The sequence below is a fragment of the Microcebus murinus genome, chromosome 6 (assembly GCF_040939455.1).
Source record: "Microcebus murinus isolate Inina chromosome 6, M.murinus_Inina_mat1.0, whole genome shotgun sequence".
NCBI lineage: Eukaryota > Metazoa > Chordata > Mammalia > Primates > Cheirogaleidae > Microcebus > Microcebus murinus.
In genome coordinates this window covers 60337167-60409255 of record NC_134109.1, presented here as the reverse complement: position 1 = coordinate 60409255, position 72089 = coordinate 60337167, and the positions used below count along the sequence as shown (strand labels likewise).

Below are 72089 nucleotides of genomic sequence, written 5' to 3'. Positions count from 1 at the left end.
AGAATTGCCTACCTTCATGTTGGTTTTGGTGGTGCCATTGTGTTTATAAAACAGTGCCGTAACTATTAGCTTCAGAGCAACAACTAAGCTTGTGAATTACCATTCATTTTCTTTTTTTTTTTTTTTTTTTGAGACAGAGTTTCACTCTGTTGCCCTGGCTAGAGTGCCCTGGCGTCAGCCTAGCTCACAGCAACCTCAAACTCCTGGGCTCAAGCCATCCTCCTGCCTCAGCCTCCCCAGTAGCTAGGACTACAGGCATGCGCCACCATGCCCAGGTAATTTTTTTCTGTTTTTAGTAGAGACGGGGTCTTGCTCTTGCTCAGACTGGTCTCGAACTCCGGAGCTTAAATGATCCGCCCGCCTTGGCCTCCCAGAGTGCTAGGATTACAGGCGTGAGCCACTGCACCCAGCCAAACCGTTCATTTTCTTGATTGAACACTTTTACTGTCACACTTTCCTCATACGCCTTCACTTTGTGCTTCTTATCTTGATTTGATCATTAGACAGCACTAACCTTACTAAATCCCCTGAGAATGAGGGGGTGGGTTAGGCCCTCTTCCGTTTTCTACCATCTTCTCCAACTTTACAGTCTCATGCAGCACTTTATACACAAAAAAGTCCAGGCTGTGAATTGACTACCATAATAGTTGTGCTTAGTTTACATTAGTTATTTATACTGTCTCTCTTTGAAAACTAAGTAGGGTTCAACTGAGATTTTTGACTATCATCAGCTATCCATCAAATCAATATAAATCCCTGAATTGTCAAGCAGACCTCAGTATCTTAATCATTTAAAATAAGTAAAGATAATTGAAGAAATTGGTCAAGAAGTCTTTATTATTTACTTATAGTAAGAAGAAAACAGAACTTAGGCCTTGTTCTCAAGTTGGTGGCAGTTTAGTTGCAGGACACAAGACCAGTGTGCATGAGACAGCATGTACAATGTGAGGCATTATCTTAGACCATTTGTGTAGCTGTAAGAAATACCTGAGGCTGGGTAATTTACAAAGAAAAGAGGTTTTTTGGCTCATGGTTCCATAGGTTGTACTAGAAGCATGGTGCTAGTGTCTGTTTCTGGCTAGGGGCTCAGGCTGCTTCCACTCATGGCAGAAGGGAAGGGAGCCGACATGTGCAGAGATCACATAGTGAGAGAGGAGGCAAGAGAAAGAGTGGGGAGGTGCCAGGCTCTTTTTAACAACCAGCTCTTACAGGAACTAATAGAGCAAGAACTCACTCATTATCGTGGGGACAGCACCAAGCTATTTGTGAGGGATCCACCCCCATGACCCAAACACCTCCCATTAGGCTCCACCTCAAATACTCGGGTTCAAATTTCCACATGAGGTTTGGGAGAGGTCAAACAAACCATGTCCAAACTATAGGAGGCATTTTATGACTAAGTTGAATGGTCCTCTGTGAGTTCATTTTTTAAAAATATATTTTTTAAAAAACTAGATTCTTCTTCATTATCTCTATGGATCTTATTTATTGTCCCATATGACTTGTAGGAAGCTCTATTAGTTCTGAGGGGAACAGGAACCCTGAGGATTGGTTAATGAGTTACAGCTTCTGGGATAAGGAGAATCGAACCAGGTGTTAAAGGAGAATGGGGTTTGGAAAGGCAGAAGGGAGGAGGCAGGCATTCCCAGTGAGACATGGACTGGGGCAAACCCATGGAGGTTAATAACCAGCATGGTCAGTGAGGCAGCCAGCCTGTCTAGAGCAGGAGGTTGGAAAGCCATGGGAATGTTGTATACTTGTTGGGAAGAGTCAAGTTATAGAAAGCCTTTAAACACAACAGAAAGGCTTGAGGTTAATATAATAGAAAATAAGGAGCCATTGAAAGATTTTGACCTATGAAGTGGCATAAGAAAAGTCGTGTTTTCAGATTCTATTTTGGCATTGATATACAATGTCCCTAGTAAGGGACATTGATATCCCTTGTCCCTAGTAAAACTAGGGACAAGGTAGTGGACTGACTTAGCAGTGAGGCAAAAAAGGACATCTGGCTATGGTGGCAGCTGTGGGGACACAGGCTAGAAATGTCTCCAAAGAAAAGTCGACCAGTTTTAGCATCTGGCTAGATGTGAGGATAGGCTGGAGTCAGTCCAAGGTAAATTCAGAGGTGGGTAAATGGAGGGAGTGGAGATCAATGACAGAACCAGGGAAGTTATAAGAAAATGTGTTTTTGAACATGTGGGATTTGAAATGACAGTGAGTAGTGTGTAAGGAGGTGGCACTGTAGGAAGCCAATTTGAAAAAGTAAGAGGTCTTCTTTCCAAAACCTTAGTGTAAGTTGTTTACCCTCACTAACCAGGATGAAAATACCTGGCTCAGATGACTGTGGAGCTGATTACCTGTGATAAGAATGTGATGATGGTTTATAAATTGCTCTGCAAATGCATGCCTTGGGTATTTTACCACGTGTGTATCTCCCCAGATGTACATGATGCTGAACAGGCACTAAAACCATGGCTGTCCTGCTCATAAATTTCACTCCAGTATGTTTTGAGCTGTATCACTTCTGGTGGCAAGACGACTCATTGGGAGGCCATAGCAGTAAAACAAGTAAGAGACAATGATGGCAATCTGGCCCAGGTAGTGATGGCATAAATAGAGTTGAGTAGACTTTTATGCTTTGCAGGAGGAAGAAATTACAGAAATTATTGATTGATTGGCTGTGGGAAATGGATACAGGGGAGGATTCTATGGTGCTGTCCAGGCTTCTGGTGTGGGCAACTCATGGGTTGTGGATTAAATCATTGAGATAGAAAAGTCTGGAAAAGGAGCAAATTTGATCAGGGAGGAATATGAGAAATTTAGTTTTGGACATTGTGCTAGGCAGAATTATGGGCCCCCCAAACTATTCACATCCTAATTCCCAGAACCAGTGAATATGTTACCTTACATGAAAAAAGGACTTTGCAGGTATGATTAAATTAAGAGTTTTGAGTTAAAGCGATTATCCTGGACTGTCCGGTGGGCCCAACACGATCACAAAGATCCTTGTAAGTGAGAGAGGGAGGCATGAGAGTGAGACTCAGAGTGATGTGATATAAGAAAGATGGGCCATTGCTGGCTTTAAAGATGGAAGGGGCCACAAGCCAAGGAATGCAGGCAGCCTCTACAAAGGCAAGAAAATGGATTCTACCCTAGAGCTTCCAGAAGGAATATGGCCCTGCTGACACCTTGATTTTAGCCTGGGGAAACCTGTGGCAAACTCCTGAACTCCAGAATTGTCAGACAATCTATTTGTATAGTTTTAAGACACTAAGTTTGTTGAAATATTTTAAAGCAGCAGAAAATTAATACAGACACATTTGAGTTTGAGGTATGTGGGAGTTGTCCAAATAGAGATCCAGAGGGCAGTTTTATATAGCGGTCTGGGATAGGTTATAGATTTGGGAGTCAGTGACTTTAAGAGTGGGTATCAATAACTTGGAAGAAATCTTAGAGACCTTAATGGAGAATTCATTTAAATAATACTGATTTATCAATACTCTTGATGAAATAGATAACATTGTGATAGGAAATCAAGGATAAAGAAGAGTTTGAATCAAAAAGTAGTTCTGAAGAGTTGGATTCTGAAAAATCTTTAGTACATTAACGAATATAGTATTTTGCTTGTATCTCCTTTTTACAAATGCACACAAGTCTATAAGAACTTTTTTAATAATTAGGAAATAAACATTTTAGGTGATAAGAAAGCATCATGTCAACCTCATTAACACCATGTTTTACATCTGTCATTTATAGAATAATGGTGAATTGTACAAATGAATAGTGTCTTAAACTTCATGATCTTTATAGCCATTAAGATAGGTGAGATGATTCAGAGAGAGAACATAGAACAAGAAGAGCAGAAGATCCAGGGGAAAATATTTAGAAATATTACCAAGTAATTTGACCATATATATCTAGAACCCTAAAAATATTTATACTGGCCAGATGTGGTGGCTCACTCCTATGATCCTAGCACTCCGGGAGGCTGAGGTGGGAGGATTGCTTGAGTTTGGTAGTTCGAGACCAGACTGAGCAAAAGCGAGACCCTGTCTCTACTAAAAACAGAAAAATCAGCCAGGCTTCATGGCATGTGCCTGTAGTCCCAGATACTTAGGAGGCTGAGGCAGGAAGATCACTTGAGCCCAGAAGTGGGAGATTGCAGTGAGCTATGATGATGTCACTGCACTCAACCCAGGGCGACACAGTGGGACTGTCTCGAAGAAAAAAAAAATGTATACTCCTTTATCCTGTTTTGGATAAATTCATGCCAAGGAAGTCATCCAAAAGAAATAAAAAATAATTATATTAGGTGATGGAGGTTTTCTTGCAGAGGGAAAAGCAAGCATGGACGGCAGTCTCAGAAGCTGGACTATGACCCTGGGCCCCAGCCTCTATCCCTAGCAAGGACACCATGCTTCATTCCAAACTAGAAACATGTTCATCATTATTCAGAATATAGTAGTAGCTCTGGTGACCCAACAGCTTTGGCATCCTGGTCATCTTTTTCCCTGTCCAAAAGGGTATACAGAGCATCCTGACTTCTTTGTAATTTCACATTTATATTTACCAAAGGAGAGGAGGTAATTGGGTCAGTTTGAAGCCATCCAGTATGGTGCCCTGCTATAGGCAGAGTCCCTTGCAGAGCCACATCATGGGCCTTCCTGATGGACATGGCTGCCTTTTGGGTCAGGCACAGGTCCCCTGGCTCATTAGTAGCTCTAGGGGTCGCAGAGTCACGTGGCATGCAGGGGTCCTCAAACTTTTTAAACAGGGAGCCAGTTCACAGTCCCCCAGACCATAGGAGGGCCGTTGGAGAGTGCGGCCGCACACTCCACACATGCGCACTGTGGGCCCGGGACGAGTTGGCTGCTAAGCAGGACAGGCAGCAGCGGCAAAAACACCCTGTGGGCCAGATAAATGTCCTCAGCGGGCTGCATGTGGCCCTCGGGCCGTAGTTTGAAGACCTCTGGCATAGAGCATAACACCTTTGTGAGGAAAGAACTATCTGTGGCTACTTTCCTCAGAGGCAGGCTATGGGTATGGCAGGCACTAGAATTTCATGGAGTCCTCAGAACTATACAATTTGAGAAGACGGAAAGGGGTATACTCTTCATTATCAAAAAAAAAAAAAGAGAGAGAGAGAGAGAGAAGAATCTGAAAAATGGTGAAATGGTTATTCCATCATTTGAATATACATTCACTCAGTAGAATTATGCACATTCTTTTAGAGATGACAATTATGATTAACAAGAATAAATAGCAACATGGAAAAAAGAGAATATAATGTTGAACATAACTACCTCTGAAACTTCATAAAAATATACATTTATATGGAAAATTGTAATAGTTGTGAAGGGAATGGGATTATGAATGACTATTTTTCTCTAGAGTTTGGATTTTGTGAGGCATATTTATGTTATTTTATAATCATGATAGAAGTAGGAGAAAACATGATTTAAACAACTGCAGTTTATGAAATAAAGCCATCAATCCAAATGTATTAAAGATAATCTAGAGTTATAAACTACTAAAATATGAAATAATTAGTAGAAATTATAGACGAGTGACCAATAAAGAGGTCTGATCTAAATAAATGGTGCCTTAAAATGGACTCAAAAAGACCCAAAGCAGAATAATCCATATACCCTCATGCTTATTTCATTATAAGTAAATTTGTTTCCAGTACAATGATTTTTACAGAAACCAAAATAGATTTTTGTGTAACTTCTACTTAATAACAGTTTGACTTCTTCACAGATCTCAAAGGACCTTCACGTATAATGAGCTTTTCTGCCTTGACAATTAGGTATAATTATCAGTCCCATTTTACAGAGGAGGAATTAGCAAAAACCTGTTTAAGATCTAACATTGTTAAATAATTATTTTCTAGCTAACTGAAGCCTTTGTCTTTAGATATCAAGTACCCCTACCCCTACATTTAGGATTATTCTCTTTTATCAATGCATTACAATTTTCTTTGCCTTCTTAAACAGTATATATTGAACATAATTTAACCTTTTAAAATGGAGGATTCTAGTTATTAAAATGAATATCAATAATTACATACTTTCTTGCCATAATAACTTCTTAGGTTATTTAAATTTCTAATTATTTTTATGGAAAAATGGCCCTAGATATGATTTTGCCCTTTGTATTTCTGAATCATTACTCCTGAATATGTATGCGTTGGCGGGTCAGGAGTATACGAAACTACTCACCCCCTCCCTCCACGTGGTTGTAATGGGGAAAACCATGGTTGGGCAATGTGATCCACTCCCCTCGTAGGGCCATAAATGTCTGGTATAGGAGTGGGCACAGGCGTGAACACACACAGACACACTCTCTCTCATATGCCTTGGTGAGCCTGCCTGCTTTCTTACCACGCTTTCTTAATTTCTGTTTCTGATTTGACTTGGACATAGAGACTAATAAGCAAGTCTGATAAAAATGTGTGTAAAATAAGAGTTAAAAACTTCCGAGTTAGGTACTTTGATATGTGTAAAATTATAAGCTTTGTTAAATGGCTATCCAGAGGCTCTTTTGCAGAGAGTTGAGATTGTTGGATAAAGAAGCCCCAAGTAAAAAATAATTAAAAAAAAAAAAAAAAAAAAGAATCACAAAAAAAAAAAAAAAAAAAAAGAAGCCCCAAGTAATGGAAGATTGAAACTTAGCTATGTGCTAGGTAGGGGCATAATTATGTTATGTGCCCCACTCTATAACTTCTGGGAAATTCCCCTCATTTTATTTGGAACATTCACACCCTCCATCTATGTAGTTATAATGGGAAAAGCCATGTTTGGGCTATGATCCCCTCCCCCATGGGGCCATAACTGTTTGGTACAGGAGTAGGAACACGACTGAAGACTGGCCACTCAGCTCCTTCCCTGGACATTTGAAATTGGGGCATGGAGGAAAGAGGGATATCAGTCTCTTTCCAAGTGGCCAAACCTGTCAAATGAAAATTCTGAGAGCTGTTGAAGGTCATATTTCTGTCATGTGAACTTGATGTCAGAGAAGGCAGTAAGAGAGGGTGGGGCAGAGGCAAAGTGATGAGAAATGGGGAGAGGCCTGACAGCTTCCAAGAGCCTGGATCTAGTCCCTTTCTGAGGCCCAGCTAAATCTTTGCCCTTGGATTCTCAGATACCCATGTATCCTAAGGGTGATATTAAAAATAATTATCATGGCACGGGGGGGGGGGGTGGGGGGGAGGATCAGGACAGGGCCAGATGCCTGCCACATGGTTCTAAAAGTCCTCTGCCATTCCAAGCACTCCTGCTTTCACTGTGATGGTCCTGAGAAATCCTCAGGGGATGAGCAGGGGTGGTTGAGGCAGTGGGGAGTCATTTGGGGGTCTCAGAATAAAAGGAACAGAAGTATTTTACAAGGTAAACAACCAAGGTCACCATGTAGGTATAACCAGCTGACTATCAACCTCGTCTGTCTCCTTATAAGAAATGTTGCTTTGTCATTTATTCTAGTTGGAGTGGTTTTGTGACTCTCACAACTGTAAGAGTCCTAAAGAATAGGATTTGTGCCATGTGGTGGTTCGCTGTCTATTTTGCTGACTGCATTTGATGGTAACTTCATAAGCCTTAGGGGCTGCAACTAACTTTGAATTAATTTTGTCTAGTTTCCCACCCAAATTTACTTTTCAATCTAATAATTTATCACAAGGAAGAAAAATAATCTCTGTCTTGCAATTCAATAAAAGTGTCAAATATACTAATTAGTTGTTCTTAATATATGTTCACAGTAGAAAAAATTATTAAAATACAGATAAAGAAAGCAAAAATTTAACACTCATTTATTCATCAGTAAGAAATAAAAATCACTTTTCATACCTTTGTTTATATGCTGATATTATATGTTTACACAAATTCCTAGTTTTTGCAAGAATAGTTTCTCATGGCAACCACCATTTACTTAATATATTATGATTCTTCTTTCTACAAAACTCAGGGATTTTTTAAACATCTCTAGCATTTAATTTCTTGGGTATTTAGGCATAGGGAAGGAGGAGGACAGATCTTCAGAGTTATTCGAGATACAAGGTTTATGTGGCCCTTTGCTCCCTTGCGCACAGTATAGCTCTCATGAGAACAAGGTTGACCTTATTTCCAGGCAGAATTATTCATGTTACCACTTTCGCTTTGGAAGCTGCTTAGCTAGTCATGTCGGACTCTCTGAGAAAGAAGAATTCATACATTCAGCAGCAGATATGCTGGAGTCAACAAGGTCCATTACTTAACCTCCAATATTATTAGTAACTCCTGAGTTGCAAAATGGGAAGAAAACAATTGAGTTATGGAACCTCAATATCACTTAGCTTCCTTACTTTTAACCATTGGGAAGTGAAGTCTTTTCAAGAAAAGCTATGTGCATGTAATCACTCAGACTTATCCAGAGTATTGTAAAGGTGACGCAAATTGTCGGTATTAGGGAAGATCTGCCAGATCAAGTGCAGTGGCCACCACTTGGGGACAAACCATCCATGATGGAGAAGACATGGAGAAGCCTGAGAATTCAAATGGAGAGGCCACAAGGGAATAGTCAGAGACACTGGAAATAAAAAGCATTAAATTAAACCACTTGAGGCCAGGCATATTTGTGCTACCTCCAAGCCCAATAAAAAGGCCACAATAAGAAAAACTATTGCCATGTTGGTCTACATGAATAAAAGTGCAAAAAAAGTAATGGTTGCCCTGAATGCCACATTCATCCCCCTCTGCCTGATATGGTGCTCAGTTCTGGGAATGTCCTATGAGATGGAGATTGGCAAATGAGTGTATATCCAATAGTAAAAGAAGCCAGAAACTGCCACATGAGGAAGGTTTAAGGTAACAGGTGTTGTTCATGTGGAAAAGAGAAGACTGGGAGAAAGGACTGTTACCTGCTCCATAAATTCAAAAGTACCTAAATATCAAACAGGGAAATATTTAAATATGTTATAGTGTGTCAGTATTATGGAATACTATGCAGCCATTAAAAAGCTCACATTCAAAGAATAAGTAATGTGATGAAGTGAGAGTATGACACATATTTCCTTAAAAATAAATTTTTCTACTTCAAATGTTTATGAATTTTTGGAAATAAACATATTGCATCTGTAATCATATTAAAACCAATAAATATATTTTTAAAAGAGAGAGAAAGGGGGAAGAAAAGTTTAAACTCACAGAGGAGAGAATGCATATGTATGTTTGGAAAAACAGAGATTTTTTATTTTAAATTACAAAACCAATACATGAATACTATAAAAACTCAGATAATTTCAGTCATTCAACAAATGTTTATTGAGCACCTATTATGTACAGTTACCTCTTGGTATATATGGGGAATTGGTTCCAGGACTGCCCGCAGATACCAAATCTTCAGATGCTCAAAGTTCTTATATAAAATGGTGCAGCATTTGCATATAACCTATGCATATCCTCTGTATACTTTAAATCATCTCTAGATGACTTATAATATCTAATGCAATGTAAATACTATGCAAATAGTTGTTTATTGTTTAGGGAATAATGACAAGAAACAAAAGTCTGTGTGTGTTCAGAACAGACATAATTTTATTTTTAAATATTTTTAAATATTTTGAGGTTGGTTGAAATCCCACACATACAGAGGGCTGACTGTAGTTTATTCTTAATGGTTCTAGAGGACACAACAGGTACCACTAGGTAGGAGGAACATGGAGGCAGAGATGAGTAGAAGCATAAAAAAGAAATGTCAGAACGGCCAACAACAGAATGAGCTGCTTTAATCAGTGAAGAACTTCCATGTCACTGGAAGCATTTGACTGTGTGGGGAACTCTTATACTGAATGATGGATTCTCCACTTCCAAGATCCCTTCTGATTCTGGGAAGCTTTTGCTTTCTAAATTAACATTAAGGATCAGGAGATAAGGCCTTGTCACTTCTCTGCCATATATTTGGCAACTCCATTCCCTTCCCATGGTTCTTTTTAAAAATAGAAGAAGTAACATTGACTCAAACCTATGTAAACTTGAAAGATGAGATTTAGAGACTGTTTCTGAAGTCCTTATATTATATTTAGTAGACAAATGCTAATTATCTAATGTAATATTCAGAACTACAGCATCATTTGTAACATTAGAATACTCAATAAATGTCTTAAACTGAAACCAAGATTGCGAATACTCACTTAAAAAACTCTAGTTCTGCGTGAGGCTCATTGTTCATTGCTTATTTCCGCACTTTCACAATATAATTATGTCACAATATGACTTCCTTCAGATTGGCATACCTCATGCCACAATAATTCAGAAAACAATAATATTTAAGGGTTGGGCATTTTCAAAAAGTAAAAATGAATATTATAAATGAAAATATTGCCACAATGAGATATCACTTCCTATCCACTAGGATGACTATGATCAAAAAGAGACACAATGACGAATGTTGGTGAGGATGTTGAGAAATTGGAACCTTCATACACTGCTGGTGGGAAGGTAAAATGGTGCAACCACTCGGAAAAATAGTTTAGCAGTTCTTCAAAATGTTAAACATAGGGCTATCATATGACCTGGCAATTCTACTTCTAGGTATATACCCAAAAGAAATGAAAACTTACATATATACAAAAGCTTGTACATGAATGTTCATAGCAGCATTATTCATATAGCAAAGTGGTAGAAATAATTTGAATGTCTATCAACTGATAAATAAATAAAAATGTAGTATTCATACTATGAAATATTATTAAGCAACAAAATGGAATGAAGTATTGACACATGCGATAATATGGATGAAGCTTAAAAATATTATGCTAAGTGAAAGACATCAGTCACAAAACACCAATATTTTATGATCCCATTTATATGAAATGCCCAGCTTGGTGTCATGGCTTACGCCTATAATCCCAGTACTTTGGAAGGCTGAGACAGGAGGATCACTTGAGCCCAGGAGTTCAAGACCAGCCTAGGCAACCTAGCAAGACCCTGCCTTGTAAAAAATTTAGCCGGGTGTGGTAGTGTGCACCTGTAGTCCCAGCTACTTGGGAGGATGAGGCTGAAGGATCACTTGAGCTCAGGAGCCTGGGTAGCAGAGCGAGACCTTGTCTCTAAAAAAAAAAAAAAAAATTGTTTAGCATAGGCAAATCTATAGAGACAGAAAGTAGATTAATGGGCTGAAAGGGCAGGGGAAGGGACATGAGATTGACTGCCAGTAAGTACAGGGTTTCTTTTTGGGGTGATGAAGTGTTCTAAAATTAATTGTAGTGATGATCATACAACTCTGAATATACTCATTGTATTTTAAACTTTAAATGGATGAATTGTATAGTATGTAAATTACATTTTAATAAAGCTGCTTTTAAAACAAGAAAGAAAAATAGGACTCTCACAAGTCTATTTCAGTTTCCTCAATTTCTCCAGCTGATACCAAACCTGTTGTAATATTTCCTAGATGTAGTTTCATAACCAAGAGATTGCTACAAAAATAGTGTGTGGTCTTTCATTACAACATTCAGCTGTGAGTCAGAGCTTTTAAAACAAAGCCCAGAAGATAGACCAATCTAGCAAACCAAATTTAGACCTTATAAAAAAAAGTAGCGTGAATGTGAAATATTAGCATTAAGGCCTCATGAACTATTGGGACATAGTGAAAAGCACTGTGATTTCTAGAGACACTGAATGCATCAAAAGCCAGTCTCTGATTTGAGTTAAAGTCTTCTAAGGATCATGTGATACAAGAGTAATTTTTAAGTCACTGAAAAAGAAAGAACCATAAATGAAGATGTTTACCAAAGAATAAGGTGTAGCAGGTCAAATACATGTGGGTTTTTTTTTTTTTTTGGTCTGCTTGCCTCATTTTTCTAACAGAATTGAAAACTCCCAGAGGGTCAGCCCATGTGCCCCTTTTGAGTTCCTCCATGGCATTGACACAGCCCTGACAGAGGAAATTCTAGCGACCTAAGGCCCTCCATAATCCAGCCTCTGCCCACAACCCGCCTCATCTCATTCCACATCAACCTGTGCACGCCCCTTTCCCATACCCTGGCTCCTTCCATTCCTCGTGTCTGCCCTGCACCCTCCCACCTTAGGGCCTCTGACCATGCTGGTCCCTCTGCCTGAACACTCTTCCACATCGTTTTTATGGTTACCTTGTTTTCATCTTTTAGGTTTTAGCTTCAACATCACCTTTCAGAGAGGCCCTCCCTCACTATCCCATATTAGCCAAGTAGGTTCCCATGAGAGTCTGTCATCTCATCCAATTAGTTTACTTCATGGTATTTATCACAAAGATTTTTACAACATTCCACAAAGATTTATTCAGTCCCTACTTATGCACCAGGCACTGTTTTCGGTGCTGGGGATACAGCCATTGTACAAAACAATTCCATTAATATGTTGTTTCTTGCTTCTTCTTTGTCTTCCCCATCAATCTATTAATATAATATAACTTCTTCATAAGCAGGGACTGGCTAAAGGGAAGGCAGAAAGATGAAGTGGTCTTAGGTAATGACCCCGAGCCAGATAAGCCTAGGATAGAATCCTGGCTCTAGCGCTTGATCAAATTACTTAATTGTTCTGAACCTCAGTTTTCCCCCCTGTAAAATGGGTATAATAATAGTACCTTCTTCTTATTATGAGGACTAAACAAGTTAGTATGGTTTGGTGACTTGGAGCAATAAATTATTGGGGGTACATAGTAATCCCTACATACATGTTTGTTAATGTTTTTTTACTGTTACACCAATCTAGTGCCCAACGAACAGATGGTTTTTAGTTAAATGAATTAATAAATTGTGATGCCTGTGGTTGAACCTATGTTTGTAAGCTGAACCTATGTTTGTAAGCTAAACCTATGTTTCAAACCTATGTTTGAAGCTAAAACATGAAGAGGGAGTAGATTAGCAGAATAAAATGTTCTCTTTCATCTTAGAACTCTTTGTTGGAAGACATTCTTTGGTCTTACAGATAGAATGTAACATTCTTAGTCAATTGCAAGCCACTGGTAGGATTTTCTTTGGAATCTATTAGAAATATTGTGGTTTCTTCCTACTAAAGGAGGTTCTGGGACTTTCCAGGAAGGAAGAGCTGTCAGCATCTGGCTTAGTCTACAATGTGGCTTCCACTGTCACATGAAAAAAACCATCTGTCTCTAGGAGCTGGTGGAGGAATCACAAAGATACTTCTGTACTTATCTTCTATTTCTTCTATCCTCTTCTCATCACATATATCCACAATTTCTAATTTGACATTTTTATCCACTATAAAATCAAAGCAGAGCTGTGAAGAGGCTAACTGCTAACCGTTCTGGCCGACATCCCAACAACACCTTCTGGTAAGCATTACCCAACACACGTATAAAACGCAGGACCTCAATACCTGAATATTCTATATGGACAAACTGTCAGGAAAGACATAATATTAATAAAATGGCAGAAGGATGACTAAAGTAATCAAACAATTGGGAGCTACTGTCAGGTATTTACCAGGATCCTACTTAGTTCTGGCATTCTTGAAGATGCCACGAGGAAGAAAAAAATACAGGAAAGAAAAGCATTTTATCAGATTTGCCTTAAAGAAGTCCTTGATCCAGTCTACTTGGATCAAAATTTCCATATACCAAAATGGGAAGAGCCATCAAAAAGTAAATCTATGTAGTAGGCAGAATAATGACTTCCCAAAGATGTCCACATCCTAATTCCAGGACCTGTGACTATATTAGGTTACATAGTAAAAGGGAATTAAAGTTGCAGACGTAATTAAAATTACTAATTTACTGACCTTAACATAGGGAGATTATCCTGGATTATCCGGGGAGCCCACTAGAATCACAGGGATCCTTATACGTGGAAGGCAGAAGACAGGGAAAGAGATATGACAATGGAAGCAGAATCAGTAAGATGTCACGTTGCTGGCTTTGGAGATGGAAGAAGGGAGACCTGAACAAAGGATCACAGGCAGCTTCTAGAAGCTGGAAAAAGCAAGGAAATGTTCTTCCTTAGATCTTCCAGGGGGAACAAAGGCCTGCCATCTTGATTCTAGTCCTGTTGGACTTCTATCTACAGAACTGCAAGATGATACATTTCTTATTTTAAGCTACAAAGTTTGGAGTAATTTGTTGGAGCAGCAATAAAAAACTACTGCAACACATAATAAAACACCAAAGTGAGTATTATCAGAAAATAAATCAGGAAGCGGTGAGAAAGCAATGCTGACTGAAGTTATTAGGGATAATGACATGGAGTGAGTGGAACCTGGGACTGTTGTCTTCACAGCTTATAGGACAAATGTAGAAAGATAAAAGTGGAGAAGGGATATATGTCAAATCTATAAAACCATAAAGAGAAAATGGACTTTTTTTTTTCACTAAATCCCAGATTACCATAACCAGGAAGCACCTCCCTGAAACCTGAAGGAGGTAGCTTTAGCATGGATTGGGAGTGTGAAGGAGGGAAGGAGAAAGAACGGGAGAGAGTGGGGTAGGAAGGAAAGAGGGAGAAGGGAGGGAGGGGAGGAGGGAGGGAAGAAAGAAAAAGAGAGAGAGAAAGGAAGAAAGAAGAGAAAGAAGGGAAGATGGAAAGAGAAATAAAGAGAAAAAAAGGGAAGGAAGGGAGGAAAGGAGGGAGGGAGGGAGGGAGGAAGGAAGGAGGAATTGCTTTATGCAATATTAGACCTTTTTATCCTTAGAGGGAACAGAAGCTGAAAATATTAAAAGCTTTAAACTTTTCAGATAAATGCAGGGATACTGGATCCAAAATGAGGTCAGGGAAACCAAGATGTTTGGGGTGAAAGTCAAGGCTTTGTGGGATAACTTGCTGTCCCCTGGCCTGAGTCACTAAATCCCACCAGAGACAGACCTAGCTTTGAGAGACTTAGAGCTGACACAGTATGCCCATTTCCGTTCTTATCTCTGGTTTGGGGACTCCTTGGAAAATAACAAAGTTGGCTTAAGTGTTCCTCTGCCTCCACCCTATAATGCATCAGTTTTTCTGGTCTAAAAAAAGCAAACAAGAAAGTTCTTCTTGTGCTCTTTTAGGGATGAAATTGAAACCTGAGGTTTGACTAGCTCAGGGCATCTTTCATAACCGTGGGGGCACTAGTCTCACAGTTGTTCTCTTGCCACATAGGTATGTAATTACTGTCCTACAGAAATTCTTCTTCTCCCAGGTAAGTCTACATTCTCCGCTTCTTACTGGAGTGCCTTCCTCTGAGCATTCTACTCTTCAGAGTGCTACAAGATAATGGCAGGTGAAGCGACATCTACAAAACCTGCCAGGCCTTGCCGGTTACTGCATCTTTAGCATCATGGCCTGCATTTGCAGAGACGGGTGCGCAGGGTGAGTTTGGACATGGTGCAGGAGGAAACTGAGCCCACCAGCCCACGCAGACTGCTGCTTGGCGTTGAGGAAGGAAGGGTCACTGGAGGTGTTATTGTAGCTACTGTCACAGCTTGGGCTGAGACCCAGAGACCAGATACTGAGTATTACTCACCCTTCAAGTCTCCTGGGATGACATGTGATAATCTGCTAAAAGCCTGTGAGCCACTTAGGTTTCTAAACCAGTAAGATTTGGGAACTGGGTGGAGTGGACACCTTTCTTCTCATCTGGAGTTTGACAAGACTCAAAAAAAGAGAACTGAAGTGACCAAACTCACCCATTTGCTTTCCCATGTAAATTTTCAGAGTGACTACAAAGTCAGTTGTAACTTATTTCAAAGTCAAATGTGAATCTGTCATGTTTCGTTTTCGAGAATGAGGGACTTAGAAATGTTTTGGGTTCCCAGCAGCTGTTCAAAAGCAGATAAAAAATATAACTAACACGCATGGAGCTGTTAGATAAAACCAGTCTAGCCATGGCATGACCATCACATAGAGCAGGTGTGCCTCTTTTCACTTAAAGATGTTACCCACATGCTTATAAAATCTGGGGAACGAAGGGCTTCTCTTACCAACACTGTCAGCTTTCACTCTTCCAGTAAGTCGACCTTATTAATACCAAAGGAAAACCTTAGAGCTAATTTAGTAGGCATTTTAAATGGACTGTTTTACCAATTGAAGGACAGAAGGGCAAGAGGAAACAAATAACCATAAAATGAATTTTCTGCTGCTGGAATAAAAGAAAACCCAAGAAGTTAGCATCTCTGCTCTGTTATTCCATTGATAGGAATTTCTGCTGATATTCAAAGAACTTTGCTCTTTTATTCTTGCCACACCTCTTGTTCTTTCCAATGTTTATTTTATTATCATCCAGCAATATATGGGGCAGTTTTGTACATAAGGTCTTTCCTAAAGCTTGGCTCTGTTCTATTAACCTTTATCCAGTAATTTATAGTTAAGGTCTAAATGCTACTGGTGCATGTAAATGGTGTCTGTGAGCTCTGCCATCATGAGGAAAGTGCTGTGCTTAAGTGGCTCCAACACATTTGCTCAGAACATTATGGAAGGAACTGCTGAGATCTCGGTAGGAAATTATTTAGTGAAATTCTACAGAAGATTAACATTGCTTTATAACAGACTCTTTGTTGTGTTGAGTCTAGAAGTTTCAGGGAAAGGTATGGAACCTAAGGCTTTGTCTTTTTTGAACATCACAGACAGGTGCTGTCATTTTCTGCATGAGGCACTTATTTCTCTTCATTAATTTATTAAACATTAGTCAGAACCTTCTGGGTGTGAGATCCCTTGGGAAACACAAAGATGAATGATAAGAAACCCCCACTGCCTGCAAAGAGTAAGAGTCTAGAAGTAAAATACCCAGGTCTCAGAGGTTCACTCTGGAGCCAGACCGCCTGGGTTCAGATTCCAGCTATGCGCATATCAGGTGTTTGTACCAATTACTTAAACTTTCTATGACTATCTGAGAATAGTAAGTGGATTTATCTTGTAGGGTTGTCATAATCATTAAATGAACTAATATATGAAACGTTCTTAAACTAGTACTTAGTACATAGTAAATACACAAGTATTTGTCTATAAAAACAAGCAATACACAAAATACACAGCAAAAGTTTTTCTAGAAAGAGATTTTGATACAATCGCAGTGGGGAGAATTCATTCAGGATACAGGGAACGGCGTGAGTAAAGAGCAGAATGTTGCTTTAGGAACAGTGAGTAGTTCACTGCAGTTAGGACTCTGGGTCTGTTAAAGGAAGTGCTAGAAACAAAACCAGAAAGGGGAGCTGGGCCCAGATGACCCAGGGCTGGGAACGCAGGCTAAAGAGCTGTGGCTCTGTCTGAGGGCACTAGAGGACCACCCAGAGTGTTTGAGCAAGAGGGAAGCACCAACATTGGGGAAAGATTAATTATGCCACTGTGTCTAAGACAGAGGAGCTTGGAGACTTTATGCAATAAACAATCACTGTGTTCATAGAAAGTGCCAGACACTATAAGCGAAATGTTCCCTGCTCTCATGGAGGCTACAGTCTAGAGGAGGAAGGAGATGTTCAATAACAAAACAAATGTTCTGAGAGCTCATAAGAAGCCTAATGTAGTTGGTAGGGTGAGGAAGTTGGATCTTACGTGGTGACACCCAGCTGGGAAATACAGACACACAGGAGTGAGCCAAGTGGGGTTGGAGCCTGCTGGGCAGAGGAATAGGATGAACACAGTTCTGTGGCAGGAGGGAAAATGACCCTCTGGACCTTCTGGAAAAAGGCCTGTTAGGTAGAGCCAGGGAGTGGGGACAGTGGCTTGAGATAGGGAGTGTCAGCCAGGGATAGATTGCCTACCACCTTGGCCACACTGATTGAGTCAGGAATCAAGTCCTAACCAAAGACAGGTTCCTTTAGACTCTCCAGCCCCATGAGGGGACCTGGAGTGACACCAGATATTGACTGCCTGAACCAGTCAAAGCCTTTCTCTTGGAAAATTTGAACATGAGATAGAGAGTGGGGAAAGACCCAGAAATAGAGAAAAACAGACTGACAGATAAATGGAATACAGTCAAGTGGTAACCCAGAAAGAGACAGGAGTCTTGTAGACCATATTAAGGATCTTGGTCTTTATCTTAAGAACAAATACTGGTAAGGAATGATGGAGGCTGAACCAGGACCACAGAAGCAGAAATGAAGAAGAGGGGCTGGTAGTTTTACAAATACAACCACAGTGACACTTCCTTAATTCCCTTTCTCCTGAGTGCGGCCTAGACTTAGTGATTTGCTTCTAACAAATAGAATATGGCAAAAGTGATGGTATGTGACTTCCAAGATTAAATTATAAGGAGACTTCAGCTACCATCTTGAGCACACTCATTCTCTCTATCTCTCTCTTCCTCTCCTCCTCCCCACTTCCCCTCTCCCCCTCCCCCTCTTCCCAGTGGGGAAGCTGTTAAGTTCTGAGCAGTCCTATGGAGAGGCTGTGGTGAGGAACTGAAGCCTCCAGCAAAGAGCCAGCAAGGAGCTGAGACCTGCTAACAACCACAGGAGTGATCTTAAACGTGAGCTCTCCAGCCCTAATCAAGCTTTGAGATAACTGCAGCTCTAGATAACAGCTTGCCTGCAACCAGCTAAGCTAAGCCACTCCCAGATTTTTAACCTTTGGAAACTGTATAAAATAATAATTATGCTGTTATTGCTAAACATTGGCGTAGTTTGTTATACAGCATTTAATAATGACTATAGAGGGGGGCGAATGAAATTGGTATTACATAGGTGGCATTGCTTGGACTTTGCAATCATAGCTATGGGGTGGGAGGGAAAGAACAAAAGAAGTAAAAACGATTCTGAGCTTTGAACCTTGCTTACTGAGGTTCTGCTTTAGAGAAGTGGTAGGAACATTGGAGGAAGAATTTGGGTGGGGGGGAGAAAATAATCTCCATTTTGAACTCTGAATTTGAGAGGCTGGTGAGATTTTCAGGTGAAGGTGTCCCATAGAAATTTGGAAATATGGAAAGGTGTTAGAGTGGAGAGGAGTCATCTGGGTAGAGTTGAACCATCGCAGTGGAGGGCGTTCGCATGGAGGGCGAGGAGAGAGAAAGACAGATGAAGGACAAACAAAGATCATGTACATTTATGATTCTATTTTTTTTTTTTCTTTTTCTGAATCCAGGCACAGAAGTATACATTTATGATTCTAAAGAGGAAGAAGAAAAGTAGTGCTCAGAGAAAAGGATAAAGATTCTCTAAGAGGGTTTGGATAAGGAGAAGATGTTCCACTGAGTCAAAAACAACAAAAAGAGATCTCTATCTCTAGAAAGTTCTACCTCATATTATAAATCTGCATATTAGATGGTCTATAAATCTCCTGGTGGGGTAAGTCAACACTGGCTGTACAGATGAAATAAAATTTCGAGAACTATAATGCAGAAAACAAGGCCTCGAATTGTGGTAACCCTAGCAAAGCCGTCCCCAGGTCCCCTGTTTGTCTTCGTATGACCTCTCTCAAACTGCACCAGATGGGATGCTCGTGACAACCTGCTCTTTTTGCAAATGGGGATTTTTCAAGTTGCAAAATATGGAGAATTCTTCATTTATCTCAAGATAGGGATACTGGGGAGGGTTGAGGAAGCAAAGTAACCAGTTTTCAGGGTACATGCCAGGCCTGTGGAGAACTAGAACGAGGTTCTGACTTAGAGCTGCAGCCTGCCAGTCCTGAAGCATCTCCTGCCTTGCACCCTATTCCTTTCTTTACTTGCTTCTTCTTGTTAATCTTCTACTACCTAATGGCTTTCCACACCTTCTTTTGTAGTGTCTGTTTACTGAAGTTACCTATTGCTTCATAGTGTCTGCTCCCTGCCTTCTCTTTCCCCGCCTCCCAGTTTCTGTGTCAACACTAGACTCCCTTCTGTTTGTCAGTCTGTCTGCTTTTCTCTATTTCTGGGTCTCTCTAGTCATCTGTCTTGAGTTCAAACTCCCCAGGAGAGAGACTTTGGTTGAGATGGTTTCTATCCAGTGCCACCCCAGGCCACGTCATTGCAGGGGGCTAAAGAGCCTAAAGCAATATGACTTTTGGTCAGGTGTTGATTCCTGGCTAAACCATTTGTCACCAAACTGGTGGGGGAGGTGGGTATCCAAGCCTAGAGAATTCCCTGTGGTCCCTTTTTTCCAAAAGGAAGTAGTGGGCCTAGAAGCTACTTTGAGTCTTAATGACCTTTCTAGTACTATCTATCCACCAGTGAGCTCATGGTGAAGATGATTCAAAACTTACTCTTCTAATGGAAAAATAAGCACCACAAGTACTCACCAGCAAATTGGTATTAACTGATCAACACCTAAGTGGACATATAGGAATAACATTTATCTGGCATTGGGTAGATGGGAGGGGGAAGGAGGGGATGGGTATATACATACATAATAAGTGCGATGCACACTGTCTGGGGGATGGACATGCTTGAAGCTCTGACTCAGGGGACTGGGGGGGGGGAGTGGAAAAGGCAACACATGTAACCTAAACATTTGTACCCCCATAATATGCTGAAAGAAGAAGAAAAACAACCTTCCTCTTCTAAGTATGGATTCCCTCCAGAAGGGTTTTTGAGGAGTAGTTCAATTTAGCAGCAACTACCTGTGATGCTAAATCCCAAAGTAGCATGTGCTTGCTGATTGAAAACCAAAGGTAGTGAACAAAATACAAGCAGAGGAAGCCTTTGCTAAACTAAAGGAGCCTAAAATTATTTCCGTGACCTCTGCCTAACCCTAACCAGTTAGTTCTTTTTCTTCATTCTTATTCATTCATTCAGCACCACCTACTTAGGAAGCATTTTTCTAATCTGATAAATTTATAAAGATGATCAAGACAGAGCCCTCCCCTCAAGACGCTGACTCCCACGGGGGGGAGAAAGGCAGAGGCAGCTCTTCTCATCTCTCTGCCCTAGTTCCACTCTGTCCTCCCTTCCCCTTTACTTTGTGCACTTTTTGGAAACGTGCCTGTTGTTAGTCAGTTCCTTCCTTGCCTGTGTTTTTTTTACTATGTTTATCAAGGATTCATAGGAGCCCTAACAAATTCTGGCTATACAAACATGTAAAAAGTAAATGTGGCTGGAAGAACACACATCAAAAGATTATAATAGAGTTTACTCCAGGGAGGGAAGCAGGACTGGGGAAGGAGTGCATGGTTTTTAATTTATATGCCTTTAGAGTATTTGAATTTTATAAGCTTTTACTTAGAGATTACTTGTTATAATAGAAAAATAAGAAACAATTTTATATATAAAAAAGGAAAAGAAATGAGAAGGAATGGGCAACAGTGAACCAATGAAGTTGGTGACATTTTCTGTGCCTTTACTGGCATTGTTTTGGTTTCATTGAAGAAACAGAAAAAGCAATCTCAAAGCAGCATTGTGGAGTGCAGGGGGAACATAATTATAATCTGCAAATGACTCAAACAAAATTCTCTTTTGTCCTTTAGATTTGCTTGATTCATGTAGATTGCTTTTTTATTCTTGAAATTCAAATGACCTCATTCTTCCTTTACTATACAAAAAATGCTTGACATGACAAAATCAGCAAGCATTTTGGAAGCTGGGGTTTTAGGGGTAAGCAATGGAAAGTTTGGTGGTGAGGGGCCAACAGGGGATGGTTTTCTTAGACGTGTGAACTTCCTGTAATGTGGAATGCGTACGTGTGAAATCACCAGTCACTATATTTGCAATAACTTAATAACATGACCGTTCCTCCACCCGTCCTCTTTTCCCACACTGAGTTCCAGTTTCACACCGGGCTACTATGAAGCTTTACAAAGAAAGGAGGAAGTAAACTTACCAACGAGGCAGCAACGTGTTGCAAATACCACATTCTTAATAGATGAAAGTTCTTCTAATCACATTTATTAGTAATGCTACATGATTCAGAGTGAATGGTCACAATCTTGAATTTAATCATCTCCCCGTGCCCTGAAGCTTTCAAACGTATTAATTATTACTGAAAAGGCCCTGCCTTGCTGGGGCAGAGTTAGCAGACAATAAGAGCCTAGCAAGGGTCAGCTTCATTTTGCCACAAGATTGCACCTGCTCCCTCATCTGAACTAAAAAAGAAGTTAAAATGTGATATGTAAGTGACTAGGTCCTTTTGTCTGATGCAGGAAAGCAATGAGAGCTCCTGTTTCCACACTGTTGTTCTTGCTAAAGGGTCTCCAAGGGTGTGACACTTGGAAGAATTAGTTCCTTACTCTCTAAAAGCAAATAGCTCTGCAGGGGAGAGGCAGCAGCTGGCCAGTGGGGCCCAGTAATCCCCGGCAGCACACCAGGGGCTGACAGAGGGGATTACTGTGTTTGAGGAAACTGATAGGATCTAGAGAGAAACCAAAGCTTAATGGTTTGTCTGTCATTCCTCTTAAAATTAGGTAAGAGCAAAAGTAGGCAAATTGCTGCTTGAGGAGTGACTAAGGAATAAAGGAAATTTGGGGCCTACCACATTGAAGGCAGATCAGTCTGCGGAATGGCCAATTTAGTAATAATTCAGAATAATGTGTTGCCCTTGGACAGCTTCAAAGTGGTATTTTAAATGACTATTCAATTAGCAGAGTCTGCCAGCTGACAAAACCTCGGTAGTATTTGGCTACCTAAGAGAAGGCAAACCCTGAGCATGTAGATATTTTAATTAAAGTTGAATATGGATGGAATTCACTGTGCTTAATATTGGACTTCTTGGGCCTACTCTCGCCCACTGCTTTAATCTCAGCTCTGACATTGTTAAATGGAAGCAGCTAGTGAGAATGCAGTAGCTTGCTTCAAAGAAAAAAGAGCACTTTTGACAAAACCCCAGAGGCTAAGATTATTAACAATTCTAAAAGCAGCAACAAAAGTTATGAATGTTGGTTCTACTGTTTACCATTTTGGAAAAATATTGTTCACCTGTCCTTTGATTTTTATAAGGCAGTTTTGAAAAACATCCATCAAAGACCTGCTCTGAATCTCCAGGTGTGAAAACAGGGCATAACGGGAAATCCAGATGGTCAAACTATTGGCGGAGATTTTATATTTCTGATTGGTAGAGAGAAGAAATCCTGTATTTGAGATACAACAGATGGGAAATGCCAACTTCACCACTTAAAGTATTACCGTTGTTCCCTCCCCACAATCTGGAAACAAGTGATGGTGTTGCTCCCTTTCCTAGACGGGGAAAACTTGACAGAACCATTTAATTACTCTTGGGGTTAAGATGTGGCCATCATTATCTCCATTAGTTCATAAAAGGAGTTACTGCCAGTGATTTGAAAAAGCAATCTTATTAGAACTGTTTAAGATTACATGTACATTTTACAATTCTGAAAGATAAACTGAAAAAATGTTTTTAGTTGTAAGTGATTCTAAATAGGCAACAAAATGTATGTGCAAACATATACACATGCATGTGTGCACACCTAAGCACAACTATATTTTTAAGCAGCAGGAAAAAAATATACTTTGAAATGGGTAAACATTTTCCTTTGGAAAATACTTGCATACTTAAGAGATCTATCTCATTGGCAGTTCAAACATACCATCACCAGCCCCAATCCCTTGTCTCAGGCAGGTAGAAGCGCTGTTATTACTTCCGCGTAGAAGCAAAGAGGGAGAGATTCATTTAAGATCGTGTAGCCAATTAGTAAGAACGAGAGAGAAAGGAATATGGTATCATCAAACATCAAAATCTATTCAAGTATCCAGTTTAGCAGATCATCCAATCTTTGGAATTCCTTTTGTCGATCTTGGAGTTCCAAATTCCTATCTGTGTTTATCCAAATTTAGATTACTGCTAAAATAGAGAAAAGGGTACACTGCTCATGAAGCAGTTGAATTAAAAGAAAACATAAATTGACCTTTAAAAATATTTTGAATTAAGATTCTTTGGAAATGGATATTATAAATATAAGATTGGCTAGTACTCAAAAACTATAATTTTCCTTTACTTAATTATCTCAAAATAAAACCACAATTGCTTATAAAGATCATGCTATCTGGCTTCTGATTTGGAAGTATTTGCTGGAAAACGACTGGGGTATACAATAAGTTAACAAACCCATACACACACCAGGTGTGTGCAGGGTATGCTTTGTGTCTATAATTAATTTTAGCTGAATTGATCTTTTAAGAAAAAATGCATCACTTTTATTCCAGTACAGTTGTTTTAACTCAAATAAAAAAGATGACAGAGAATTAATGGTCTTATTTTTTAAAATCTTACAAATTAATGGAAAGATAAACAATAAAAATGGTCAAAGGACATAAATAATTTAAAAATGGCCAATAATCATTTGCAAGAACGTTTAATTTTATTGAGAATCTTAAGGAGTACAAATTATAACAAGTATGAGATACCAGTTTCACTTGTCAAGTTGGAAAACTTTTAAAATAATAATACCTAATGGGGAATGTATTAATATATAAAAATAACTGCAATGGTACTGCTAATATAAATTGCTTCAAGTTTATACACACACACACACACACACACACACACACCCTTCAAAAAGGTATTGATTCAAATTGAGATATCATTTTTGTTTTGTTTTTTTTTAGGAAGGTATATATGTAGGTCTTCATGGAATTCCCAACATGATTCATATCAAAAAGAAAGAGCATGTGACATCCATTGTTCTCCATTACCATTCTCATTACATTAAAGATGAACAACCACGCAGGACGTATAAAACTCTGGCTGCCATGAGCACATCTGAATACATAATTTTTAACATTCATTTTATTTTCCATTAACACACAAAATCACTTTATTCAATGTGAACAAAATCTACATTCAGAGACACAAAATGTTGGCCAATTCCTCACTGATAACCCCTTAGTGATTCTGGGAAACTTGCAGAGCAGCGTCAGGGTGGTTTGCAGGCTTCAGGTTGCTGGGGGACACCTTCTACAAGTTGAGCACTTTGCACGCTCGCAGATGGCAGATAGAGCCAGTGTGTAGAAAAACAAGGGTCAGTACAAGGGTTAAACGAAAATGAAATCATGCTGACCCAGAAATGCAAATCAGCATGCCTTAGTTCTCTGTAGAACTTGTGTTGCCTGAACGCTCTATTCTTTCTTCAGATTACCTAGTGTCCCGAGAGAGGCTTCAGCGATTTCAAGAAGAGAGATGCAATGTGGAGGGAATCGGCAGGCAGCAGGGGAATCTAATTGTATTTGAGAAGCATCTCCACAATTTGCAGTGGTCTTCTCACAGGGAAAATGGGGGGTTGAAATGCATTTACCTTTCTTTCTACCACTTTTACTGCCTTTAACAGTCCAAATTCAAAGCTCAAAGTCAGAGGTGATTTTAAAACTGTCTCTTACCCAATCAGAAAAGTGAGAGCACACAACCTTAGAGATTTATAATTCTAATTTGTATTTTGTTCTGTAAAGTAGCGACGATTTCAGGAAGCTCCTGGTTGCTGGTAGAAAGCTGCCTAAAATATAAATTTCAGGTAAATAATCTCATGGGTCTCTTCCCTAATGGAGTTGGAAAGGACAGAGGGAGGGAGAATAGCAGAAGGGAGAGAGGGAGGGTGGCAAGGTGAGAGGTAATGAAGAAGAGATGAGTGCAGGTTGAAAAGGAAAAGAACAGAAGCTAAGATCAGAGAGGGAGTCAGGAAAAACAAAACTGAACAAAGTAAGCCAAGAGTAGATGGCAAAGGGATGATGAATGAGACAAATGGCTTGGGCTTGCACCTGGGTGACTTTAGGCAAGCAACTTACCCTATTTGCCTGTGCCACACTTTCCTTATCTGTTTAAATAATAAGCTTAATTCTAAAGGCTTGTGGAGAGAGAGTAATTGTGAGGATCTATGTAAAGCACCAGAACAGTGCCAGGACAGAGTGAGTGTTCAGTGACCACGAGCTCAATCGACAGCCCCTTCCTGCACATCCCCGGCCAGGAGGGAGGCATGGGCCACACTCCCTTGTGTGTGGAAGGATAGGTACCTCCCTTCCTCTCCTTTCCCTTTGAGGTCATTTAATAACAATGACCATTTGGGGGCCTGGGCACACCCTGAAGACAGGAGGACCTGGGGGAGAAAGCTGGACATGGATTTGGAGACCTTGTGAGTTCGAATCTCTGTTCTGCTACTTCCCAGCTGGCAGTGCATGAATTTATTCAACAAAGATCTATTGAGATTTCATGACATATCAGTTTCTAGGATTGGGTCTTGTGAATGAAAATAGACACAGTCCCTGCCTTCATGCAGCTTGCAGGCTAATGGGAGAGCCAGATATTAATCAAATGATTAAGCATGTAAATATAAAATGAAAACTATAAAAGAGAGGCACACAATGTCGTAAAAGTCCCTTGAGGAAGACCCTTCTGAGCAGAACTGTCTGCTGCATGGGTGTCAACGCAGACGAGGAGGCTAGCGGCTAAGGGGGTAGCTGGTGTAGCTGAAGCCCAGAAAGGTGGGCAGAGACTGGAGTGGGTAGGTGGAGGCCCAGCTAAGGAGTTTGGTCTTTATTCTAAGGGTGAACAGAAAAATCACTGGAGGATTTTTAAGCAGGAAAATCACATGATCATATGTGACTTTAGAGAGGACCACTCAAACTTTAGTGTGGAAAACAGACTTGAGGACAGTGAGGTAGACTACTGGGTCATCTAGGGGAACAGTGGCGGCTGGGGCTGGAGTGGCACCCATGGGGCAGTCTAGAGATTGGTGGGTATTACGTCAACAGGACTCGGAGGGAAGTTAGAATATAGAGGGCAGGTGTCTCAACTGAGGAACGAGATGCTGAAATGTTCATTCACTGAGACAGGGAGCTTTGGGAGAATGCCAAGTCTGGCGGAGGCTTGCTCGTAGGTTCAGTTTTAGGCCTGTTTACTTCTGTGGCCTTGGGGAAGGCATTTAACGCCTCTAGGCCACTGGAGCGCATCGAGGATTAACCGAGGTCACATGCACGAAGGCCTGGCACACAGCAGATGCCCAGTAAATGGCAGCTGCGCATTACTGGGATTTTAGACAAGAAATACTGAGGCGACTTGGCCTTGGCCTTCCACAGAGGGCTGAGATCGCTTGCTCTGCAGCTCAGATTTCACCTTTCTTGAGATGATGGCAAACCATGACAAACACAAGATCTTAAAGGAGAGTGCACCATTTGAGCACAGAGGAAATCAGGATCCTTAGATCACATAGGGTTGGTGGCCGGTGTGGGGGGTGGATTCAAACTTAGTTTATTTATGAGGAGATTCCTTGGTTTGCCTTGTTTTTTTTTAATCATTATGATATGAGAAGTCAAGTTCTGAGACTTGCATACATGGTACTTGCTATTTTTCATTTCTTGCACAGGGAAACCAGCATTTGAGGGTCCAATTTATGAACTTTTAGGATAAATACACCAATATATATTTAACAAATGTTTCTTAAGTATCTCCTTTATATAGTGAATTAGGGAATACAAAGATAAATGATCTAGATAAATTCCTTGTTCTTAAGGAGTTTGAGGTCTAGAATGAGCGACAGATATGTACTAAAATTGCACGAGGGTGTGTACAATAGATAATGAGGAGAAAAATTCTCAAGTCCGGAAATAGCAGTTCCTGAGTTTCAAGTTGGAAACTGAAACATAGGCATTGCTTTCAAATGCTACACCAGCTCTGTGTTTTTGGTGTAAAGGGTCCTAGTTTGAGGGCTGGAAAATCAGCTGGGTGGATACTGTCTCAACCCGAGACAAAAAACAAAGATATTATCAGGCTCTGGGCATAATAAACATAGACAGCCAAAAGTCATTATTACATTGAACTGGGTGTGGGTCTTTTTGGGAGGCAGGGGATGCCTGAAGTGGTAAGTCTAAAGAAAAAGGGTATTTTCTAAAGAGAAAGATGTTCTATTATTAACATCAAATTAGAGAACTATTTGTACAGCCAAGGAAGTCATGGATATTATGCCTCATGGTTGACATCCATAGTTTTGTATCATAAAAGTAACTTGAAAAAAATCCACAGAGCTCTGCCCGGCACCAGGACTGCTAACCAGTGTTCAGTGCCAGCTCTCGAAGGAATGGCAAGTTCAAGGAGCCAGCCTACCCCACACATTCTAGCTTTGAAAAAATTTTTCTGAAATTTAAATTAAAACCAGTTCTTTGGAAATGATCTTTATTTTCATCTTTAGAGCAATTCAAACATGCCATTTATTTTCTCAGTGTCTGCCATGAGATCAGGAAATTCAGCATATTGAACACAAATCAAAGCTAATTCTAGGAATTTCCAAAGTCAAAGACTATCCCAAGAACATCTTTACATCAAGGAAACTTGACGGTAAGTTCCAGAGAGCCCACTTTCCAGACGGAAATACTGTCCTCCAATAACTGAAATAACTCAGGTCTGAGCTTGAAGGAACAGTCTAGCTTTTAGTTAATAGGTTCTGTTAGTCTCCTGAGTTAACGAAAATGAGTTATTTGCTTACACTTTCCCTTCTAGCAGGTTGGTTGCTATTAAACAGAAAAAGTAATTCTCTTAATGAAAAAAATCAGTGTCCAACATATTCTCTAAGACCCGACTCAAATGTCACCTCCATTACTGCCTCCCTGGTCCTTATACATGGCTCTTTTGGAGGCTTTGTCACATTGAATGCAAATTGTTTCCAGTACCCATGTGCCCTTCTATATTGTGAGCTCCTCAAGGGCAAGGAGGGGCATATGTACTTTGTGGACATAATGCCTGACACATAGGAGACATCCAATCTGAATTAAAAGAATAAAAGTCAATTAGGGAGAAAAACATCATAGAAATACAATGAGAGAGACAGGTGGCCCAGAGAAACAATGGAATCCCACCCATCACAAGGGCATACACAAGGAGAAAGGCAATGAAAGCCACTGGAGGTTCTGGGGGCACAGGCAGCAGACTGCTAAATACACTGGACTGGCCCAAGGACCTGGGTATGAAAGCCTGTCCTTTCCCAGCAGCTAGTCACTTCTCTTTGAAGGTATCCCTGCTTTGCTATTTCCCCTTGGGTCAAGGGGATGAACAACCCCAGGGGCTGGATGTGTTGTCTAGGGCAAGCCCCAGGCTCATGCCCAGGAAATACATCTGTGGCTGGGGTGTGTACATATTATCCCATGCATAATAAGGTGTGTGTTGAGGTCCTTGCTGTTGTTTTTTGCTTGTTCAGTTTTAATGGAGAGTGGAGGGGAAGGAGTCTTACAGGCAAAAGTGCCTATGAATGAACGATGTAGTCTCTGAATAAGCCATATGCTTGAGGAAATAAATCTAGTTGCATAGCCCCCTGATAATACACTATGAAGTCTCATCACCCTCATTATACAAGCCTTTATCAAAGCAAGAAGGAGGGGTTGTAAATTCTACAAACAAGAGTTTCGAGAAAACCTTACATCTTTTGACTCTGATGCTTTTCAGAGAAAATATGTATCTTTGTAAACACTCCTGGGGGTTGTTTCTATAAACATCATTTTTTAAAGCAATCTTTTAGATTAGATGTGGATAAACAGTGCCAGAAATGGTATGCACTGTTTTAATTTCTAACTTTAGTGTTCATTTTAGCAAGCTTAAATTTTCAATTCAGGAAACAGACATTCTTGAAAACTGTTCTCCATTTTTTTTTTTTTTAATTGGGAATCATCAAATTTTAGAGCTGGAAGGGACTACATTCCTCATCTGGCCCCATGTACACAGCCTGGACTTTCTCCATTCTGCACAGAAGTAGGAAGCAGCAAGTTCACCAATCTTTGAACTGTCATGCATCCAATTATCAGGAATTGATCATAGTAATAGGTTACTGAAAGGTAGTATTTCTCCAAATGTATATATCAAGCTAGAGAGTGCTGAGATAATTTTTTTAAAAGATTCTGTAATCAAGTTTTACAAGTACAGGGCTTAAAAACTTCAAAATACTAATATGTGTACATCATGACTATCCAAGAAAAAGGTAAGTATGCAATGAAAAGGACCCCCAAACTCCTTTTTTTTTAGTAGATCAAAGTTCAGATAAATGAGCTACAAAGTTTTCAGCTCTACTAGTCATCTAATATTTGTGGTAGCTATTGGCTTTTAATCACAGGAATAGAGTGTAAATTTGTTCTTGAGCTTCCTAGTAACCAATGCAAAGATTCAATACATAATTAGATCAAAACTTCATGGTGTTCATCCCATGAACACAAATCAGTTATGTATACAACTATAATCTCTCAATCAAAATAATATTAATAATATATATTTTTAAATAATATAAATTTTTAAAAGGAAAACAGACCAATTGTTCCAGAAGCAAAGCTATCCCTGCTATGGTCCTCAAGGGTGTTCATAAAAAGGGTTAGGATGACAGTCTCAGCAACACCCCCTTCAATGCATACAATAATTTTGTAAGCAATCTTACTACATACTTTTCAGGAGATTGATGCCATATTGTCACAGTGCAGTTCAGTAGAAGCAGTTTTTACAAGAAGTCATACCATGTACCATGTGTTCACAGTCCTTAATTACCTAACTTAATCCCAGATTCCAATCCCACTCTGCGACTAACCAGCTATGCCCATCTCCAAGGATGAGTCATTTGCCTACACCAGAGTTGAACTAGATGGTCCACTTTCAAAATTCTAGAAATCTGTAGGATTCCATTTGTTTTTAAGAAAAATTTCAAGCTTCTCTCCTTTAAAAGTATGAATTGAACTTTGTATGCATCTGTACCTTAAGTAGTTTGCAATCACAGAGGATGTGTTTAACATCATGAAAACCTTGAGCCATGATAAATTGTCAGAAATTTCAAACAGCCTAAAGGAAAAGAGAGAAACTAAGAATAGAAGTAGAGGACCAGAAATAATTTTATGCACTTGAGCATTTTGCTTAAAATCAACCTTAGTTTCTTTAGGAGACTTTGTTAATAATAATGACGATAATAATCATACTAATTTGCTTTAAATCAGCCTATAGTTTCTTAGGAGATAATAATAATAATTAAAGAAGCAGCAGCAAGCACTTATCTGGTATTTCCTGCATTCTACCTCTTATTATAAGCATTATATGTAATTACTCTTTTAATCCTCACAATAACACAAAAAAGTAGATACTATTCCTCTCTTATTTCACAGATGAGGAAGCTGTGATTCCGAGGAGTTGCATAACTTGGCTAATGTCACGTGGGTGGGAGTGGCAGGCTCAGCATTCAAGCTGGATGCAAACTCTGAGGTTTAACCAGCACACACTGCTGCCTCCCGGGCAGTGCCTGAGGTAGGCGAAGGCTTGCTGCTAGTCTCAGAGGTGGCCTCACTCCAGCTAGACAGCAAATATTACAGAGAGCACACCTTCTAAATAAGACTTTGTTGAAAAAGAAATGTCAGATTTTTTTTCTAAGAAGAGTGGCTCCATAAATGCAGAGAACAATAAAGATTTTAATGATGAATGATTATTATCCCAATAATATTAACAATACAACAGAAAAAAAAATTGCAGTTCCCTTGAAACGTTGAACGTAGTTTCCACTGTGACAATACAGTAGTTATTAGCTTTGCTGGTAAAACTTGAACCAAAAGACTGCCCCAAAAGTGAGCAGAGTTCAGATTGTAAAGGTTTGGGGAAGGAAACTCCATTGGGGAACAAAGGAGGGCCCTTGTTCCACTCTCAGATGTGCAACTTGTGCACAGACTCTAGGGTCCCAGTGATGTCTTTCCTCTAAGTTACCATGCAATACCACGGTCTTTCTCCAGCATCTCCTCTCCCCCTGCAGCCCTCCTTCCCTCCCTGCCCCTCCTAGCACGCACCTGCCTGTCTGGGGATGTAGGAGAGGGTGTATTTGAACAGTCTAGTCTAGCACCACTCTAACATATAGTCGCATGTCGTAATCACACAGCCAGGAATTATGTCTCGCACTCCTAATTACCCTTCATCAAAGGATCTCAGAGCACTTTTCAAATAGTAATTAGTCATCTCTTCTCATGGATTTTCCTCCTAAAAGCTGGAGGAAAATCTTTCTACAGACAATTGTATGCCTTCCTCCCAAAACTATTACCAGCATATCCATTGTAACCCTTAAGCCAACCCTCACTAAACCACACACACACACAGAGTGAGGGGATTGAGGGAGAGAAAGAGTATTTTTTTAATGGTGGCGAAGGAGTGGAATTCTTCCTGTCCTATCCTGTGCCCACAGTAAGGGTGGAGCCCATGTCATCTGTATACCATAAGCATTATTAATAAAGACCTACAGTTTTCCTGCACGCCATTGATAAAATGAGTGTGAATCCCTTTCCATTCATAGCATTGCTCGCCTCCTTGTATTAATCCTTCTTCTCTGAGCCACACACACCCTGACTAACACAGGCCTCTTAGCCAAACCACATTTTTCTCATAAAGAACTGTGCATTTCAGAATTGGGTAAATTGGTTCTTAAAAGTGTGTTATTTTCAAAATTAATAAAATGTGCCTGTTGGAGTGAACTGCAAACCCAAGGAAATTTTCTTAATGAGCGTGGGCAATCTAAGATGCTGAGTCTCAAACTAACTTTTGCTTACCTTGTGCTACCTCCCTCCCTTTGGTTTCTCTCCTACCTGGAGTGTTGTGTCAAAACAATACCATGGAGAAACCTAGGAGAATATTCTCTCAATATTCCCTGTGGTTTCCTCCTAAGGGCCCTACCTCCAATTCCAACATCCAGCCCCAGTGGCTCAGCCTTGCCTTCGGGGCAGCCCAGGCCATTTCAAGGTGGTCCCTGAGGGAACTGTGCTTCATTCCAAGACACACTCTGAGGGTCCTGAGCCCCTTGAGGCCCATGGCTTCACATCCCCCTTCACCCAGAGGCAGCTCAGGAAGCCACTGCATATACAGGCACACCTCAGAGATACTGTGGGTTTGGTTCCAGACCACTGCAATAAAGAGAATATCACTATCTGTGGCAGCGACAGCCATACAAAATGTATTTCGTAAATAGTAAGACTTGAAAATTTAAATTACTCCTTGATGTATGGGCTGCAGAATGGATGCTACATTAGCAGACATGAAAACAACATTAATCACCTTGTACATTTCCATCAGCGCTCTTGAGTGACTAGGTACTTTGTCAATGAACAGTAATATTTTGAAAGGCATCTTGTGTAGTTCTCACAGAGTGCTTAAAGTATTCAGCAAACCATGCTGTAAACAGATGTGCTGTCATCCAGACTTTGTCGTTCCATTTATAGAGCACAGGAAGAGTATATCTAGCATAATTCTTAAAGACTCTAGGATTTACAGAATGGTAAATGAGCACTGGCTTCAATTTAAAGTCCTCAGCTGCATTAGCCCCTGACAAGGGAGTCAGCCTGTCCTTTGAAGCCAGCCAATTGACTTCTCCTCTCTAGCTATGAAAGTCCTAAATGACATCTTCACCAATAAGGCTGTTTCATCAACATTGAAAATCTGTTGTTTGGTGTATCCACCTTCATCAATGATCTTAGCTAGATCTTCTGGATAACTTGCCGTAGCTTCTCCATTAGCACTTGTGGCTTCACTTTGTACTTTTTCTTGTTGTAGAGATGGCTTCTTTCCTTAAACATCATGTGTCAACCTCTGCTAGATTCCAACTTTTCTTCTGCAGCTTCCTCATCTCTCTTAGCCTTCGTAGAACTGAAGGGAGTTAAGGCCTTGGTCTGGACTAGGCTTTTGCTTAAGGGACTGTTCTGACTGGTTGGATCTTCTATCCAGACCAAACTTTCTCCCTATCAGCAATAAGGCTCTTTTGCTTTATTCTCATTTGTGTGTTCACTGAAGTGGCACTTTTAATTTCCTTCAAACACTTTCTGTATGCATTCACAACTTGGCTGTTTGGTACAAGAGGCCTATCTTTTGGCCTGTCTTGGCTGTTGACATGCCTTCCTCACTAAGCCTCATCATTTCTAGCTTTTGATTTCAAGTGAGAGCCATATGACTCTTTCTTTCACTTGAACACTTAGAGGCCACTGTAGGGTTATTAATTGGCCTAATTTGTATATTGCTGGTCTCAGGGAATAGGGAGGCCCAAGGAGAAGGAGAGAAAGGGGGGAACAGCTGGTCGGTGGGACAGTCAGAACACACACATTTATTAAGTTTGCTGTCTTCTTTGGGTGTGGTTCGTGGTATCCTAAAACAATTATTATACAATAGTAGCATCAAATATCACGGATCACAGATGACCATAACAGATAATAACAGTGAAAAAAGTTTCAAATATTGCCAGAATTACCAAAACGTAACAGAGACACAAAGTGAGCACATGCTGTTTGAAAAATGGTGCCGTAGACTTACTCAACAGAAGTTTGCCACAAACCTTCAACTGGTAATAGCAGTATCCGCAAGGGGCAGTTAGACGAAGTATGCCTGCAGGCTGTTGTCCTCCACAGTAAGCAGCATATTCTGGAAAGCAGATTTTCACTCCATCAGCTGTGATCTGTTAGTTTTAAAGTCTCATCTGTGTCTCACCACTACCTTTCTAGGAAAGGCATGATTTAATGTCATTTCTGCCCTGCTTCAGGTATCCTATTAGAACTCCTGTCCTCAACTTTTCAGGGAAGGGGAGCAGAACTTTAAGATCAGCCTTGCCTTTTGGTCTTCTGGGTGTTCTTCTAGCCACTTGGATATGCATTATGTCTCATTGCTTGTCTTTCATTCATCCATCCTACTAATGGTTATTGAGCACCTAGCGGGTGTCAGGCTTTGTGCTGGACACACAGCAATGAACAAAATAAACACGGGCCATGCCTTCTTGGAGTCACAGTCTAGAGGCAGACACACGGCAATCAGGCAAATAGCTGCACCATTACAGAGCTGTGATACGTGCTTCTGGAAGTACAGGATGCCATGAAGGAGCACGACAGGCAGATCTAGTGGAGGACACTTGGGCAACAGCATTTGTCAGCCCATCTGTCCTGAACGGTTGGCCCCATGGGCTGCCTTCCACGTCTGGTGAGGATTCCTTAAAAGAAAAGCAGCTGTCATTCGGGGTTTGCCTCACAGAGAAGTCAGGCGGGGCATCCTCCCTCATCTGCTTCGACTTGTAAAGGGTTTGAAGAGACTGCAGGAAGCAAGATCACCTGTCTCGCAACTCCCGGACACCATTCTCGCTGTGATCTGTGAGTGGAGCTTCTGGAGTTGCACACACAGCTAGTTAATGACAAAGCCTGAATTTTTAAATAAGATTTTTAATTTGGTGGAAGGATAATTGAACAACTATGACCTTCTAGGGCACTTGCTACCACTCCTCTCCCTTTCTGCCTTTAAAATAACATTGGCAGAGCTTTTAACTACTCTCAACAACTCTCTTCAGGAAGCATGAAAATCACCCCAATGAATTCCATGCTTTCTTGCTTTGCCTTATAACAGTGGGCACTGGCCTGAATGGAACCTTCAGTTTCTTTCCAACCCCATGGTAAGAATATCACCTTGGCAGCCTGATATCAAATATGATGAGAGTATTTATTAGGGAAATTGGCAAAGCCCACAAATCAGGGCGCTTTTTTCCCCTGGAGAATTGGTTTATCAGCATCTACCTAAGGAAGGCTTATCAACTATCTATCTATCTATTTATTTAGGCAGGGTCTCACTCTGTTCCCCGGGCTAGAGTGCCATGGCATCAGCCTAGCTCACAGCAACCTCAAACTCCCGGGCTCAAGCGATCCTCCTGCCTCAGCCTCCCGAGTAGCTGGAACTACAGGCGCTTGCTACCATGCCTGGCTAATTTTTTCTATTTTTAGTAGAGACCACAGTCTCACTCTTGCTCAGCCTGCTCTTGAACTCCTGACCTCAAGGAATCCTCCTGCCTCAGCCTCCCAGAATGCTAGGATTACAGGTATGAGCCACCATGCCCAGCTCGTCTACTCTCTATTTAGGAACAAACAAACATTGGTGAGACTACGGTTTTAGTTAAACTGGCTGTACTACAGGACACAATTGACAGTTTGGGCCAGATAATCCTTTGTTGTGTGGATTGTCATGTGCATCGTAGGATGCTTCTCAGTATCCCTAGTTTCTACCCACTAGATGCTAGTAGCACTCCTCTCTCCCGCCAGTGGTGACAACCAAAAGTCTGCAGATATTGCCAAATGTCCCAGGAGGCAGAGGGGAGGGGTGGCAAGTTACTTGTCTGAGAACCAACAGTGATCATAAGGGACAACCCCAAACTGAAAAAAATCAGAATGCAGTGCACAACAGTCACTTCCTGCCATTGCCCAGACAAAGAGGCAGTAGTTGTGACCTGCTGACCTTGGAACGAGCCTACTAGCAAGGGACTTTCCCAGCTCCTCGGTAGAGGTTTGTCCCAGTCTCTGGGGTGCTTGTCCAGCCTCCGCAGACAAACAAACATTTGGCTAGTTTGGAGGGTAATCCAAATTATGATTAGAAACAGATTACCTAGCTTGAGACTTGTTTGGCCAGGAACAAAACCACACACACAAATCCCTAATCAATTTCCAGGAAAAGGCCTTTCTTCAACTGGGATTGGTGACAAAAGTCTTTTAATCTTTTTAAATATTCTTAGATCCCTGTGCCCCTCCTGGAGACAGCTTCCAGCCACAGCCTGAGTCACTGACACACTTCACTGCCAGCATGGGGTCAGGGTAGCGTGCATGTGCAAAGGGTGGCATCTGCAATCCTAAATTTCTGATTTTCTCATCACGAGGATTTGGAAATATAAAGTGAAATAATCTTTAGTACAGATTTCAAACTATTCTTAAATACTATTTATTTTACTATGCTTAAAAAAGCTTGCGAGCAATTTTTACCCATTCCATCTCCATCTCTCTCTCTCTCTCTCTCTCTCTCTCTCTCTCTCTCTCTCTCTCTCACACACACACACACACACACACACACACACACACACACACACACACACACACTTGTTCTGGCAGCAGCTGTAGCCAGACTGTATCTTCGTCCTGGATGCCTTCTTGATTCCCAACACACAGCTGTTGAGTTGGCCCTTACTCACTTTCTCCAGCTGTTGTTTGCAGAATTAGAAGCTGGACAACTGAGGGAGAAGAGGTGAAGCTGTACTAAGTGAGGGAGGACAGAGCTAATATACCCTTTTCTTGGAATCTCAAGGATCCAAGGACTGTGTTGGTGGCATCAGGACTGATCATCCAGGCACCAGAAAACACCCGTCCACCTGCTATCACCCACGCAACCAGAAACCCAGGCATTTCTTTAGGTCATTGAGGAGACTGAGCAACTTGCCATTTCAACTAGTATCCTTCTGATGATAACTCCCAAAGCCTCGTCTTAAGCCCTGACTGCATTCCTGAGCTCCAGATCTGGATTTCCAGTGTTTGTTGGCCATATGCAGATGTGCATCCTGCCAGCCCCTCACATGCAACAGGATCTACGCGAGGGTCCCCGTTCCTAGCCTCCCAGCCCCTCCTCCTGGGCTGCCCCTCCCAGTGGCATCCCCTCTCTCTCTCCACAAACCTCGACTCACCTTCAAAGCCGCTTCTCCACTCCCACACTCACTTTCTCACACATCTGCTCCTTGTTTTCATCTCTTTCTCTCTCTCTCTCTCTCTCATCTGATTTACGGCACCACTCTGGCGCTCGTCACTCTGTCTCACATTGTCCTTCACCTAGACACTATTCCCTAAATAGCTCAAACTTTGCCTCCTGCTTACAAAGCATCAGCAGCTCTCCTTGACCTGTGATGCTCCCAAACAAGGATCTGCCATAGTTTAACCACAACCCCATTTTTCTATTCTCATCTGTCCGTGGGTCCTTCCCTTCTTCCAGCCATCGCAGGTACTCTGCTGAGGTGTGAGCATGGCAGGCGCACCCTGCCCTTTCTCAGGCTACTTCCTCTCCCTTTTCTCCGACGATTAACATTGAGTCCTGGATCAAATGCTGCCTATCCACCCTGGAAAACCGGTGTCCTCTTAATTCCCACGAGACTTTATAGTACATATATAGTTTCAACAGACTTTATTATTTAGAGCAGTTTACATTTCATGTACACATTTCATGCCCTACCCGGACCTCACCCTCGTTCTACGAATTAAAAACAGAGGCCCAAGGCCTGTATCGACTAGTTAACTGCTCAGGAAATAGTTGTTGAATTAAAACCAATTCCTAGAAAGGACAGACCAACTCAACAGGTGAGATTAGGATAAGATTAACTTCAGGGGCAAATATACTGAAAGTGTGATATATGATAACAGGGCTTCCTGCTGAAGGGGGAAGGCCAAGGTCAAAACCGCAGCCCCGTTCCTTGGCACTGAGGAAAGGGAGGAGGCCCACCCTACACCAGCTCTCCAGTTCCCTCAGGGATCGACAGCATTTCCATCTGTGGAAAGAGCTGTAACTAAGCCATGTCCCGGGGACAGTGCTGTGACAGAGAACTACCTCAACACCGCCCCAGGGTTAAGACTGAAGAAAGCACCCGCAGTGAGCTCACCTCGCTAAGCACAAACACTGGGTCTTTCCCCAGACAGTTCCTTAAACCCGGTAACTGGATACTAAATCTTCCCCTTGGTGCTGATCACATAATTCAAACTGCGGTTCTTTTACTCAACATGATGTTAAAGAAAAGCCTCGAGGGCCTGTTGATGAGGGTGATTACAAAGAAAACGCACTGCTAAGCCCAAAGTTACTTGAAACACTACTGGCCCTGTTAAAGTGACTAGAAAAGCTGAGCAGGTAGAGAGGAAAAGGAATTGTTATTTTTTAAAATTCATATTCAAATGCTATTTGTTGCTCACCTACCCTATTCATAGAAGTCACGGGATCTAATTGTCATATGTCACAGGAGGTAGGTGGAGTTATCTCCATTGCAGAGCTGAGGAAGGAAGCAGGCTCAGGAGCACACCTGGGAGTTCTCGTTGTCTCTTAATTAGCCTATGAGCTTCCTGAGGACAGCCCATTTGTACTCAACCTGTAGTGTCTTCCGCAGTGTCAAAGAATGGTCTGTGTTCAACAACTTGCTGAGCCTCAAAATTAAGATCTCCTGCCCTTTTATGGAAGACAGACCTTTGGTCATTTTTCTCCTTGCTATAAACCAGAAGTCACATCCTGTGGCCTCAGAACCCCCACATGGCAGCTGGGAGATGGGCTGTGGGCCCACAGCCTCCCCTCCAAAGGGAGCATGTTGGGGTGCGGGGGCCCAGCTGCAGCATTTGGAACTGCTGGGTCACCGCCACCACCACTCTGCTCCCAGCCAATGAGTCAGTACGGCAGGGACCCTGCCAGGAGCTGCTCCTGGAGACAGAAGACCCCCCAACAGTCAGTCCACTTTAGCTGGCCTAAAGTCCTGATGTCCTTGCTGAACTTTCCTCAGCCTGCCAGAGGAATATATAGTATATTCCTGCCTCCTTCCCTTCCTCCTCCTTTTCCCCCTCCCTTCTCCCTTTCCTTCCCCCTTCCCTTCCCCTTTCCCTTCCATCTTCCCTTACCCCTTCCCTTCCCTTGCCTTCCCTTTCCTTTTCCTTCCTTCTTTCCTTCTCTTCTCCTCTCTAGGATCAGACCTGCCCCACCCCGACTCTCCCAGCATCCTCTCACTACCCTCGCCGTTTTTTCTAATAGGCCTTTCCCCTAACAAAATCCTGGCACATTTAACCCTGCCTTGATGTCTGCTTCTTGGAGGACTGGAGACTAACATACCCCAGTTTTTGCTTTAATGAATAATTTGTAATCTTTCTTCACTCAAGGGTATTTAGCAAACACCTATTATGTGCTGGGACTACAGTGGTGAATACAGAAGCATTCCCGATGCCCTCAGGGAGCTGGTGGAGGCTGGTGGATTAATCAAATCAAGAATAAATCACACAATTCCACTCCACTCTAATTAATAATCCCAGAAATTTAAAGTAGAGGGAGCTATGAAGAGATGTGATGGGGGAACCTCACCGAATGGATAGGGTTGACAGAGACTCCCCCGAAGGAGCCAGATTTGAGCTGAGACCTGCAGGCTGAGGGGAAGCCGACCGGGCAAAGGTGTGGAGTATTTCAGGCTGCGGGCACAGAAGGGGTGGTGGGAAGTAGGTAGTGGGAAGCTCCGCTGACAGAAGGGCTGGAAGGAGCCTGAGACAAAGGAGCGGAAATGGGAAGCATTGAGACCGATGAGGAAGGCAGGGCCTATCGGGCCATCTTGGGAATAGGGGGAGATTTTCTCTTTCTAGGGTATAAACTCTTTGAAAGCAACTACCTCATAGCAGCCCCCTTTGCTGGCACTAGTATAATGCCTGACACAAACCAAACGCTCACTAGATATTTCTTCAATCAAAGTAATAGAAATCAATGAGGAAATAACTTGATTTTTGTATTATTCTTGATGTTAGAGCATCAAGGATATAGCAAATTAGCCAAAAAAGCCAACTTTGGAGGCTTCCAGCACCTGCTGGCTGATGAGACTGCTGATGACAGTGAGGGTGACAATTCCCAGGCGTTGGTCTAACCTTTGGAGAGACATAAGCAGAGAGATGCCACAGAAGTGGGTGCTATGATGGTTAGAAACATGCTTCAGATCAGACTGCCTCATTCCAACACTGGCGTTACCACTTCCTACCTGGGTGATCTTGAGCAAGTCACCTCACGTCACTGCATCTCCGTGTCCTCATTTGCAAAGCAGAGTTGATTACACTATCTCCTTGGGAGTGCTGGTGGCAGGTGGGGGCATGTAGGAAACTGCTATGTAAAATAGCCTTAGCGCACTGCCTGGTGCAGAGCAAATGTTCAATAAATGGTACCTACCAACTGTTAGCATTCAACCACTGTTCTCTCTGCTGAGATCAGAGAACTTATACAAGGAGACTTCCCAAACCAGGGTGAGTGATCATAAACTGTCTGTCCTCAGGAGTACATGGGATCACTTCTATGCAAGAGGCCAGCTTTGAGGACCAGCTGGGTAGGCTACAAACCCTGGACCCTCGCCAAGAGACCAAGCCCAGACATGCACTTTACACGCTTGGACTCTGAATCCCACAGTAGTCTTTAAATATAGATCTGAACATCAGACCAGACAGTGCAGCGCTAATAGGTGGGTATGTGCAACCTGCTCACACGGCAGGCAGCAGGGGTGGGGAAAGAAGGACATACTTCTTGTAGCTTTTCTGTCCCGGAGGGCAGGGGCTGTGCCTTTTGGCTTCATTTCAGAGCCTCCAAAGGCAGCACCATGAGCAGACACAGCTTAGTTCCTGCTTTTCGGGTTTGTTTTTCCATATTGGGCATTGCAGTTAGAACCTAAGCTTAGAATAAAATACTTGTGGAATCAAAAGAGATTAAAGGAGGAAAAATACCTGGCTTCTGCCCCAAACACTGTGCCCCGGCTGCCTTGGAATGGGGCAGGGTGGTTGGGATGCAGTTGCCTGGGCAGGGATGTGAGGTATGCAGGCCTACGTGCGCTGCCGCACGCACCACGGGGCCGGGAGGGGCTCTGTTTAGCGAGTGTCCATCTGACAGCACCCTGAATCCTTAAGATGCCAGCTGCCTGCCAAGCTGGACATGTCCGTACAGTGGCACCCAGAGGTCCAGGAGACAGAACAAAGGGTCTGTTACTGACTCAGCCCTATGTACGCTTGCCATCCCCACTGACAGGAGTCTCGGGCAGGCTGGCAGACGGGCTGCACCCAGGAATTCCACAGTCTAGAATGGACACTGTCAGAGTCTAAAGGGGCTCTCTGATGGCAGATTCCTGTCAATGATCCAACCTGGGCTGTCTCATTAGGATTTGGCACTTGGGCTCATACCTTCCCAAGAGCATGTTTTTCTGTGAGCCCCACTGTTCCCAGCTAGTGCTTGCTCTCCTGCCGCCCTCTTCCTTAGGGGCACAGCAGCCCCCAAGGCCTGCAACCATGGTTATTATTAAGTCAGTGATTACACCTCAAGGCCACAGTTATTATTTCCCCCATCCTGTCCCTACTTCTCCAGGACATGATGATATCAGGCATGGCTAACACATATTTAGCATTCAGGTCAGCCACTTACTGCTCTAAGTGCTTTACGTATATTTTCTCTAATGTATTCATCACAGCAACCCTATGAGATGTATACAGTTATTTTCCCATTTAACAGATGAATAAACTGAGAGGCTAAAGACTTTGCCCACGGTAATGTAGCTAGTCCGTGGCAGAGCCAGGAAGCGAGTCCGGGCAGTCTGGATCCAGTCGCTGCTCCTAACATATGCTGCACTTCCTCTCAACTCGTGACTAAGTTCTTACTGACTAAAAAAGATTTTTAAGTATCAAATTCCTAGGCCTGCTTTTCCAGAATGAATAGCACTCAAGCGCAGAGCTAGGGGTTTATTACTTCCTATTTTGTATATAGAAAAATTGGGAAATGTTTATGAATTAGGAGAGTCTAGGGGGAGCAGCTGAACTGCTCACAAACTTACCAGCTTTATGATAGAGAATGCTGGTCTTTTTAGCCAAGTGAGTGCTTGGATAAAATATCCCTCTTGGTGCAAGCTATGCCTTGGGATTTCTGGTTTAAGACATATTTGTAGCTTAATCCAGGTGGGGGAACTGGGTACATAGGTAGGAAAAGCAGCTACTGATGAATGCTTTGTTTATAGCATTGCCCCTGCCCCCAGGAGAAATAGCAGCCTTACATATCTAAGTGCTGTGTCCAAACTGGGCCATTCCCAGAGACAGGGAATTCCCTGTAGCTGTGGGCACAATGGTCACTTATTCAACTGGGTATCTTATGTCATTTAATGCTCACAAAAAGCCTAGGACATAGTTATTATTTTCCCCATCTTATAGATGAGAATACTGATGCTCTGGGATCATATATACTTTCCCAAAGTAAGTCCTGGTAAATCTAAGACTCAACGTCATCTGAATCCAAAGGAAGGAAGGACTCAGAGCCAGTCCAAGCCCAACTTTCCCAGGAGCCTTCTCTGACTCACATTAGCCCTTGTATCTTGAAGCAACTCTATAACCTACAATCTTTGCCACAATCTACTGGTTATCACCATTGTTTCACACTGGGCCAGTCTTGTTAGTCGATCAGATTATCAACTTTGGGGTGCAGTGATAGTGGGTTGAATTTTATTTCAGGCTGTCCCCAAGTATTTCAGGCCAAGCAAACTGGGAGAGCTAAAGACATAGAACCATAGCCCGCTCTTCGTAGCATTTCATTCCTAGAAAGTGCCTGCTTGACTTTACAAGTTTCTAAAACATTAGTTGGGAATGGCTTTTATGTTATTCTTGCCCTCCTTTGTCGATCTCTTTACAACTACTTGCATTTGGGTCCAAACATTGCAAAGTATGCCCAAAAAGTAAGCAACTCTGACTACATTGTCACTAACTTGGGTGTATCCAAAAGGAAGGTAGCTGAGTGTCCAATCCTGCTTCTGCCTGACGATAGCCCACCGTGCCGCAGGCCCTTCCTCTGTGTGGTGCCAACCAGTATGACACCCAGCTCCAATCTCAACCCTCTTCTAAAGCCCAAACACTTCAGACTACAGAATAATAACGCTGCATGGCAGACACACTGAGACATGCATGTGTCATCACCCCAGTCATAGCCAAAATATATTTCAGGAGAATTTACAATGCAGGAACCACCCTCTAATTTAACAGAATAGCAAGAGGACTGGGTATTTCCTATCTTTCCCAAAAGCAAAGACACCAAAGCTTTTCTCATAGTGAAGAGCCTGAACCCACCCAACCTGATTCTCTTCTGTCAGTCAACAAGTACATCAATGTCAACAAGAGTGTCCAGGCATACTGAGTCCTGGATGAAAGTCAATAAGAGGAAGGTGTCATCTCTTCCTACCACTGCTTCGGAATATGGGATAGTGAGGAGGTTGTCTGTCGACTGCTTCAAAGGCAAGCAGGGCAGTGGGCTGTTCGTTCTATGTCCCTGGGCACCTGGACATCACCTTACACCATGATTTACTAGAAAACCAGAGGAGGGACCAGCAGAGACAGCTGTGAGTCAAGATGGTGAGGTCTTCCTGCTGCCTTTTAGCTGCCTGGATCTCTCCATTTTAAGATAGATAATGAGGTCATCTTATGCTCAGCTCTTTTCTGGACCCACTTTTTCTCATTAAAACTGACCTGTCCAGCATTCTATTCCCTGTGTTTTCTAAAGGGACAGTTGCTCTGATCACCATCTCCACGGGAACACGTCAGTGCACAGTCATGCATTACAGGATGACGACAGCCAGCCTTTCCCCCTCCTAGGTTATGTGACACCTTGAACATAGTGGGACTCATAATTTCTGCTTCATTCCAGACTAGTGAGGTGTGAACTGTGGTTCCCCTCCCAAACCCGCATTTCTCAGCTGCTTCCTCCACCTGCTTTTTGGGTCCACAGTGAAGGACGTTTGCTTAAGTCAGGCAAGTTTCTCCTGCCACCCTGCCATTCTAGCCCTCCTTTCACTGCAGTCTCCCCCACTCTTCTCTCAACTCTGGTGACTACTGGTGCGGCACTTCCCTGGGATGCACGTGCTCTTCGGTGAAAAAGGAAAAGGAACCAGAGACGAGGGAGACCCTTCGCCCTCCTGGGACTCCTTCCCTGGCACTGTCCTCTTCATTCCACAGCCCACCCCTCATTTCCATTGGAAGGAAGGGGCCAAGAACTGCCCTTCAGAGGCCACGGAACTAGCTCAGTGCCTCTCAAATAATCTGTGGCGAAAGACCAGCTTTATTTTTTCTGTAATTCCCAATCCATTAAGAAATATAACCTTTATAAAATAAATAAAAATGAATTATTTAAAAAGAACTAAAAATAAAAGGCATACAAAATACAAGCTCAACATTTTGTTATTAGATTCAAAAGGATACAATTATTCTATCATATTGTGATAAAAGTTTCTAAATAACTGCTCTCAATTTCTCATTTTGTTCCACCACAGACCAGCAAAGGACCGAGCGCCCTGCTCTAGCTTGAGGTCTTGCTATTTACTTAACCACTTACAGGCTGGACCTGTTGTCTCTGCAAGATGGGAGAAGAGGCGACTTCTCAGCTGGTCAACAATGTCCCACATCTATATGTTCCAGGAACTCATTCCTGATTCTTCCTCAGTTCCTAAAAATATTTCAAAGACATCAAAATAATGCTGACTTCCTGAGGAGGAGATTTTTCCCGCATTTCTTACTGCTGATCTGGAGCTACCTAACTCTAAGGCACCTTGGAGATTAATGAAAAAATATACGAGAGAAGAGACAGACAAACAGTGGTAGGTCACTCACTGTCTCAGGGCTTCCTGTGAAACCGAAGGGTGTTTTGAAAAGCATCCTGACAACATGTCAAAGGTCTGAGAGCTGTTATCATTGGAGCTGGTGAGTCATGGCCCAGGTTGGCAGGAACACGAGTGCTGACTACACAATCAGCTGCTGTCTATTCAAAAACACAAACTAGACTATGAGGGAGGCGTCCCCTAAACAGACACAAAATGGGAAAAGAGGATGAGCTTGTCTACAGTCCTCAGGAGGCCCTGGGAATTAATCAGGAGGGAGCAGTGGCCCAGTTAAAACACTTTCTGTACTTGCAGAGGAAGCAAAGAAATCTCAGTGTCTATCATAACAAAAGACCGATTGCACTTTAGGAACACAATGGGGATGAGCATCCTTTAGCAGAGGGAAGCTAGGAAATGAGGTAGGACACATAGGGTGGGGGAAATGACTCGGTTATGCACTGAATATTTGTTGCCCCCCCCCACCCCAGTCTGTATGTTGAAGCCTAAATCCCCGGTGTGATAGTATTTGGAGGTGGGGCCTTTGTGAGGTAATTAGGTCACGATGGTGGAGCCCACAGGAATGGGATTAGTGCCTTCTTAAGAAGACACATGAGAATGATGCTCTCTCTCTGCTTTCTGCCATGTGAGGACACAACAAGAAGATGGCTCTCTCTAACCGAGGCAGGCAGCCCTCACCAGACACTGGATCTGGTGACCTCCCAGCCTCCACAACTGTGAGAAATAAATTTCTGTTATTCAAGCTATCCAGTCTAAGGTAGTTTGTTATAGCAACCCAAATTGACTAAGATTCCATTTCCCAGAAGCAATTTTTAAAACAGCTTCATTGATGTTTTATTGACATCCAATACACTTGACATACTTACAATGTACAATCTCATAACCTTTGACACACACATACATCTGGGAAACCATTCCCACAATTGCAATGACAAGCACATTCTCCACCTCCATTATCATCCCTGTCCCCTACCCTCTATCCCACCCACCAACAACCAACAACCTCCTTCATGTCACTATAGATTGCTTTGCATTGTCTAGAATTATATAAAAATGGAAGCATAGAGTATATATGCTATTTTCTTTTTTGGTGTGGCTTCTTTCACTTAGTATAACTATTCTGAGATTCGCCCGTGTTGTGGTATGCATAAATTGTTCACTCCTTTTTGTTGCTGAGTAAGTGGTCTTTCACCTAGAAGCAATTTTACATCTCTAGCAAGGTTACCCTGGGACTAAGAGTTTGAGGTGTTAGGAAAGTTTATAAAGATTTGGGCTTCCCCTTAGAGTAGAGCTTGCTGCTCCTATCTTGGGAAATAAACCCTTCTTGCTTCAAAATTAAGGATAGTAACAAAGAAAAATCAGCTACTTAATAGTCTTAAGTGATAAACAGAATTTTGCAATATACAGGGGCTTATGGTTGAGAGGAGGCAGGCGAGAGAGACCTGAGAAACCAGGGACCGTGGTTCCCACCCAAGATAAATCTCAACCCATCCTGGCTCTCAATTTTCTATAAAGTTTATTTCTTCCTTTGTGGTAGGAAGTGCATGAAGATAATGTTCTCATTTTTGGTTGTGATTTTTGCTTTTGGAATCACTAAAAAGGAAGAGTACTTAGCAACCACAATTATAGTTGTTCATTTATTTATGCATTCATTCATTCACTCACCATATAAGTAAGTACAAGGCATCTTCTATATGCTCGGCACCATAATGGGGATACAGAGACTGAGCTGAGACTTACAGGAAGATTTGGTTCTTGCTTCACATGTCATGGCTGGGTAGTTTTGCAACAGACTCTTTCACAATAAGAGATTAAAGAGATGGCAGATAGGTCAACATGGTGATTGGGGCCAAGTTTTACCATCATGGAGACTACAGGACAGGATTGAGTGTGGGTGTGGTGGCAGAGGAAGGGTTCTGGTTCCTAGACTATCTGGAAGCACAGGCCCCATTGAAAAGAACAGGGAATGCAACCTCAACCCCCCTGATAAAGGCAGGGGGAAAGACTGGAAGATGTAGGGGACAAATGGAGTATGTCTCCTGTCTCCAAACATTAGCCTTGGATGTGCACATCGGTTTGCCCTACCAAAAAGTAAAGGAACCTATTATTTTAAATAGGTGGCAGTGCTCTAGCAGAAGAAGGTTCCTTTTAAAAAGCAGATCAGTATTTGTTCCCAATCCATTCATCGTAAAGTTACACTAAAAGAGCACAAGTGGAAAATAGCAAGATACAAAATTGAATGAGTAAGATGAAGATAATAGTAAAAAAGCACAACCAACCTATTCCTAAGAAAGAAGGAGGTCTAGTGGGAAAATGTCCAAAGAAAACATACAAGAAAAGTTAAAAACTACTTGTTTGTGTCTTTTCCAAATTTTCCACAGTGAGTACTTTCCTATTAAATTTTTAAAGAATTATTTTGACACATACCCTTCACAGGAAGTCATGGATTCTCAGCCAAAGGAAACCAAAGTCAACAGTCTGAGTTTGCCTGCAGTCTCAAGAGGAGCCTGGATCCATGCAGGACCTTTGGAGAAATCAATCGCAAAGGAGGGGTGAGACCTTACAGAAGGGTTTTTGCAGCCTGGGGACTATACCCCGAGATGCAGAGTGAAGAAAAGGAGCAGATGGAAGCTGGAGCTGGAGTCCATTGGGAGAGTAGCATGAAGGCAGGAAGGTATGAGTAGCAGATAGCCATGGAAGGACACAACCTGGCTGGGCATTCATGAGAAAGCAATTTCTTTGGGCCTTGGGAACTTTGTCTTTCAAGTGGGAAAGTAACACTGGATGATCTTTAAGGTACTTTTGTGTTTTGTTTTTTTAGACACAGGGTCTTGCTGTTGCCCAGGCTGGAGTGCAGGGTTGTTCACCTATTCTCAGGTGCAATTCCACTACTGATCAACATGGGAGTTTAGACCTGCTCTGTTTCTGACCTGGGACAGTTCATTCCTCCTTAGGCAACCTGGTGGTCCTCTGCTCCTCAGAGGTTATGAGATTGATGCTGAACTTAGTATGGACACCTGATTGGCATAGTGCACTACAGCCCAGAACTCCTGGGCTTAAGCCATCCTCTTGCCTCCCCAGTAGCTGGGACTACAGGTACACGCCACTGTGCCTGGCTTAAGGTCTCTTAATTATAAAGGCATAGGAATCTGAATTGCATAGTTCATTTCAACATCTATCCATTGAAGACCTTGGCTGTTTCTGAAGCACTGTGGGTCACCACCAAAAGCATCCACTCCAATCTAGCTCACATCAATCAGAAACAATTGAATACCTGTTACTAAATATATAGGGATGTATAATATATTTTCTAGAAAAAGAGTTGCGCAAAAGCAGTCCCTGATTAAAGCAAGGGCTAAGAGAACAAACCTACCTCTTTTGTAATGTACCAATCCATTCTGGTTAGGGACATGGGAAAAGGGATTCTCCAAGGGTCATGGACTAGAAATTGACCCAAACCTTAGAGGGGAGAAGCCAAGGCACTGAGAAAAAACCCGCTACCCTCATGGATATCACTGTCAGAAGGGGTTTTCCCATCTTACTCCCAGATCTGTCTCTGGCTGCCACTGTCAATTAAAGTTAGAAGGAAGCTACTGTCTCTTGGTGAGGAATGTAAAAACTCATGCACAGATGGGTGGAGCAGGAAGCTGGGGGAAGTTCAGTGAGAAAACAAAAGGGTTTCCTATGATGAGTCACTGCCTTTCTGGGAAACCATTTCAGAAGCCACCACAAAGTCCCCAGCACCTGTTCAAGGCTTGTACTTCGTGCTGAAAAAAAAAAAAAAAAAAAAACCATGGCAAATGAAGTTCTGAGCCACATCTGACAGCCCACAGCCCACGTGCAGGGCAGAGGAGGTCTGGGAGAGAACCAGGCGGGGCCCGCATGCGTGACAACTTGCACATCGCCTGCCAGAGTCTCCAGGGCTCACCTTGGGCTAGGCTGCAGACTCTCAGTTCAAACTCTCCTTTTCTCTAAATGGAGCAAACTTTATGCTGTCGTTTCCTGTAACAGCCACAGCTTGGATTTCCAGATAAAGTTTTTCATTGTGAAAAGGTTACTGAATCTAGGCAGAAAAAACAAATTTGATCACAATTCTGGATCTACAAAGTAAAATGGGAATTGTTGGACCCCACATGAGAATTCCTTTTGTTGCCTTATGCTGATCTAGAAACAAAACCAACATTTATTTCTTCACCCACTAAAAGGGATGTGCACAACATGCTGGAGGTAGCAAACCAAGACACAGGAAGACACAAGAACCAGAACACGTGGGATCCAACTCAGGAGAGTAGTGTAGGGGATTCCAGGATGATGGCAGGGAACACAGGTAGCAGCCCTGGAGAATCACCAGACCTCATAGGGACAGAAGGACAGGGACCTTTAGGGGGGCTGTCTCAATAAAAGAGGAAGGAATGTTTGCACACAGATCAAGATGTGATGCACAGTTCTGTCAGGGAGCTTTGTGTAGAAAGCTAGCCAACTAAGCCAATTAAAACAAAAATAAACCAATTATCAACTCCAGGGCTAAAGAGTGAAATAAGAAAAAGATGAATAATCTTAGTACCTACATGGCTCAGGTTGAATGATAGTTACACATGCACAGATATGTGAACACTGGAATATTTGTTTCATCCTCATCATAAAACAGTGCTATGGCAATATATAGAGAAAGGGAGGAATGGAAGAGTGAGAGAAAGGGGAACATAAACACAAGAAAACTAAATTCTCTTCTTACACAGCAGGAAGTCAATGCATAATACCGAAAAACCTGCAAAATCAAGAAATCGCAAAGGCCGGGCATGGTGGCTGATGCCTGTAATCCTAACACTCTGGAAGGCTGAGGTGAGAGAATTGCTTGAGGTCAGGAGTTTGACCACCAGCCTGAGCAAGAGCAAGACCCATCTCCACCAAAAATAGAAAAAATTAGCCGGTCATGGTGGCGCATGCCTGTAGTCCCAGCTACTCAGGAGGCTGAGGCAGGAGGATCACTTGAGCCCAGGAGTTCAAGGTTGCTGTGAACTAGGCTGACACCACAGCACTCTAACCCAGGCAACAGAGTGAGACTTTGTGGGACGGGAAGGGAAAGGGGAAAAAGGGAAAAGGAAACAAAAGGAAAGAAATAGCAGCATAACCATGTTGTTTAGAAGGTTTTAGGATTTGGAAGTAGTTGCTTGGGGTGAGGATTCAAGCATGGGGCAGGGAGGGCATGGCCAATGTTTCTTTTTTTTGAGACAGAGCTCTCTGTTGCCTGGGCTAGAGTGCAGTGTCACGATAGCTCACTGCAACTTCCAATTCCTGGGTTCAAGCAATCCTCCTGCGTCAGCCTCCTGAGTAGCTGGGACTACAGGTGCATGCTACCATACCCAACTAATTTTTCTATTTTCCGTAAAGATGGAGCCTTGCTCTTGCTCAGGCTGGCCTTGAACTCCTGAACTTAAGCAATCCTCCCACCTCAGCCTCACAAAGCGCTAGTATTACAGAGGCGAGCCACCACACCCAGCCACAAATGTTTCTTGATATAAGATTTGTAGTACTGTTTTGGCTTTTTCAACTGAGTACCTGTATTTTAAAAATTGTCAAGGGTATAATCTAAAAGGTCACTTTTTCCCTCTTCGGACCACTGCAAAAAAATCATGTTACCAAAATTATGGGTAGTATGAGGCCAAATCTATAATTATATCTATTATATACATAGAAAAAAATCTAAAGTAGCATATACTAAGGTGTTAACAATGATTACCTCTACATGGTGGAATTATAAATTTTTTTAAATGTATCTAATTTCATTTGTAATATATTATGTTTAACAGGGATTATATATTTCTCTGTAAAACAAAACAAATTAATAAAGCTTTTAAAGTAAAAGGAAAGGAAGAAGGAGAACAGAAGAAGAAAATAAACAATAGTGGATCTGAGTCCAGAAATCAGGCCCTGCCACTTCCTAGATTTTTCTTTATATTTGGCACATTTTTACCCTTTTGGGACTTTAGATTCCTCAACCATAAAATGGGTATACTGCTATCTGTTCTCCCTCTGTGAGAGGCAATCATAATATTGCCCAAACGTGCCCAGATGTAGAGCAAGGTTATGAAACACAGTAGATGGGACAAGGGGTGTGAGAAGAATGTGCAGATGGAAGGAGTCTTTGTACTTTGCTCACCCGCCCTCAAGGGCATCTCAGCCCTTCTTCCCCAGAGACGTTCACTTGCTAGTCCAGCTCCCCAAGCCCACCTCAGAGAAATCCCTCCAAAGCTCTTTCCTACATGAGCTGGCTGGAGGTCGAAATTCAAGGACACTTCCCTCATGCCTCTTCTCGTTTCCTTACTTGCTGAATCTGATCTTCTACACCTGCCTTATTCAGAAACCTTGCATTTATTAATACCGGGATACACGTGCCCCTCATTCCTCCCAGGCCTACACCCCTCAGTTACAATCACCCCCTCCCACTCCTGCATGAACCATCCCAGCTGGATGCTGCCACGTTGTGATTTTGCAGAGGACCTCAGGACGGAGAGCCCCAAAGGTGTGTTCCTCCTAAGACACCTACAAGGATGAGAGGCGTCAGTCCTGAGGATGGTCCCTTTCGAACCAGGTTGCTCTAAAAGGCCCAGGATTCAGGCCCAGAACCCAGGAGAGACTTGAAATCATCAGCAGGGTGGGAGGAGGTGAATAGATTTGAAAATTAACCAACTTTCATCCAAAACTTTGGAAGTCAGTCGGTGTCCCTCTAGCCAGATTGTAAAACCTAAACCCCTAACCGTGCTCTGATTTGATTCTCATCACAAAAGCCACGTGCCCTGCGTTGGAAACAAAGAAGTGCTCTAAAAAGAACCCTGAACTTGGAATTGTTAGAGGACCAATCCCCAGGCTCATCTCAAACTCTGACTAGCCATGAGATCTTGGCAAGTCATGTAACCTCTTTGAGTCTCTGTTTCCTTAACTATAAACTAAGGTGCTAACCATGTTGGTTTCGTGCTAGAGCACTGGTCCTCTCCCATAGGCGTGCGCACAGCGGCGCCATCTTTGGTCCCTCTGATGTTTCTAGTTTCTCCTCACTGTGTTGTCGCTTTTTGCTTCCTCCACTGTATTTGTGGCTCTCAGACCCCTTGCCCAATCTCTAGAGCACAGAATCAACATGTCCCCAAGCAAAAAGAGAGCAGAACAGCCTCTGCCCCCTTAGCTCTCAAACTCCACAGCTCGCCTCTGCCCCATGGAGCGCTTGCCTTGTCCACCGTCCTCCAGGCACAAGCATTTTGCAAGTGCAAGCCGCGGGCACACACGAGTGACAAGATGCCTGGGAGCTGCCCATGGAGCCTTTGACAGAGTAACAGGATTTTTTTCAGTAATCCAAAAGACCCCTTTTTGCCCAGGAAAGAATTTTATTAAGAGCTACTTTGATTTTTAAAACTTAATCTTCAATCTTTTTAAGTTACTAATTTAAAATTTTAGATCTTCCTTAAGCTTTGAGGTTCAAGGTAGAGACATTATTACTTTTTATAAATATAGCAAATGTTAAAAATCACTTTTAAGGGGACTTTTAATTAATGTTTGATCCCATTTATTAATTACATTTATGAAACATTCAACTATTTTAAGTCATGTTTATATATTTAATATATTTTATTTCCCTTATGTCATTGCCTAAAAAGCTTCTTATAGCTCTAACAAATTAAACTTTAAAATATAAAAATTTTAAATTCTCTCAAGTATTCCAATACTAATTGTAACTTCAGAATGTCTTTTAATTTAAAATCAGAAAATGAAATCAACTTCTTAATTACATATTTTTAAATTGGCATCAAAAGGATGATTGATCATTACTCTAATGGGCCAGTTTCCCTTTAATATTGCAAACACTTAAAATACCAAATGTGTACAAATTAACAAAAATGTTATGAATTTGATTCTCTTAAACATTTACATGTTCATTTCTAAATCCTTGCAGGATTAAAAAATGTGTACCCTCTAAGGAAACAATTATGTCATCTTAATGTCCATGGGGCCAGTCTTGGGTTACCCTCCCAGGCAATTTTGGGGTTTTATCGCAGCAGGATTAGGTTTGTTAACAACCACAGACACCTCCCCCATCCCACTGTCATGTCAAGACCTGTCCCTGAGATGCTCTGTCTTGAGTCAGATAACCCCTTACCTGGTTCTTTTCTCTCCACTCCACCACTTGGTTAGTTTCAACTAATGCATTTGCTGCTCCATTCTATTCTGAATGTTTTCCTATCCATCCTATTAGCACCACAACTCTTACAGATAATTCAACCCATGGAATTCCTCCCTGGGTTTTGTCTAGTTCAGTTTTGTTTTCACAGGTCCAAGTTCATGCCACTGTTGGGTAGAAGAAGGTAGGGAGAGCAGAAGGGCTGATCCTGTCAGTGAGTGATTTTGCTCACTCTCACATTCTCTTTCTCTCTCACATTTTGTGCATGTGCACAAACAAACACCCCTATACAACCAATCCTCTCTGGCTCTGAACACAGGCTCAAAATCATTCCTGCCACCTTCATGAGGCCAGGCACTTCCAAATTGAAATCCCTAAGCAGATGATACCAATATCATATCCTGCAGCTGTTGGCAATGGAGCTGCCTAACCTATTTCCTTTATAGCACTCTTATTTGAATATCAAGTAAGTTTTTATACCAAGCAGACAAGTTGAATATCTAGTTTAAAACAGACAATTCTGGGGTTGAGGGAAATAATTTTATATAAACAGAAAAAGCCATGGCAAGTCTACATCTTCGTACCAGATGCAGTTGCGGTGCAGTGAAAGAGCACTGAACTAGGACTGGGAGGGCCTGGGCTTCCTTCTAATTTCTGCTACAAACTCTGCATCTTGAGCTTAATCTCTGTTAGCATCAGTTCCTTCACCTGTGACATCACTGACATGGACATGGGAGCAATTGACAACTGTCATTTTTAAGATTAGATTTAAAAGCCCCTGAGGTCAGGCATGGTAGCTCACACCTGTAATCTCAGCACTTTGAGAGACCCAGGAGGGAGGGTTGCTTGAGGCCAGGAGTTTGAGACCAGCCTGGGCAACATGGTAAGACCCCCCATCCCCTGCCAATCTTTGCAAACAATTTTTAAAAATTAGCCAGGTGTAGTGGCATGCACCTGTAGTCCCAGCTACTTGGGAGGCTGAGGTGGGAAGATTGCTTAAGCCCAGGAGTTCAAGGTTACAGTGAGCTATGATCAGGCTACTGCACTCCAGCCTGGGTGACAGAGCAAGACACTATTTCTAAAATAAGGAAAGAAAGAAATAAAAGCACATGAAACACTTGAAGTCTTTTCTTCAGTGGCTTCCAGGATCTAATGAGCTCCTGGTTTTCATCCTGCCTCACTACCTTGTCCACCTCAGTGTCTGCCAGTTCCTCTCCTCTCCCCGAACTCCAAACACTGGGCTCAATCCTCAGACTTCTGCTTTCCATGTCCACTTGCTCCCTCGGTGATATTATCCTATCTAATATTCTCTATAGGCTAATGGCTCCCACATTCCTGTCTCCAGCCCAACACTCTCCTCCAAAACTCCAGACTCATATATCCACCTGCCTACTCATCATCCCAGCCTGGGTGACAAATAGGTACATCAAACTGTACATTCTAGACCTGCTCTTTCCTAGCTTAGTTAATGGCAAGTCCATCCTTCAGGCTGATTGGATCCAAAATTGTGGAGTCATTCATGACTCATCTCTTTCACACGTCTCATCCATCCATTCCATCAACAAATTCTTTTGAGTTCTATCTTCAAAAGATATCCTGAATCAGGTTGTTTTGCACCACCAACCACTGCCCTGAGGCAAGCCGGCATTAAGTCCCACCTAGATTCTTGCTATAATTTCCTTGGCAGTACCCTTGGTTCTGCCCTCCCCACCCTTAGTCTGTTTTCAACACAGCAGTGACTAAGTTCACAGCAGTGAACTTATTAAAATACAGATTAGATAATGTCATTCTTTAAAATCCTCCAATTTCTTTAAAATCCTCCAACTTCTACCCATTGCATTCAAGGAAATTACTATTATACATCATTTACTATAAAATGGGGATTGTAACAGTACGTAGTTCATAGGGTTGTTGGGGGATCAAGAGTCAATATATGTTAAGCACTTAGAACTAATATTCATGAAATGTTTACTCCCAATCAGACGCTACCCTATATACTTTACATATATTAACTCATTATATATTAACTCATCGCTTCCCATAAGAATCCTGATATGTATTATCATTTTACGCATTTTATATTACATTACATTACAGAGGGATGAAATCATTTCCCCAAAGTCACACAGCTATGGAGTAGCAGAACTGGGCTTCCGCCACAGGCACTTGGCCTCCAAAGCTTGCCCTTTCACTACGCAGCCCCATGGGTAAGCCTTCCGCGACATGCTCTAGATGCCGAATAGTACCCCCATCACGTGGAGGGACCGCTAATTTACTTAACCAGCTCCTCATTGAGTCCTTGATTATTCCAGGGGCTCTAACTGAAGCTAATAAATTCATTTATTCAACAAATAGTTTGAGCAACAATGCACTGGGCATTGGAGACACAGCAACGAACAACCAGAAATTCGGCACAAAGCTCTGTCTTCACGGAGCTTACATTTGCTCAGAAGTGCTTTTTATCGTGGCCTGACTTGCCTGCTGACTGTTTTTCTCTCCTGGCTTCTTTTGTTTGGCACATGTCATGGGTAAGGCACTTGGCTAACTTCTGTGGGAGGAACAAAAATGATCCCAACATGGACCTTGCTCTGGGAGGTTGTATATTAACATGCACCTGGTATCTCAGGCAGCAGTACTAGTCCAGCGTGTTTCTGGGTCTGTCCTGGCCCTTTCATTTGCGTGCCTCTCATTAAACATCTAAGCTCCCTAAGGGAGAAGAACATTCATGTGGTTTCCTTTTTTCTTTCCACAGAGCCTAGAAGCATGCTTTGAATACAGTGGCTTCAAAGTTTATGTTCTTTATTGAGTACCAAGTTCTGGAAAGATTCCTCAAAAAATTATGTGCCCATAAATTTTACTCCTCACTCTTCTGCCCTTAATGCCACAGTTAGTCCTTCAGCAGACAAAGAAGATAATTAAGATTATATGAGCTACTTTTTATAATTATTATTTTAATTGTCGCCTCCATGATTGGTTTTAATCATTTAGCCACTTGGATGGAGGAACATTGATAATCTACTGAATGCTCAACTCAAAACACAAAATATTAATTGTCATGCACACAATTGTCACACACACACACACACACACACACACACCCACACACACACCCTGAAAACCCTTCAGTGATTTCCGATTATTCTTAGGGAAAATAGCCAAATCCTCAGCAAGGTCTCCAATGTGCAAGGTGTGGCCCAGCTGTCCCTGTCTCTCCAGCCTTTCCCCACCGTGTCCCATGTGTCATCTTGCTCCCTGCATGCCAAACTTAGGGCCTCTTTGTGGTTTTCCAGACAAGCCGATCCATTCTGCCACAGGGCCTTTGCATGTGCAGTTCCCCGTTCTTAGAAAGCATTTTTTTTCCTCCATCCTTCAGACTCAATTTAATCATTACTTCCTTAGGCAAGCCTTCACCCGGCCGGGCCCCAGCTCTACCCCACACTGAACCTTCTCCCAGCATCAGCACCTCTCCTCCAGGTCCCTATTCCTGTGCTCACTCATGCCGCTCGTAATTCTACTTGTACAGGAGAAAATGTGTCATTAATGCATCTCTTCTCCACCAAACTCTATGCTTCATGAGTACAGGGAGGACTATTTCTTGTTTTTCTCACCACTGTATATCCATAGCTGAGCACAGTGCTTGAAACCAAAAAATAAAAATAAAAAAACAAAAAACAAGTACTCACTCATTCAATAAACACAACGAGTACCTTCTGTGTGTCTAGCCCTGTTCTATGCCCTGGCAATGCAACAGTGAGCAAAACGAAGCCCCTGCCTTCCTGGAGCTCATATTCCAGTTCTGGAGAAGAGACAATAAACCAGCAAGATGATTTCAGAGGTTAAGTGCCACGGAGAAAACACATCAGTAACGGACTAGGACGTGAGCGCTGGAAACAGGGTGGGGTGCAATTTTAGATAATGGTCAGGAAAGGCTGCTATAAGGAGGTGGCATAGGAGCAGAGTCCTGAGTACTCTGAAGGGGGGACTGGATTTTCACTGTGAAAATTGGGACAGTGGCAGGCCAACCAGGACAGTTGGTCACCTTAGCACAGAATGCAGCCAGGGGTCTGGCTGCCTGCCTGCAGCCACTTACCCAGAAAAGGGTTCTTCCACAGCTTCTAAATCTCTTTTCCAGAAATACTCCTTTTGGAGAAATAAATACAGCTGAGAACTTTAGTAAATGCTTTGTAACGATGAGGAGTCTTCCCAGGAATCCACACCCACTGAGCTTACAACAGGCCTGGCTGCCAGACTCCCAGTCACCACCAGGCCCTCTCTGGCGACCCCCCCAACTCCTGGAGGCCCATATTTGGATTTCCATTTAGATGGAATCCACCCACCAGGAAAAGCTCATTTCCTCCCTCCATGTGGCTCACAATTCCAGCTTAGAGCCTTCTCCCACATTCTCCCCTGGCAGACTCCTCTTTTGCCCTCCTCCCTGGCTGGCTGTGCTTCCAGCAAGTTCCACCCAATAATAAACCACCTATAATAAACCATAGGGTGGTGGATCCCACCAAGTGTCCTCCTGTTCCTTCGGGCACACGCTCCAGCAGACCCTGCCTGAACAATCAATCGGTGGCTGCCCCATGGTGCTCGTGCGGATTCTTCTCCACTCCCATTGCTCTAAACTATGTCTTCATTTGATGGATTTAGAAATAGCTCACTGCCTAACCTTATTTTTGGTTTCATCTCCAGTGAAATTCCTAAGCCACTGTCAGAGGCTTCTCCTTTTCTCTTATCCCTTTCCCCATCTTCTGTCTCTCACCTTCTTGCCTTCCCTCCTCACTTCCCCCTCTTGACCTGACAATCCAGGACTTCAGAGCCAAACCCACAAGGCACCAGCCCCAACCCTCTCCTCACCTACTACATGAGCAATGTTAGCACCCACTTCATTGGGATATTAGGAGGATTAAAAGAATTAATAATATACATGAAGCACCTAGAATAGTCAGCATTACACAGTACGCCCTTGTATGAATTTTCTGAATGAACGAAATGCTATTATAGCTCTTATTATTGTCACTGTGATCTGAGAGCCTTTTGTGACCTGGTAGTGAGTAGCTGCCTCCTATGACTTTATTTGAAGAGACAAATTATTCTTTTGCCTAAAGCCCCCCTACCAAGCTTAAAATCCCTTCAACCAGCATCTGTATTTAAAAGAGATTAGGAGGATGGAAACACTACAACAACTATTGCCCACTCCCCCTCTAAGAGTTTCTCAGGTTAAACAGAAAGAGCATATCAAGGACCATGGCTGGATAGGAGAAGAGAGTTGGAGGCTTGTTTAGGGGAGGTCCGAGGGGAGGGTCCACCGTAAGGAGGGAGGCATCGTGATGGCACTGAGCTCTCAAGGCCGTGAGGAAAGAGAAGCAGAGGGCATGGGGAAATGGAAAGGGTGTGGAGAGGAGAGACACAAAGACAAAACCCAACTCAGTTGATGGACTTGAGTCCTTTCCTAAACCAACCCACTGGGGAAGCCTCCCCAGCTCTGCCCAAGTCAAGACCACATTGCTTCCTGCAGCCATCCAGGTCAAGTGAAAAGAGCCCAGACCTTCCAGCCAGCACAACCTCAGGGCAAGCCCCCGTCCTGCCATATATTACTTGACTAAATTTACTGACCTTTTTGAACCATGGATTCCTCCTCTGTAAAAACAAAATCAAAACAGAAAATCTCTCAAAGAGCAGTTGTGAGGATTAAATAAAATAAAGCATGTGATATGCCAGCTAAGTGTCTAGCTCCTAAAAGTTGCTCAACTCATTTAGGTTCTCAGCCAGCTTTCTCATCCCACACTAAATCCACAACCTCTTGCACATTTTCATATTGCATGTAATTTATTATATTCAACAAAGATTTTATAGAATGCCAAGCACTAAACTCCAGGAATACAACAGGGTCAGGTCCCCTGGTTCCCTCCCCTACAAAACGTGTAGCCTATAGGGAAGACTAAGGATTAAATATGCAGTTATGAGAGGCAATGAGCATTCCAATATGCGAAATATATGAGCTGCCAGGACACAGATAGCTTCCTATTATACAATAAATGCACAGATGAGATCTACGTCATTTACGCTAAGTGCCAAGACACAGGAAGTAAGCACATCCACAATATTATCCACAATAATAAATATCTACACAGACATCCCAGTGGAGCAAATTTTTATGTTGGTGGTAGTTTCCAAAATTAGCATATAACTGAAAACTACATAAGCAGTCACCTTTCAAAAATCCCTTAAATTATCAATAAAATATAGTACATATGGTTTTGACGTACAACTATATATTGTATATGTAAATATTTAACAATATACAATAATAAAGAATATTGGTAGGCTGGGCCCAGTGGCTCATACTTGTAATACCAGCATTTTTGGAGGCCAAGGCAGGATTGCTTGAGGCCAAGGAGCCCAAGACCATCCTAGGCAACATAGTGAGACCCCATCTCTACAAAACTAAGAAAAATTTTCTGGGCATGGTAGGGTGCACCTGTAGTCCTAGTTACTTGGGAGACTGAGGCAAGAGGATCACTTGAGCCCAGGAGTTCAAGGCTGCAGTGAGCTATGATCGCACCACTGTACCCCAGCCACAGCGACAGAGTGAGACCCTGTCTCAAAAAAAAGAATACTTAATAAAGAATAAACATGTAAAATATAAGTTTATAGATTTTACCAAATAGAAGAAAGTTTGAATTAGAAAGAGATTGTAAAATCAATGTTCTTCATGTAAAAACTTGCAGTAGAAATGCATGTTTATTTCTGATAAATAAATTCTAAAGGGCCAGGATATGACTGCAATGCAAAACATATTCACACTCTTCAAACACCCTGGGCTTTTCTTGAAAAGTGTAAATAAAGGCTATAGCTTCAGGAAATCATCCTTTGGGTCTCTTAGGTAGACTCCAGTAGGATCCTGTCAATCTTATAGAGTAATAGAAAGAAAATTAGCCCCTCAAAACCTTATTAGCCTTTTATCTTTGGACAAATTATGGAATCATAAAATCTCAAGGTTGTAAGGGAATGTAAAGATCACTAGTCCAACTTCTCATCAAATGTTTCAATCCCTCCCAAGGGATCAAACACCCTCTACTTAGATAATTCCAGTGGCTAGAAACCACCCATTCCCCTTTAGAACACCTCCAGCAATAAGTATTTTAAACACGCAATTACTTAAAAAAATTAATATATCAAAATAATGTGTTGCATGAGGAGCTTCCTGGTGGTGGTTGACTCTGAAAGTATTATGAAGAATGTACTCTGCAATATTCTTAGTGTATGAAAGGGTTATACAAATTGATAAGAAAATCAGTAAGATCTCAATAAAGTAAGAAAATATAAATAATCACATTTGTATTAAAAAGTTCAGTCTAAGGCCGGGCGCTGTGGCTCACGCCTGTAATCCTAGCTCTTGGGAGGCCGAGGCGGGCGGATTGCTCAAGGTCAGGAGTTCAAAACCAGCCTGAGCAAGAGCGAGACCCCGTCTCTACTATAAATAGAAAGAAATTAATTGGCCAACTGATATATATATATAAAAAATTAGCCGGGCATGGTGGCGCATGCCTGTAGTCCCAGCTACCCGGGAGGCTGAGGCAGAAGGATCACTCGAGCCCAGGAGTTTGAGGTTGCTGTGAGCTAGGTTGACGCCACGGCACTCACTCTAGCCTGGGCAACAAAGCGAGACTCTGTCTCAAAAAAAAAAAAAAAAAAAAAAAAAAAAAAAAAAAAAATTAGCCGGGCATGGTGGCGCATGCCTGTAGTCCCAGCTACCCGGGAGGCTGAGGCAGAAGGATCACTCGAGCCCAGGAGTTTGAGGTTGCTGTGAGCCAGGCTGACGCCACGGCACTCACTCTAGCCTGGACAACAAAGTGAGACTCTGTCTCAAAAAAAAAAAAAAAAAAAAAAAAAGTTCAGTCTAGCTCATTTGATAGGCAAAAAGGAAAGATCTCACATTTTAATCCATTAAATAACAAAGGTTATAAAGATGATCATATGCAATATTACCAAAGGAGCAGAGAGATACACTTATAAAGTGGTGGTAGAACAGTAGATTGCTACCAGTTTTATGTATTTCGTTTTGCCAATACTCATTTGTCAAAGAATAAGACCAAGATCACCAGAGGTACTAAAAAAAAAAAATTACAACTCAGTGTACTAATTTACCGGGCAAGGGAACACACACCAAGGGAGAAATTTGTGGTGTATCCCTGGGCGGGGAAAAGTCAGGGGTGATTTTTTTTTACAGAGGAAGAATGCCTGATGATTATTCCAATGAAGCATGGGAAACTAGCACTCTAGATAGGCAATTGTTTTAAACAAGTCCCACCGTCACTGGTCAGGAAAGAATCTTCCATCAGGTCCTATGGGGGTCCATTAAAGGTCACAGTCCTTTATCAGCTTCAGCAGGTGAGAAGCAGTTGGGATGAAACACACTTTTTAGTTTTGATATTTCCAGGCAAGTTCTGTGGTAAGGGAAAATTATTACTTCCTTTACTCATTCAACAATGCACGTTGAGCACCAGCTCCATGCTGGACACTGGAGATTCAGTAGTAAAGAAGGCAGAGATAGTCCCTGTCCCCATGGAAATTGCAACTGAGCAACGTCATCTTGTCATGAAAATGTTTATATCATCTGACCTAAAATTTTCATTTCAGGAACCTGTGCTAAAGAGATAATTAATAAGGTGGTCAAATATTTATATATGAATATATTCACTGGAGTATTACTTAGCTGAAAAATGGAAATAACCTAAATTTCCAACAATGGGAGAACTGCTGGAAAAAATATAATACAGTCATATATTGACTCTGACAGGTTTAATGACATGGGGATTGTGTATGATATAATATTAAACAAGGTAAATAATATAAAATAACATAGAATATGGTCTCAATTATGTAAAAATCAATTTTTAAAATATGTAGAAGGAAATATACCTCAAATGCTAACATTTTTAGTATATGACTATTAAGTTATAAGAGATTTTTCTTCTTCCTTATATTTTAGGGTTTTTTTATGAGAGTATATTAATTTTATAAACTAGAAAGAATTTGGCAACCCCCCGAAGAAATCAGAACACAAACTATCCCAAAATGAGCAAAACTGAAATGTGTTCTATAAGTGGCTTAGCTCTGTGTACATAGTTGAATTCCTGTAACCTAGGACTCTGTGTCTGAAGGCAGAATTTCCATGTGAACTAATCTCATTTGTGTTCCTGCTGACTCCATAGAAACTATGCTCTCCATGGCTTCCTCAAGATGAGCAAACAAGAGTGATACAGGCTCTCTGAAGTGGACAGTGTCTCACTCCTCCCATCTGGTGTATCCTAGGGCCGAGGAAAAGAATTCCATGTCTCAGTTCTGTGGGCTTTGGTGGCTAAGGAAACTCCTTCACTAGCATCCTCACCTGGAGCCTCACAGCAACCCCAAGAAGTGGCCAAGTGAGAATGTGAAGCTCAGTGACAACAGCTGCCCTGGCCCAAGACAGTGGCCATAATGAGTCTTCAGGGGCTCAAGGCCAGCCCTTGTCCATGGCCCCCACATGACCCACTAAGTGCACCTGAGGAGGACTAGCCAGTTATTCAGCACAGCTGGGTTTACTGTAAGATCAGTTGTGTCTATTTTTTTTCTTTATTTCAGCATATTATGGGGGTACAGATTTTAAGGTTTCAATAAATGCCCTTCCCCCTCTCCCCCCACATCTGAGTCTCCAGCATGACCATCCCCCAGATGGTGCACATCTCACTCATTATGTATGTATATATCCCCCCTTCCCCTCCCACGTGCCCAATACCCTATTACTATAGTACTTAGGTGCTGCTCAGTTAATACCAGTTTGCTGGTGAGTATATGTGGTGCTTGTTTTTCCATTCTTGGGATCAGTTATGTCTATTTAAATCTATCAGAAGGCACAGAGCTAGGGAGGTGGTGGGAAAATTTCACACCTGTTAATACAAACTCTCCTTTTCTCTTCCCCCCTACTTTCACTTGTCTTTCCAGTGAACACAGGAGAATGGGCCACATCATTAAAATTGGCTGTTAGCACTAAAATTAATTACCCAAGATCTAAGTTCTATATATAAAAGTTGTGGTGAAACATTCTCATTGTCAACAGATAAAATACTTAAACATAAGCTTCAATTTCTTCTCTGTCAAATAGATTGAAGATGCCTACCATTCCCACTTCACATGGTTGTGTCAACCCAAAATAAGTGACTGAGGCAAAAATCTCAGTCAATGGAGGTTCATTAGGCCAAAGTTGAGGAGGTCCCAGGAAAAACCAACTGCGTACAAAGCTAAGGCCATTTTTCTGAAGGGGAATTTGGAATCTTCAGTATTTAAAGGGAAGTAGGACATACATAAAGGGAAAAAGAAAACGGCAGGGGAGGGGGTTTTAGTGAGACAAAATGGTTACATTCTTGTGAAACCCACAAAAATCTACATTTCACACAAGATAAGGCAAATGTTAGAAGAGGAAAAAGGGAGTGAAGAAGCATCAATTATGCAGATGTCCCTCTGGGTAGGTGGAAGAATGTCTGATCTTGTCTTGTCTCTGTTCTGTGCCTGTAGAGAAAAACCTGTAATTCATTATTACTGTATCATCTAAGGACTCTTAGTTTCAAGACCTGGACATAGCCTGTAGACCTAAAGTTACAATTTGCATGTCCTTGCTTAAGGGAGGTCAGCAAGGAATTTCCTTATGAATGATCCGGGCCAGTCCTTCACAGTTGCCTGAGGCCTTTACCTTCTCTTTTGCATAAGGAGTTGAGGGAAGGAGGTTATGAGATTTCATTTTCTTTTCACAGTTTAGGGACCAGCTGAGACAACCAGGGCGAGAGAGCATGTGTAATACTAGATGGCTCCTAACTTAGGTAAAGTGCTATAAAATGCGAAGCCGGTGGCCAACCTTCCAGCCTTCACTGACGCCCCCCAGGAGCCAGGACAACAGTAGTGTCCTGCGCCAAGGCAGCCCTAACCTGGCTCTGGCTGCTCCTGCCTGGCAGAAATGCACCGGTGCTATCGCTTCCGAACAAAGATCACAGCCCTGCAGCAGCCATAAAGCTGTAAAGACAATAACCGATCAACATCACCAGCAGGGCAGCGGTGGCGAGCGAACGGGAGGCGGAGGGCAAAGTCCAGCCAGGGCGCGCCGGCTGGGCCCCAAGCCAGGCGCACTGCGCCTGCGCGCGCGGCCGCCCCAATACCCAAATCCCCGCGCGGGCGGGCGGGCGGCGCCGGGCTGCACTGCCTGGCCCACCCGGCCGGCTCGCCGCGCACGTAGCGAGAGCGTGAGTCAGCGCGCTCTAGCCCCGCCGGCCGCCTGCACGTACCGCCGTCCGCTCCGCCCGGCCGCCGCCGCGGGGCGACCCCTGGAGGGGACGTCTGGGTTATTCAGTTTGCCTGCACCCTCTGCCCGCGGGGTCTCCACCCCCATACCCGGTTGTCTCCCGGCAAAGCCGCCCCTTCACCCCCTCATCTCGCACGCTGAGTCCCCATGCTCTTGCCCACACGCAAAGAGGGGGGGCAGGGTGAGGTGAGAACCCTAACCGTGGTCCTTCTTCAGTGGAACTCGGCCTTCTCCTTGTCCCCTGTGTTTTCCTTCTCTGAACCCCACCCTCGCGCTAGCTCAGCTTTGGCCCGACTTGGTTGTCCCCCAGTTTTCAGGGAGGTAGATGGAGTAGTAGTTGTGGGGAGAGAGGGGTGCAGGGGATCGCACCCCGGGAGGCTGAAGCCAATAAATTCAAGGGGGTTGAGAGTCCCTTGTCACCCTAATCTCACATGCAGTGGGGATTTATTATTCCAGTCGGTCTGCGTTTCCTCAAATCTGCACCTGTTCAGTTACAACAACCAACTTTATAAAAGGAAGTTGCCTACGTGCCTGATGACTGAAAGACAGAATTAGAAGTACTCTTTACTAAGAGTGTGAACACAGCAGTGCCTCCTGTTAAATTCTAGACCTACAGGGTTGCAAGTCTGGGCTTCCTGGGGGCAGAAAAAAATTCCAAGTCCTCCTTTGCCCTTTGGTAAAATATTCTTCCCAAACCAGGGCCAAAGCTTCCCTCTGCATACATCTGTGATGTGCCTGTGTCACTTTTTCAAAGCCTAGGTGAGGGATTGGAATGTCCTGGGGAGGGAGGCAGGAGCAGAATGCTTATGAAAGGAAAGAGATCTGTGGACAAGGGGGAAAGGAGAAGTTGATGAGGAAGGGAGCATTGAACAGTGAGTAAAGTGATCAACAGGACATTATTGAGCCCCTAATGGAGGTCAGGCACTGCCTGGGCACAAGTGAAGCAAAGTAAGTGGCTGCCCATGGTCCCCACTGTCAGGATTCACAGTTAATTGGGAGACATTATGTAGTTAAACATAAGGGAGACTTAGTATAATGGTTCAGGGGCACCTAGACTCAGGGGCAGGCTGCCCAGGTTCTGATGCTGACTGTGTGACCTTAGCCAGGTGATTATCTACCTCCATCCTCCCTCATTTTCCTCTGGAAAAATGAGAATGCTGAAAACTATACTTATTTGTTGGGACTTTTCAGAGGCCTAATATTACAGGCACAGCACTAGAACAATGCCCCTGCATTCAGTAGGCACTCAATAAATAAATATCATTAAAAGAATGAAGGGCAAGGGCCCCCAAGCACATCGGCAGGTGTGTGTGCCACACAACTCCAGAAAACACATTCATATAGATGTGAACACAGTTTTCCGGAGCTGTTCAGTGTGGTAGTCCTGAGTATGTCTGTTTTAGCATTGTGCACAACAGCAAAAATTGAAAATTCAAATGCACTTATCTGTAAATAAAATTTGGTACATCATTCATATAGTGGAGTACTATTAGAGCTATTAAACTGCATCTGTAAGTATAAAAATCTCAAAAATATATTGAATGGAAAGCAGCAAGTTGCAAAATGATACATGCAGCATGATGCCATTTATAGAAGGAAGGATGCACAAAAATTCCATATATTTTACACATGTAATTCTTTTTAATGCTGGTAGAAAACACACCAAACTTAAAGCTATCTCTGAATGGAGGGGGAGGAATTTAGATTTGAAATGGTGGTTGTAGGGATTTAGCTTATTCCCATATTGTAATAATTGTTTCCAAAGAACTATGTGCTTACATGTCATGTAGTGGGGTTGTTTGTTCGTTTGTTTTTAAGGAACAGATATAAAACTAGAAGCAAATATGTCAACACTAGCTAATTGTGGGTTGCAGGAATATGAGTGATTATTTTTCATTTGTACTTTTTTGCATGTTAAATTAAAAATAATGCCAACCTTGAAGGGTAAATGCTATGATAAAGGTATAAGGGGTGGGCCTGGAGGGTATATCTTGGGTGAGGCTAGGCTTGCACACCCAGCAACAAAGGATAGAGCAAGCTCCCCCAAAGGATAAAGCCCTCTGTTGCAACTCCACCCTGGGAGGAGGGCCTGAGGAATAGCAAAGCTGGCCAGGGCTTCTGGGCCAGTGCTGCCCTGAGCATGGTGATGCTGGTGCCTGTGTTTTGCAGGTTCTTCTTGCAATCCTTAGCCCCCCTAAAATATGCCATTATGCTTGGTGCCTGCTGGAGAACACCAGGTGACTGTAGAATCCTTGAGACTGGGGACCATGCTCTATAACTGGGTCACCTACAATGCTAAAACTTAACTGTTATTGAATGCTGCACAGCAAGTAAGTGGTAACGGTGGACATGGAAACCATACCAACTCCTATCTATGAATGCCCACTATTCTCCAGTCTCTGCAGACCCTTTTATGGGCATTGCCGTCTTTGGGAGCAGTTCGATGTTGTGGTCAAGATTCCAGGCATTGGAGTCACTCAGACCTAGGCTCAAGTCGTCTACGACTATGATTTGGGGCAAATTACTCAGTTTCTCTGTGTCTCTGTTCCCTCTTCTGTGAAATGGAGGTAACAGTGGTGACAGGAATAACGAATAGGACAATATATGCAAAGCACTTAGTGTGCAGCCCCCGGCAGCCCTCAGTAAAAGGTGGCCAGCTGTGGATCAAGGACAGGTGTTTTTTGATAACAGATGGAGCCTGTTTTAAAGAGAAGATTTTTCTTTCTTATCCTTAACTCTTATAAAGGGTTAAATAGCTGTGCAGAAAAAAGATGAAAGCCTGGGCCTCCCTCATGTGGAACTGAATTTGGTACAAAGTTCTACAAGAGTTTTAGGCCTAGGACAGTAGTTTGGAGAAGGCCCACCCTCGCCCACACACTCTTAAAGAACCAGTTGTATTTTTATTTCTTAATAGCCAAAACTATCCGCTGAAAGCCCCAATCTCCAAACAGGATGCTCTTACTATGGCATCTGACATAATCACTCTGACACCAGTGCCTTCTGAAAGTAGCAGATGGAACTTTGGATGAAGTGAAACCACACTAAAAATTCCTTCATTCTCCCTTGTTTGCTTTCTCTCCCTGGCACCCATAAACAGAAATGTCTAAGGGATTTTTAACTCAGCCATGCTGAAAATACAAGATGTAAACCTGATTCCCAGCTGTTCCTTTAGAACGTGTCGCACGAGAGGTTGTTCAGTCCGGCTAGCCACGGGGAGGGGTGAACCCACACTGCTGCACCGCGGGACGTGCAGAACGTCAGGGGAGCAAAACCACACAGAGTCAAGCATGTGCTGTGACTAATAAAGGACAGCCTGGGGTGTGGCTGGCATGAGAGAAATCACCTCCCCACTGGGCCCCAATACCTGAGAGAGGCCAGGAAAATAATGTCTGAATCCCAGGGAGTGTTTATCTAGCCAGGATGAAAGGGGCTTCAATGATCACATTCGTGGTCTTGCAAGCTGCTCTCCTGTGTTGGTGCAGGAAGGGGATGCTGCCACAGAGAGTCTAGGCACTCTCTCTGGGTAAGGAGGCCAGCAGTGACCCCACAGAACACTCGCCAACCCTTGGCCCTGGCCTGAGCAGAGATGCTCAGACATTTCCCCAGGCGCCCACAGCCCAACCCTCCTTCCTGTCTTGTCCATAGGGTTTGGCCGGGTGTGTAGGGAGGCTCCCAGCACAAGGCTCCCTGACTGGCACAAGTAACCGTTCCTGTATGTTCCACGACAGCACTAGCCCCTTCACCAAGTGCAGTTTGTTGTATTTTCTCAAAGTAGAACAAACTTTATTAGCAGTGGGGATTGCCTTTATCATTTGTTTGTTTGCTGGCATAGAAGTAACACATGTGGTTGCAAAAAGAAACTTAGATGAACTAGAAATACATGAAGAAGGAAATACCATTACCCCTGTGCAGGGTTGAATAGTGTCTCCCCAAAATTCATGTCCACCCGGAACCTGTGAGTGTAACCTGGGAATGGAAGTACGGTCATTGCAGATGTAATCAAGTTAAGATCTGGTCACACTGGACTAGGGTGGGCTCTAAATCTGATATGACTGCTATCCTTATGAGAAGAGAGAAATCTGGACACAGACACACAGGCGGAATGCCGTGTGGTGACAGAGGCGGAGATTGGAATGCTGCAGCTGCAAAGCAAGGAACACCAAGAATTGTTGCAAAGCCCAGAAGCTAGGAGGAAGCCGGGAAGCATCCTCCCCTGGAGTATTCAGAGGAACATGGCCTTGCCAACACTTTAGTTTTAGGCTTTCAGCCTCCAAATTGTGAGACGATAAATTCCTGTTGTTCTAAGCTACTTGGTTTGTGGTACTTTATTAACCAGCCTAGGAAACTAATAACCCTTCCCATAACCCTACACCCACCACCCAGAGTTAAACACTATTAACATTTTAATGTGTCCTTCAATTCCTTCTATGGCCAAATGCATCTTAAGATATAGGTGTCCATCTGGGAAGATTTTGGCCACAGTTCTGACTTCAAGCATCCACTGCTTTTCCAAATAACTATTCATAAGTAGCCAGGAGAATACTGAGGCTACTTGGTGAGGCCACCAAGTCCTCCCACCATACCCCAAACTCAGAGCGCAAGGTCCTAGAAAGCCCCTGGTGACTGTACAAATCATTCTGGCAGGAACTCTCCTGGGTACTCTGAGCGGCAGGTGCAGTCTGCAGGGACTATGTGCCAATCACATCTCTCTACCCCTGTGTTCCAGGGCGGAGAGAGCCTCAGCCATGGAGCCCTCCTTGCCATAAGGCTTCCCCAGCTCCAAAGGGAAGGTCAGCTGCAGACTAGCTTTCTCTACCTGAATGCATCACTGGCACCTCTGCTGTATTTGTCATATACTAGCCAGGTGCCCACTCACCCATGTTAGACACCTTGGCAAATAAATATTTTGGGTCTTCTCTCTCTTTTTCCTTTTACTCCAACTACCCTCCCCAAATCTAAGTAAATGTCAAGTTCTGAAATCCCTGTGTAACATTTCACAAATCCATCCTCCTTCCTTGGCTACCCTAGCTTAGGCTCTAGGTCAGGGTCAACAGCAACAGTGATAAATCACGTTGCTAATATGTGCCCCTGATATATGATGAAAACAACGGCTACAATCCGTGGTCTCCCTCCCCAAACCATAATGCCAGTCTAATCACAAGGAAAACACTGGACAGATCCAAGTGGATAGACACTCTGCAAAATATCCAACCAGTACTCCTCAAAACTGTCAAGGTCATCAAAAATAAGAAAAGTCTGAAAAATTGTCACAGTCAAAAGGAGCCTAAGGAGACATGACAACTAACTGTAAGATGACATCCTGAGTGTGGATCTTGGAACAGAAAAAAGAACATTAGACAAACAGTAAGGAAATCTAAATAAAGAATGGACTTTAGCTAATAATAACATATTAATATTATTAAGTATGACAAATGTACCATACTAATGTAAAATATTAATAACAGGAGAAGGTGGGTGCAGGGTTATGGGAACTCTCTGTACTGGCTTTGCAATTTTTCTATATAATCTAAAACTATGCTTAGAAATTAAGTTTATTTGTAAAAACTGTGTGTGCACAAGGATGAGGGTGAGGCTGGGAGTCACAGGTGTGTCCTTAGGGGGCACATTCCCTCCTGGCCTGAAAAATCAAAACACCATTAGCTCGCCCACTCCCATCTCCCAACCATCAGCAGGGTGTCCAGATTCCAAAGAACTAATGGCTCTTCCAATAAAAGAGGAGGACAAATTACATTTTCTTCCTTTTCATGATTGTGTTTCAGAGAAGTAAAAATAAGCCAACACCACATAGGGTAATCACATTAAAAATTTAACATATTGCACTGCCACAATAATGTGGTTCTGAATTCCCCTTACCACTTTATCTACCACTGTCTACCTGGCATGAATCCCATTTTAGTCAAATTGGCCTAGAGCAGTGGTTCTCAAACTCAGCTGGGCATCTCAAAATCACCTTGCAGGCCTGTTAAAGGAAGATTGTTGGGCCCCATCCCCAGAATTGCTGACTCACTAGGGCTGGAGTGGAGCCCAAGACTTTGCATGTTTAACTAGTTCCCAGGTGATGTTGATACTGCTGGTCCCGGGACCACAGTTTGATAACCACAGGTCTAGAATTCTCTTCTTTACCTACATATTTTATTTTCCTTCTTATCTCCATGCCTCTGCACATTTAGAGTCCTCTCTGGAATGCAATCAATATTTACTGGGTTCATACCATGTATCAGACATACCAATAGGTTCTTAGGCTATAGCAATGAGCAGAAGAAATAAGGTTTCTATTTTCATGGAATTTACATTTTAGTAGTCAGACAGACAATAATAAATGAGAATCACATATAATGGCAAGTTCTCTGAAGGAAATAAACAGGGTGATATAGTAACAAATAATTAAGGGCAGGAGGTATATGAACATTTTTCAGGTGCCTGATCACAATACATTCTCCCCATTCCCCATTCTTACACATTTCTCAGTAATTTGGTTGGGTGGGATTAACCCTACCTGTCTTAGTTCATTCAGGCTGCTAAAATAAAACTTTAGGCCAGATAATTTATAAACAACAGAAAGTCCACTTACAGTCAATCTCTATGGACACTTTATTAATTAAAAATATATTTTCCAATCAAATAGGCAAAATATCTCACTAAATCTCATTTCTAATCAAATTGGCAAAAAAATGCTTTAATTTACATTTCTTTAATTGTTGAAAAGAATTTTTATCTGCCTATTGGCCATTTGTATTTCTTCTATTATGAAGGCCCAATTCATGTCTGTTTTATCCTTCTATTGAGTTCTTCTATTAACTTGTAGAAGCTCTTTGGATATTATGAATATCAGCCACTTATCTGTCATATGTGATCCAAATATTTTTCCAATTTTTGTTGGTCTTTGGCTTGGTTTATGGTATGTTTTAGGTTTTCAGATATTAAAAATCACATTTTTAGAAAGCCCTCTATGTTTTGTTTCATGCTTGGAAAAGCCTATGTACTGAAGATTAGAAAGCCTCTTACCTCTGTAATATACTTATAATTTTTTACACTTAAATTCATTTGGAATTAATTTGGTGTGAGGAAAGAGGTAAGGATTCAGCTTAATTTATTTTCCAAAAGTCTAGACAGTTGTTTTAAAATACTTTATTGAATAATCATTATTTTCCCTACCAATATGAAATAAAACTTTTATCAAATATTTTTGTATACTTGGGTCTATTTTTATGCTCACTATTCCATTTCATTAACATATCTATTCCTACACCAGTACCAACTGTTTTAATTACTGCAACACAAATGCTTTCTTTATACCTGCCTTTCCTTGGCTATTCTCATTGCCAAGTTTTAATGGTAATTTATTTGTTTTATTCCCTCAAGCAGACCTATGTTCCTGTAGAGCAGGAAGTCTTACTTAAGCATTTTTATAGCCTTGACAACTTGGTTGAGTATTTATTTTTCCTAGTAGTGTTCCATCCTGCTTCCCCACCCCACAGTGTAATCATTCTGGACTTCCCATTCATTTATTAAATTTTAAGTGTTAAAGAAGGAAACGCAAGATGTTCAAAGATAAGAGATAGAAATCAAAAGGGTAAATTCATGAGAAGCTGAAACGAACAGGCCTACTGGTAGTTGTGGAA

The 72089-nt window shown here is 42.3% G+C and overlaps 1 long non-coding RNA gene across 1 annotated transcript; it reads left to right on the top strand.

Annotated features, from left to right (window-relative positions):
• Nucleotides 1–18288: 18288 nt before the first annotated feature.
• LOC142871384 (uncharacterized) lies at nt 18289–44729 on the top strand. Its single transcript, XR_012919635.1, has 3 exons — nt 18289–18404; nt 35517–35611; nt 44600–44729. It is a non-coding gene; the product is annotated as an uncharacterized LOC142871384 (long non-coding RNA).
• The last annotated feature ends 27360 nt before the right edge of the window (nt 44730–72089 follow it).